Here is a 70,540-nt window from a genome sequence, read left to right as displayed (position 1 = left end):
CTATTTGTCCTCATTCTCTGTGAATGTGGGCCAATGGGGGGTAAAGTACACACTGGGTCTCAGCACATCCAGGCTGCAAAAGGAATATTGAGCTAATATTCGAGGAAGCACTCGACTCGTATTCATTTATTTTTCCATACCCAGTTTTGCCAGGGTCACGGGAGGTGTAGGGGGGACTGCAGCCTATTGTAGAACAAACTGGATGAAATTCAGGGGAAAAAAAACACCCTGACAAATCGTTAATTTATCAGTAAGACAAACACATCTACATACACTAATAAGGCAACAAGGACTCTTGCTGGGAGAACTGATCTTATGGGCTCAAATTAGGGTCAAAAGGAAAATAACCTGTCTAATAAATCTGCATGACAAATTTCGTTTTGTACATGTCTAGAAAAGATTTATATTTGGTTGGACATAAAAATTATCCACAGATTTCAATTTTTTGAATTGTACAAAACAAAAATCTGGGGAAAAGGTTGAACTGGTATCGGATCAGTACTCGGTATCAGCAGATATCCAGAGTTGATGCTTCAGAATCAGTATTTGGAAAGAAAAATTCTATTTAGTGCACCCTTATTTTGCATAGTCCAATTAATTTTTTTTATTTCATCCTGCATGTCAGAGCACAGGGGAAGTCATGGGTGACAAAGCTCCTCAATGAACCCCCCAATTTAAATGGGTGCGATGGTACAATCCTGATGTCACCCTTCTATGGGGATAAACCAAGCGAGACTTAAGACCCCCAAAACGGAGAAGCTCATCCACGTGAAGGAAACAAAACATGCACACATGCGTACAGGTACACACACAAACACACACACACACACACACACACAAGCCTCAGGTTATTTCACCCCGGGTATCAATTTGCAAATTCAAAGGCTGATTCCTGTTCTATTTTCCAAAGGAGAAGGAGCAAAAGAAGAATAAGAAAGAGGGGGAGGGAGAGAGATGATGACTCTCATGAGCAGATATATTTTGGGAGCCAGTATTGAGGCTGCCGGGAGCTATCTTTAAGCGGCCTACTTCTCCTCACTGGCTGGTGGATGCTGGGGTAGAGAGAAGGGGTTTATGAAGGCAAACACATGCACACACACACACATACACAGGTCCCACTGAAAATTGCTGTATGTATACAGTGCACTCAACACACAAATGAAGCCACAGACAGAAGTCACAGCAAAGCACAATCATACAGACAAGTAGGTAAATTCTTATACAGCAGATTGTGTGTGTGTGTGTGTGTGTGTGTGTGTGTGTTTGTGCGCCAAGACAGACGCAAGATGCTGCTTCTTTAACAGTGACTGTGCTCTTTGTGTCTACAGCCTTGTTGTCATTGTCTGCAGAGAAAACACTGCCCCCAAGTGGAAACACACACGATCACATACACACAGAGTGGCTTGTCCTATGGTATACTGTGTGCGAGTGCGTGAATGTTTGTGTGTATTTAGAGCAGTCAGTGTACAGATTGATTGACATACTGATAGCTTCAGGTCTGCCTTTGGGCAGCTAATTGTCTCTGCTGCAGACTTCTATATGGAGCATACCAGCCTATAGGGACTACAATTCAAACTGCATGACATAGCCTGTGGATACTGGATGTAAATCAGCGCATGTGCACACACATGCACAAGCGCACACATGCACGCGAACACACACACACACACACACACACACAGGAAGCACAAATAAGAGTCATGGGGGTTATGTTGCAAAGGTGCAGTAAGGCACATTTCCTGCTCTTAAAAATGCAAAGACGATAGAATTTAAATGTAAGCATAAACGTTTATATAAATATCCAATGATTTAAACATGAACTGGTATGAGTCATTTCTATTTTTGGTTTTAGCTGAAAATGTTTTTTCATCCACTTAAATCTTAAATAGTGATGTTGCCAGTGTTACAGTTTTTGCACAGACATTTATAATGATTAATATTATCACACTAGTCTACTCGAGCTTTAACATGATTGGCTGTTGATCTAATGATGTTACTGTGGGCATCCATGTTGTTTCCTAAATGATTATGTGCAAGCATGTTTTTCAGAACTTGGATGTTCCCACTCAGAGGTTTTTGAGTTTACATCGTCTCGAACGCAGCATAATTATTTTGAACGACAGTCTTTAGCAGAGATATTGGTGTTTGTTTAAATTTGAGGCACTTTTTTTATTATTACGTGCCAGTCATATCAGAGCATTTATAAAAATTAGTCTTAATTACTACTTGGATACTGTCATGAATGCTATTTTTAAGTCTGAAACTGATAACTATGGTAACTCGATATGATGCGGCATTAGTATTTCGCTACTAAGTTGCATTATGGGAAATGCAGGAGATGCCAAGATTTTTGGAGCTTATGGAACAAAAGTCAGGATATGTCAACCTCTGCTGCTTTGATCATTCTTTTTTTTTTTTTTTTTTTTTTTTTTTTTTTTTTTATCTGTCCCCTCAGGACCACTGTACGTTTTAAATGGCTCTCAAACCAGTTTTACACATTAAAGTCAGTTTAATATTAGGGAGTACTACTCAGCCTGTTTTCACCTCTATCCCCTCTCAATGAGTGCAATATTAAATCACTGGAGTTCAGACAGCTCATTCTTTGGTGATAGTACAGACCTGTTTTTGTAAACTATCATTTTTAGGTCATCTGATTTTGTGCAAAAGTTATAAGCTAGCAGGGGAAGGAAAATTGGCTTCAACAGCTAACCTGACACAAAACTTAACACTGTAACATTCATCCAGAGCCTATAGGCCTGATTCACAGGTAGACTTGTTTTATCAGAAAAAGCACAAGTGGAACTAATAATAGTAATGATTGCTCTTTTCTAATTGACTTTATTTAGTCAAGTACTCTGATTGATGACAAGATCTCTATGTCAAGAGAAATGTGGAAACATTCATAGTCAAAAACACAAACACAACTGGCATACAAGAACAATACATCTAAAGCCAGACAACCAACCAACAGGTGACAAACAGACTTAATAAAAACAATAACATGAATCACAGAAGACATAAAATAATAAAGCTTTAAAATCTCTGGTGAGAATGACAGAATTTAGCTACAGGGCTGTTTGCAGTTCTTCTATTTAAAAAAGGTATAAAAACCTGTTTGGTATGTATATATGAGTTATTGTATAATAAAATGGCTCTAAAAACCCACTGTACACTGCTGTGCACCAAATAGCAGACACACACAGTGAGAGACTAGCTGGTGAACATACTGGAGTAGCTAAAGAGCCAGATATTTCCCTTAGGAGTAGGTAGAGACCCAAAACGGTGCTAAAAGAGAATGAATAGTGGTCTTAGAATAAGCAGGGTCCCAGAAACACAAACAAAAGGAATGTACCGTAACTGCTACATGTGTAAATGAGCAACTGTTTGCTAAAACATTGGCCATCATAAAATGTGATGACATGCGAATGTTGTGTCGGTTTTTGAAGGTTAAAGTAGTTACTGGATCGTGTACTTGTTCTATTTAAGTGTCCTAGTAAGCCATGACAGTGACCTAGCCTGCACACTATCAGTGTTCTGGAACTGGCTCACTTAAATGCAATGCTGCGATTAATAATGTTATTAATTACACCTGTGCTTTTCATGCTGTGACATGTCAAACTGCCTGCTGTTTCCAAACATCTGGACAAATCATGGCCTTTTGCTTTGAACTATAGTCTCTTCCTGAGAAATGGCATAACCCCTCCTCCCACTCCCCCACACACACACGCACACACACACACACACACACACACACCGCATAGTTACTGGTCAGTGTTGAGTGCTTGTAATTCATCCAGACATACACAGGTAAGCACCTTGCACTCTCTCTGCCTCATTACCCTGGGGAACGCACTCTACAGCAATACGTTTGAATGTGTGCACTTTGCTAGCTAAAGCAAGAGTGTACTGCTGTGGTGTATGTGCAGTAAGTGGGTGAGCTGAGAGGGAAGGGAAGGTATATACACTGTTTACTCCCCCAAAAAACAGTGAGATTATGAGTAAAAGCTCCGCCTGGTTCTCTGCGAGCTAAGTGGTGGGTATTTAATTGATGAAGGAGTGACCTCTGCTCTCTCTCTTCCTGCACTCTGACCTCATGCGAGGCAGCTGCTGACATGTTTAAATGAAAATGGACTTTGTCGCATATGGGGTTGGGTATCACTTAACACCAAACTCACCCACAAAATGGCCGACTTCATGTTTTTTTACGCCCTTTCACCTCACTAATAGAGGACAGGGCAGGTCCAGTAACAACACTTAACTGAGATGAAGGTGTTGGTGTGATCAATACACTGCATATGTACTGGTTTTAAAAGGAATTTAAAGGAATGGGTGCCATTTTACACTATTTTTTGAAAACACCGTTATTCTTGAGAATTGAGTGATAATTAAAAAGCGGATATTTGTCTGTACTTTGACCGACTCACATAAAACAGCAAGCCTTGTGTTCATCTTGGAAAGAACAAAGAATCTTAAGACTATTGGTTTCAATAGGTAAACATAATGTCAGAGCTAAAGTATTCAGTCATTTCCAGCATGACAAAAAAAAAACAGGAGGTGGGAGAGCAGCACCTACAAAGAAACCTTTCACCAACTAAGACCAACAATCCTTTCACAAACCTTGCACAGGAATACCCTCTATTGGGCAGAATGAGAATTACACTCATGAGACTAAAACCTGCACACAATGCAGTCTTCAGTTGATACAAAGCATTCATAATGAGATACAGGGCACAGGGGAGAAGTAAACAGCAACACTTTAGGAGGCCCAACAAGCATAAACAGAAAAATAACAAGGTGTTTTTTTCCGACTGTCATAAATCATGGGGGGCAGAGAAAATAGTCTTGGCCGCAAGCAGAGAGGCGTACAACAATGAGCGTCCTGTGTTTCCAGCTACAGAGTACGGTGATAACAGCCCTGCAGCACGGAGGAGAGAGGAGGCAGGCCTGTGGTCACCAGCAAGCATTATGTCAACACAATGAATGTGATAATTCTCTTTGCAGGACTCCCGCTGTAATGTGACTGAAATACACTGGGACTGGTGGTTAAATGTCTCAACAGGACTAAATGTGAGAGTACAGCCTTCAAGTTCAAGCTAAATGGGGCTAAACAAGAGTCACACCAAAAAGGCAGCCAAGAGACAAATGCAGACTGGAAAAATACGCCTCACATTTGGAAAAACATGCTAAGGAACTCCAGTGCAGCATTAAACAAGACTATGAAAATAAAACACAAGTTGTAATAAACCAGAATTATTCCTCAGTCTAATTATTCTTAGACTGAATGACTTTAATTTAACAGTAGAGCTGTGTTCCTGTTGTCAGCCAAGTTCCACTGCCAACCTAGAAGCTCAAAAACTGGTGTTGAAGACTAAGAGGCTAAAGGCCATACACAACAGAGCATTCAGTGAAATACTAACATCAGCACTGCCAACATGCACACAATGATAATGCTAACATGCTGATGTTAAGCAGGTAGCTTAATTGAGCAAATGACAAGTAGCAGGTACAATGTTTACAATGTTCTCCATCTTAGTTTAGCATGTTAGCATGCTAACATTTGCTAATTTGCACCAAACACAAATTACAGCTAAGGCTGATGGGAATGGACAAATTGAAGTATTTAAGTGATGATTATTGTGCTGGATGAAGAGTTAAGGGATGACCAAAGTTATAATAAATCATCCTGAGGGGGAAAGAATGCGTGCACCAAATATTATGGCAATCCATCCAATAGTTGACATTTAAGTGGTGGATATTTAACTTCAGTTCAAGGCTAAAAATCAAGAAGTATATTGAATTAAAGAGAATTGATATTAACTGTACTCTACTGATTTGAGCTGAACTGAAAAGACTCCTAACGTGCAGGCTTCTATAATTAACATCATGAGAGCACTAATGCAGGGAATACATTACATTTTTTATTGTAAATATTGAATGTAACAATGAATACAGTAGAGCAGTAGGCTACAATGTGTAAAACTATTAGGCTACATATTTTTGTTTTGACATTTAGCCAGAATAACAGCCACACACAGAACAGGCCACTTAAGTTGCAACCACAGGAATATATTTCATTTTATTCACAAAATACATAATTGAAAGTGAAAATTGGGGATTTTATCATAACAGAAACTTTGCATATATTGTTTGGTTTATTTGACACAATACTACAAGTATCTAAGTATAAAATGCAGATGCTTTTGGATCTAACAAGATTTTTCAGCCAGGTTTTTGTTAGGGAGCTAAATGACAACACCAGACTGCTCAGTGTGGCCAATTACTCAATGTTTACAATGGCAAAGGCAGCCATGATAGAAAGAAGCTGATGCTAGGACTGTGAAGGACACACACACATACACACACACGCACACACACAGACACTCTCTCCAGAGATCTGGGTTAGTGTGCTGCAGTGATACTGAGACAAATAAATACCCTGTGGCTAGATTGCAAACATGAGGAGCAGTGATTACGGCCGACACAAGCAATTCAATACCATAGAAATGAGTATTGATTCTGCCCTGTTGTAGCTGCAGCTGCATTCATCATATTATCTGTTATTATTGGTGAGTAAAGGGAAATGTTTGAATGTATTACACTCTGATCCACGACATCAGACGTCATGAGCAGCATCTTGGCATCTCATCATCGTAGGCTTTCCACAGTTTCTTTTAACTGAGACTGTATCTACATTTTCCATGGGACTTTGGGTCTGTGTTTAACTTTTCCTATTTTTAAAAGGGGGCAATTACTTTAAATCAATGCTGGTAATTCATTTTGTGCAAAAGCTATTAACCGAGCAGTAAGAAGCCATGAAGGAGCTGGATTGGCCATTAAGTGATCTGCAGCATCACGCTTTCTAGAGGTGCACAGAGCGTAACCAGAGAGTGACAACACAGACAAGAATATGCAAAAACTGATGAGAGAGAGTGTGTAATTTCCCATTCTCAAATTTTTGTCCCCATCACTTGTACAGAATGAGTTTGATTGAGTCACTAAAATATAAAAAGAACTTGAGTCGCCTTCAGTTATAACTACAGCAGTATGCTAGCAGCAGCAAGTGATTTAGTGACCACTCCTGCCCTAAGGTTCAACTCTCAGGCTCTCAGGCAGGTAATGTGAGAAACAGATTTGCAGACAATAAGTCAATAATATCTAAAAGATTATACGCTGCCTAAGCCATAGAGGGTGCTGCAACATCAACAACTATGTTAGAATCATCCACAATTAGAAGTCTCTTGTAAATGGGGCTGTAGAGTGTAACAGCAGGTATGCTGGCTTTGAATTTTAATAAAACTGCATAATAATTTTAGGAGGAGACACACCAAAAAGTACTTCATGCTTAAGGAAAGAGGAAATAAAGCTCTTAGCAGCAGCTAAGTTTGTGTCCTCTCTGTACCAGTGTCAGAAATTAAAATGAGGTGTTGTACTGTCTGCTTATTTGTCTCGCGCCTCAGTTAAAAACAAACATACTGTACTTGAGACTTTACATTGAGAAGTGACACTTATGCTTATTTTTCAAGAATAAAAGGTTTAAAATCCAGCCAGATTTAAAAGCAGAGAAAGAGTGTAATTAAAAAATATTTTTGAAGGTTGAAAATGCAGAAATAATTTAGAAACTTGACAGAACATCCACCAGAAATGCATCTTCATGAGAGCAATTCCTCCTTCCTGATTGGCCAGAAGGTGGCAGTGGAGGTTATTGTGCTTACTGTGCAGGGTTCAGCCTCCCCAACTGTGATAAGCTCCTGTCCTCACAGAATTACATGCCCTATTAATGTCTTCCCTTCCTCCTCCCATAATGACCCACTGGCCTGCAACTGCAGAACTCAACCACAATCCAGAAGCATTGCATGGGAGGAACAAATCCTTGTTCCTTGTCCCTTGCTGAACAAATCCTATTTGGACCACACACCCTCTCAACATGGGAATCCCTCCTTTTAATTCACTCTTGCTCCGTCTCCTCTTTCAGTCTGATTGACTCGGTAGATTTGCTCGGATCTTGTGCTTTCCTGGCTGACGTTCTAGGAAAGCAAGAGGAAATCTTTAACAAGCTCAAACTCCCCCCGGTTATCTAGTTTTTAAAATGGAGCAAAATCCAGTGGAAAAATCTACCCAGTTAACCCCCGAAACAAGCCACTAGACAAGTAGATTTAAGGAGCAATTCATATAACGACAACGGATTATAGTACCGGAAGGCTTGGTGAGAGGAGTCCAACAGTCAGAGCTAAAAAGTAACAACCACTCAGTTTTACCCATACTAAGTCCAGAGGCAACCTGGTGCCTCACAAAACCATCACACCTACCTAACCATTGAAAAGGTGAGTTTAAATTGGGAACTTCTTCTCAGGAACTCCTACTTCAACACCTACTGGAGTGGCCTTCCTCTACTCTGTATTCAATTAGCCAGTCTGCCAGCAATAATACTGGCACTGTGGCCACCAGGGAGAGTATCATTTCCACTCAGACACCACAGAGGAAGCAGCTAATATCATATTACAATTCACTATATTATAATAAATGATCTGTGAGGGGCATAGCCAATCTCTCAGTATGAGACAGTATGAGTCTATGTCCATAAATCTCACTTCTCTTCCTACTTGGGATTATGATAAGATTGTAGGATACACACAAAAAAGTCTTAGACATAAATTTGGATTTCTCATTAATTGCAATACATGTGTACAGACATTTTTCAGTATTTTTTTTCCAAAATTTTGCCTGTTTGGACAGATTGAAAAATGTCTTTCTTTTTTCTGATTAAAACTGCAATAATCAATATTTTTATATTCACAATGGATCAGATGGTTATGTATAAAGTGCTGACTGAAGTGAAGAACCCACAGAGATTTATCACCCAACTCTGCAGTTCCCCTCACCTCTACCATCGTGTTTGCATTGACGCTGCCGCTTCAGTATCTTATGATTGTCATGAATTCGCAATTATACAACTTTGCAGAGTGCTTTCAATTTGAACCGAAAGGATTCAGGAAGTGGAGACATGTCCTTGCATCCACGCACAGACCCAAGCTGGTGGGATGTGGTCTATGCGCCTGACGAGAGAGAGAGAGAGAGAGGAGAAATAAGAGAAAAAGACAGAGAGGACCAACAAGAGAAAGCAGAGCTCTAAACTGCAAGTGTTTCACTCACAGTTGTGACTAAAAATAGATGTGTGCAAACTGTAAAAAGTAATACAAAATTCAACCCAAGCAGCCTCTGAGGTTGATAAAACAACAACAATGATGATGACGCAGCCATTGCACTGAACCAATGTTGTCTGCTGGAAAAAAGTCAGCGCAGTCCTACAGTGGACCACTGGCGGAGCTGAAAGCAGACCAGACGACTTGCCTACAAAAGCAGTATCCTAAGCCAATGAAAATTAGCATGTGACAGTGAAATATTCATTGGGTGCAGCGGTGACTGACTGAGTTCAGACATTGGGGTTGGAAAGATACATAGGTTTACTAAGCTCTGTCACTAATAATCATTAGCAAAGCAGTGTAGAAAACATAAAGGTCCTATCCTAGAGGAAACACTGTCTACGGAGTGTTTTATCTTCTTTTAGCTAACTGTTTTGGTTTTACAGCCCACAACGTTTCTGTTCTGGCTCAATGCTCTTGCCACTTCAGCCCCATTTCCAGCAGCAGTTTTCAGTAAACATTTCTGATAAACCCACTGTACGCTACCTACCCAGCACCCAAACTTAGAGACAAACTTAGTGACTGGCTGGTGAACATAGTGGAGCATTTAGCAACTAAAGAACCAGATACTTCCCTCAGGAGTTGGTGGAGACCAAATACAGACCTAAAATAGAGTGAACATTACACTTACAATCATCAAGTAGCCAAAAAGACCATTCAAAAATTAATACTAATGTTGTTCTATTGGGTGTCTAATCAACTGCTTGCTAACACATTAGCCATGTCAAGATAAGTATACGGCAATTTTGTGCTTGTGTTTGTGCTTTGTGTTCCAAAGTGGCTAAAAAATATTATAGGTTTAAAGAATTGAACACATACTGTATGTTAAATTGATGCCAAAATAGAAGCAATCAATACTGGGTTTTGAACTGTTTTTGAAATGTGCAGTTTTTGACATGGGCTTGATGGGTAGCAGGTAATTAACTGGCACTGTAAAATCCAACACTGCAGGCCGACTTGAAATTAGCATCACCTCACAATCCTGCCATGACAGACAGTGGGTGTGGATGGGTCCTCCTGACAATGAATTAAAAAAACACAACCATGACTCTTCCTGTGGTCCCTGCCCTGTGCAGAGCTCCTCAAAAGGAAACTGCATAAATTGTTGTCATTCAGGTCTGACTTGTAATGATGTGACTCAAACACTGGATAAATAACTAACACAAACCAACACAGAGCTGTGGCAGTCTGCATGGGTCATATTTTTACATAAATGAGCATGTTGCTCTCCACTCTGATTCCACATTCAGCTGCTCGCCATCCAGCGACCTATGCGCTTTCCCCCTTGTGTCCAACACAGCAGTTTTTGCAAACCCTCATTTCCTGCTTTCAGCTGCCCTGTGGCATCCTCTAATTCCCTCTCTCCACTTTCCTTACTCACTCTCTCCATCCCCAGCTTTCCTGTTGCTATTGGTTGGCCAGACACATGCTCACACACATGCAAACTCCTTTTCACCCTCTCAGTCCTCCTTCCTCCCTCCTAGTCTCTCTTTATCTTGTGCTCTACCTCTCTAGCTTCCAGCATGCCTCTCACTGTTTCTATCTTCCCCTTTTCATCTCCCACTCTCTCCCTCTCTCTCTACATGCAGCTCACATGCTCGGCGCTCAGCGCCCACCATCAGCTCCATCCAGCCAGGCTGCAGTACCGATGAAGGAAGCGATACTGGCTGAGCTGAACAAATCTGCTTGCCAAAGATCAACTCTCTGAGGACATCTGGCCAACTCAAGACACAAGGCCATTGGTGTTCATCCACAGATAATTACACTTGTGTGTTCCCCTGGGAATCAATTCAATTTATTAGCAGGAGAGCCAATGGACCATTTACTTACCACTTCCTAATCAGTAAAGCTTCATTTATCACAACAAGTTGATCTTGTACATAACCTAAAAGAGCACTCACTATGAAATACATAAGTATACATAAACCAAACCCAACGTCTTAAAGTAATAGTTTGCTGCTCTTGCTGAGATTTAGATCAGAAGATCAGTACCACTCTCATGTCTGTATATTAAATATGAAGCTGGATATAACAGCAGGTTAGCTTAGCTTAGTATAAAGAGTAGAAAACTAACAATATGTGGTTTCCAGGGTGCTTTTGTGCCATTGGTGAGCCACATAGGTGCTGGTGGATTCTGTTACCTTTGCACCACTAGCATTAGGCTGGTGGTTTCCTCTTGTTTCCAGTCGTATTAATGGACAGACATGAGAGTGGTGTCACTCTTCTCATCTAAATCTTGATCTAATATCTCACATACTACCCATATGTGTTCTATATTGTAAACTAAACTTAAATAACAGTATTCAGCGAACTAAATTTGTGATAGATGGCTGAAAAACCTATTCAAGAAATATGGAGAATCTATGAACAAACACGAGAGACCAAGATAGAGTCTGTATTATAATGTTATTTTGTATATATTGCTATATATGCTGACAAACCAAAATATCATGTATTATATACCTGTTTTAGTTTTATAAATTCATAGAAGCATAAAGTCAACAAACTATTTCAGTCTTGACAAACATCAGCTTCAGCTTTGCTGCCTGCTACCAGTGAATAAACCCTGTCTCGACTCTGCACAGCACTGCGGCTGGCTGCCTGCTCTCATCTTCAGTCAAAGACTACATGGTGGGCAAAACCCCTACTGAAAATCAATGCAGTTTACAGTGCAATGTGTGGGAACATTAGTCAGGTTAGAGTCAGCTCATTTCATGCAGAAGGGTCTCTACTGCTACGACGGGTTCTGCAAGCTGACAGATATATACCCTGAGAATATATATTAGCATTTAAACTCACTAGTGCTCTGTCTGGAGAAGTTATGACTAATGAATGCTATTATACTGGTGCCGCTTTATATCCCTGTCAAACTCACAACCCAAGCATGTTTTGGTATGCTGATCCAGAGCCATTTAATCAAGGAGGTAATTCACACCAAAGTCTCAGACTCTGAGATTTGTAAGGACCTGTCATCTTATAATAGGAAATGCAGACACATTTACGATCTGTATTCCACGAGGCCGAACAAACATTTGATCTTTAACCGAGGCTTATGCCAGGTCAAAGGTTAATGAGAGGGCTGCTCTCCGTATTAGCCTCCTTCAATCATATGTACCATTAGCTGCCATCTTAAAAGGCCTAGTATAGAAAAGGTTATTCCTTTGGAGTAATAGGTGCCAACTCTGCCCTGCCATTGTTGTGTCTGTAATCATGGTGACTAGGACTTGCTCTTTTGCCCCGTTGTTATTGCTAGTGGTCTACTGGAGTCATACAGCCAGTGTTTCTATGGCAACGTGCACAACAAAGGCCATGATGGTCCATTTATTTTAGGTGACAGCCCAAACTCAATAAAGGGGGAGATGATAAAGTGAGAGAAATGAATGTGGAGGTGTAAAAGCCATGGTCCATTACTAAACGAATCCTGTCAGAGAAAAACAGTACTATTATTGTGTGTGGCTCATGTAACAACTTGCAAAGCGCTCATGTTTTTGTTGCTGTTAGTTAAACAATTCCTAGTAAAGAGGACGAAGTACACGAATAACAGGATATAGTTTGTTTAACATGAAGTTAAGATGACTGTTAATCATCATTTGACTGCTTTTTGCTTCTGACCTTATAAAGTCCTTTGAGACAAATTTGTAGTAGCTTAATTGATAATGAAGATAAGCGCAAGTTTCAGCCCTATAAGAAAGTATGTAGCCACAAGCAATGCGGCAGGATTGGGGACCTTAATTAGAAAATGCTAAATCTATATTATTATTTCCCCAACTTGTTGCACCTTGCATAAGACCACAGATGGGTTGGTTCTTTTCTTTTGGCCTCGGGTTGGGACCATGTAAGTAAAAACTTTACTAAAGAGTCAATACCAGTAATCTTTGAACATCTAAACTCCAGTCTACTATCTCTCTTCCCACACACACAGACTGAGAAGCAACAGCCACATCAGCAAGACAGACTGCAAGAACAACAAATCTGTTGATCTGAAATAGGTGATAATATCAGGTTACTATGTGCAGGCGAAAATCTAAACATCAAAGCACAACAAAAGCAAAAGTTGGATGATGAAGACAGATGGCATAAGCAAGTGAACTCGGTGTGAACCTTCTTTTGGGCCACAACCAAGTTCAAAGCATCTCCTACTATTCCACCTACAGACCTCCACCTACAGACCATACCTGCAGACACACAAAGACTAACATGTTATTTTAGTAGATACATCCAATAAATAATACCAAAGCACAACAGCACTTTACAAATCACAAGTAGTGTCTTTGAATTTTGCTGTCATTGCCCCAGCCTGGTACATGGTGTGTGATCAGCACATTGAACAGAGGTGATAAAAGCTGGAGAAAGACTTTAAAGAGCAGAGTTGTAGCTGCAAGGCCAATAGATTGGTGTCTTTGCTTATAAATGTGCTCTGCTCAGCAGTTCATGCAGCTGTACTCAAACATGTGACTCATCCACTGCTTGTGCTGATCATCTAAAAAGGTCAAGACAACACTGAACATATGGTCCCTCACAAACGATGCCGTTCGCCTCTGGGTGAATCAGCAATAAACATGTCACATTGTTTTTGAATCTGTGAAAAGTGAAATTGAAAAAAATCCTGAAACACAGTGTTGAGATGCAACACACCTCCTGTCAGTATCTGATCAATAGTGTCGGAGACACTGTGTGTGACAAATAAAAGACGACTGATCTATTGTTTCCCAATAGATAATAATGAGATTCAGTAAATAAACAACTGTCAATGTGCCATCACTTGAGTCAATCTACAAATACACTGTGTACATTGCCTTATATAATCATAACTGTGTGGTCTTTTGTTGAATTTACATGAACCCAGCATGTTTCATTCAGCTGGGTTCATGTTTCATCAACAGCATGTTTTTTCCATGTTTTATAAAATCCACAACAATTCAGGTAATAACCTGATTCAGGTTCATATTATTACATGTCAATTTTGTATTGACTATTACCATTCAAATTGTTGTCAAGATATTACACTCAAAACCAAAAATGTCAACCTGTTGGTAGCGCTACAGGAAAAGCTAGAGTATCATAAAGGGCATAGCATTCATCCTCTAGGTGCCATGAATGACGGAACAAAATTTCATTGCAAACCATTCAGTAGTTTTTGAGATCTTACGGTCTGGACAGACTAACGGACTCTGCCAACTGCAGAGCCACAGCACCAGCAAGCATGACTGCCCAAACAATGAAAAGACCAACAGGAACTCAAACCTCAAACCTGATCAACAGGAAATCAAAGCATATAAATAATTGCTTTGCCATGCCAAGACTAGGTGTAAACCTCATATATGGCTGGACAATATATGGGTGGTGCCCCCAACAGGAAACAACAACTACCTCATTGCTAGCAAGCTAGTTGTTTGTAGCGTTTTGTTTAAGAGGAATTACATACACCGAGCAAGAGAGCTACAGAGATAAAGAGGCCATCAGTAACTGCTAATCTAAATAAACTAGCAGATCTGAATAGTGTGTTAACAGAAATGCCAGCACTGAAATGCTAGAAGAGTTTTAATTTGAAACGGGTACAGGAAATGTTGAATTTGTATTAATGCATAATGCAGTAACTTTAAAAGGTCAAATGGGAGTGGAACAAAATGATGCATCATACTAAAACACTGTTATGATCAATTATACATATAAAACAGAGGAATTAGAAATAAGGACCTGCCTCTAATAAAGACCTGTTACCTTCTGCAGTTGAGGTAAATAAAGGCCCTGGTCACAAAACTGTGGATTTGCTAATGACGTAATAGAAAGCGTTCCTGCCAAATTATTTTTGACAGAGCAACGGCAAATGGGAAGTCCAACACTTGGCTGGCCGACCAATGGTGTAACTTGATCACTCAACTCTATCACTCACCCAGTCAGTCAGTCAGTGACAGATGTTCACGGCTGTAGCGTTGGCCCGTGGCCAGTCCAGCCAACAATAACTGATCTCTGGAAAGTGCAGAGCACAAACATCTCATGTATCTTTAGATAATTAATGCTGTTAAAAACTATGCATTGCAGTTAAAATGCCCAACACACCCTTGGTACACCCCTAACAGATTTTTTCACATTCTTGGCCCATTAAGTCTCTTTTTAGGGTTGTTTTGGTGTGTAAAAACAGTTTTGGTGCATCTATCCTGGTGACCAAGCAATTTAAGGGGCTGACCATGACTTGCAAAGTCTCCTTTGTAGCATGTCACCCCCCCATCTCTCTCTCTCTGTCTCTCTCCCTCTCTCTCATAATTTCCTGTCATATCTCTACTAAAAAATCTCTATTATAAAGATACATACAACTATGTATTTTGTTGCACCTGTTAGGGCACGACAACGTACCTTTTCCAATCTTATTAGCACAGACCACACATAAGCCTGGTATGTGATGCTGGTATAAGGACAACTGACCTTCATCCATATGCAAACATCATATCACACACAGTCCCTAGTAAAGTCCTCATCAAGGCACCTTGATCTGTTCCTCTAAGCTCTACTTAAATCTCTCCTACCCCTGTGTTTGATAGCGTGTGTGTTTGTCTGCCAGACTGAGTGAGGTCAGGTCAGATGTCATACAGTCAGGCATGAGATATAATAGACACATCTTAAAGCTGGGAATTTTTTTATCTATGTGCATTCATGTGTTTGTTTGTCTGAATGAATGAGCTCAAACATGGGAAGTTGTATCAGCTCAAATCAGAAGACATCAAAGTCAAATGACGAAGCATTGACTGTAGGCTACCTGAGCTGAGTCTAAACACCATTATTCACCTCAGCACATAGTGACGTGTGTTTGTTGTGGTTTCTGAACACAAAGCCTGTGTCAGCTGTGTGAGCCCCCTTCAATCTGGATCAAAGCAGATCACAACCCTTAAGAATGAACTTTCTCTTTGTAAGAGAGGTCAACTGTCAGAGAGGGAGAGATGGTTTCACTCAAGTCCAAAATTTTATGATCAGATTTATCATTTAGCATAGGCCTTAAAAGAAGCATCATTTGGGCTAAAATTATCTTAGCTGTTTTGACTGGCATGGGTTACACTAAAGACTGAATGGTAGAAATTCTTCTTTGATCCTTCTCTGATGATGCCCCGTGTTAATCACTGTTGAGGAAAAATTACAGTATCTATATGCACTGCAATTTAAATTCTGTCCATCTGGAAATACAAATCAAATACTGATTTTTTTGGAACACACATTGCTTGAGAGTATGAGCCTATGTTGATTTATTGTCGATTTGAAACAATTAGTTGATTAATTGATAAGTAAATCAACAAAAAAACGTTAAATAATATCATATCAATCATTTAAATCACTGACAAAGCAAAACCACCAACATTTCATGGTTCCAGTGTCTAAAATATGAGAATGTTACTTGTCTTACAAGAGAGTAAATTGAGTAATTTTGGGGGATTTTTGATTGCTGGGCTCCAACTAAGGATGATTTTCATTATTGATTAATCTGCCTATTTTTGTATTATTAATTGCTTAATTGATTAGCACCAAAATATTGTGAAAAAATATTCCACACAAATGGGCAGGGCCAGAGGTGCATCTGCAAATGTCTTGTTTTGTCTAACACAAGATTTACTATGATATATGATGTAGAAAACAGGAAATCCTTTCATTTAATAAGATGAAATCACAAGATTTGCTTGAAAATTGACTGATGATTCATTTATTATCAAAATGGTTCCATTTTATTCAAGCTCTTTAAATCAGCAGATTAATCAATAATGAAAATACATTTTAGTTTCAGACCTTCTTCATTGCAAATATCATCAAGAATGGTCTTGAATAAAGACTTATTTTGTCAGATTTACTCATTTCCTCTGCCTGCCTAATCCCTCTCTGGGTTAAGCCCTGCTGTATATATCCCAGCATACACTGGGACACTAGGCAGAAGGCAAGACCACATCCACAACAGGACACCAATCTCAGGACTCCCAAAGGAATCATTTTTTTACTTTGAAGACAGCTGCTCCAGGAAAATAAATCCCGAAATAGGCTAGGTGAACAATACAGCAGGTGCAATGAATCTACCACTGATATAATGTTTTCATGTTTTAAGACCGAATATGGGAATAACTGAATTTATGAATGGGCACTTTTTTTTTACAAACATCTCTTTCCTGTATTTTAGTCATTTTTTTTTCTTCAGGCCAATTTGATTTGCGCAGGTGTTTGGGAATTCCAGCACATTCCAGGATCCGGCAATAAGCAGCCCCCTGGGGTGGTCGCACCGTTGGTATCACCTAATTGATGCCTTCTTCGGCTGCCGGTGACGTCGCTCCAATAGCATCATGCCATGAAGTAAGCCCCCACTCTCTCCACTCCAATTCGCATGCACTTTACAGAGCCACTGCGCTGCTCACACGCCAGCCCGCTGCAACCACTCACGCCTGGGATATCACGCTGAAATACCCGTGCATCGTCCCTGCAAGACCGCCTAACAAAACCAGAGGCACACACATACACACACCAGGAAACAATGCTCTGACAGATTCAAGAAAAGTTACATAATCAAACACCGTGTGAGAGATTCCCAAATAGGTGATAAATGTAGAGGTTTTTTTTTTTTACTCCCTATCAGTCTGGCACAGCCATCACTACTGCAAAGGGGCCAAGGAAATGAGCTGTCACATCTATCAAAGCTCCCTCTGCAACCCCCGGTGCAAAAATCAATCAAGAGGTCATCAGCACTGGAGAGACAAAATAACGTAAAAAGCTAAAGAACTGTGGATGCAAATATTGCTGGGAGTCAAGTCTGGACCTGTGAGGACCTCAGCGTCCAGATACCCAGTCTGAGACCTTCAACGTAAATGGCAACTTCCCACGCCACTCAGTAGCCAGTCTGTGGGATGAAAATACACGCCTATTGCCATATGTGCGCACAGTCTACACCGCCGACGCACCGGTAGCAGCGCCGGCGTCACACGGAGAAGGACCCGCTGTCAACAAACCAAACCCCGGCAAACAAACACTTCACGTTCACTCTCACTACGTCGTGCAGTCCCCAACCGCCGCCGCCCCGCTTACCTCCGATGGTGACCCGTTTTGTCTTTCTTCCCCTTCGGCCTCCTCTTTCTGGCCTGAATGGCCATCACTGCCGGGGTGAGGGTGCGTTTATCCACGGGCATGACCGACGTCCGAGTACGGGGAAGGGTGTAGGAGGGACGGGGAGAGAGAACAAACACACATCATCAGGCTCTAAATCTGGCTGGCAAGGGTCATTTAGCGTCGTGTAGCGAGTCCTAGTAGGCTTTCTACTGGCGTAACTTCCGCCACCTTTCATGTTTAAAACAACCAGAAGTGGGGTAGCAACGCCGAGTTAAAGGCTGAGGGATACGCACCTTTCCTGGAGCTCATGTTTCCTCCTCTTCCCCTCAGCAGGAGCAGGCAGAGCGGCGGCAGCAGCCGGAATCTCTCTCTCTCTCTCTCGCTCTCTCTCTCTCTCTCTCTCTCTCGCTGTCTCTCTCTCTCTCTCACACACACACACACACACGCACACACCTCTCTACCTTTGGATGACACGCGCTCCCTCTGTCGTTTGCAGCTGGAGTCGCGTGCAGTCCTGCGTGGACCTGCGCCACAACAACACAATATATTTGATAGGTAGAGTTTTTTTTCTGAGTCTGGTTATCGCTCATGAAATAGTAGAAAATATAATGTAACAACAAAAATTTACAAAATTCATTATTCAAAAAAAGAAAAAGAAAATCTAAAAACCTGAGATTAAACCAAAATGAGTATTCGTCTGAGAGAATCCTATAGGTTAGGCTATTTGTAACTACAGTACATTTTCCTGAAGAACTGTAGCCGCATTCGGTAGCCTACAGTTTTTAGGTATTTTCTTCTTCACTTAGTATTTCCAGTTTGTGCTGCTTTGCTCTCCACACTTTACATTCAAAACATGAGCAGCTGTCAAGCAGTTATGAAGTGTGACGCACTGCTGTAGATTAAACTAGCCTACAATTATAAAGTGGTTAAAACTGACCATTGAACAAATAATGAAATGCTGACTTTTACCTTTGTTAAATATTGCAAAAACGTCTGTACTTCACTGCAATTGAATTTTGCACGTAATATAACATTGTAAAAAAATACTTGTGATATTTAACTTTTTTTTTTCTTCAGTAGATAATATTTCTTTACATGGATAGCATTTGGTTGCCCTGGAGCCTGGGGGTACAACATGCTGATCATGAACTGTAACGTTGCTGGTTTTATGTTGCATGTCATTCCCCATCTTTCTGTGTTTCCTGTCATTTTGCTGCTGACTCTCTAATAAAAATATAAAATACCCCCCAAAAATTGTTAAAAATAATAAGCTAAGACCTCACTATAGACATTTTGTCTCAAAGAAACACAACCTACTTTACTGCATTATGTTTAAACCAACACAGGGAGCCAAAAAGAAACAAAACTGAGGTGCAGCAGTTTAGCAGTGAACCTAATCTTGTTCTCCTCAGCTGCGTTACACTTTTACAAAGCACCTATGTACTGTATCACTACAAAAGCTTGGTAGCAAGCCCGGGGTGCTGCTTCTATATTATTTATAGCGAGTTGTGTGTTTTTTGTATTGCTGTCTACAGCCTACTCTGCTTTGTGCTATTTCAACAAGGTTCGTTGGACATTGACTTAGATTTTGATGTTTTATCGGGTCTCATCTTCAATCTTTCATGATGCTCAACAGATCTGTTACTCGAGGTTATTATGAGAAACAGCAGGGTCATTAATAATGTGAAATTTTTAGTTTCCCTACAGACAAGTGAGAATTGGACTTGTGTTTATGGATAACAATATCTGTTAAGACCACATAAAGCTCCTTTGCTAAGTCTGAGATCACAAAAGATTTCATTACCAGAGTGCCAAGGTCCACATTTGTGACTAGAGGTGCAATAGTTATAATCTCAAGCCCCTTACATGTTTACAAAAGAGTTCAAATATCAAGTAAAAGACTGTGTAAGCAGTAACAAGGCTTTGTTCCCCCTAACTGTATTTGCAAATCCATATCACCATTACCAGAAAATATGATTTGACACCCTGTAACTCCATCCTGGATTCTGTCATTGTAAACCACCCATTTTTCTCTCATTTCATTCACTTAGCAGCAGTAACTGAAAGAGGATATCGTACAGGTTTTTGCTCAGGGACATTTCATATCTAGATATGGAAGATATTCGGCTTTAGTGAGTCTATGCAGAGAATCATAAGCAGGGACATTTTACTGCTGAACTTACCACTACTCCCATTTTAATTTAGAAGTCATGAGATGGAAAAGTGACAGCAAAGGGTTTCAAGTAGCCTACCAAAATATTTGAATTTCCGCACCTTCACAAGGGAGGTGGTCGGCTATTTAATCACTGCAGCTCACCATTCAGTTAAATTATACTTTCACTCATGTAAAATGTAATTGGCAATACTAATGATGGTCGAATGGGATATTAGCAAAATGGAGGATTATCAGTCAGTATTGTCCTTACCTGTCAAGGTAAGTACTTTAACCCTCACGACTAATTAGCCGTATTTGTCTGCTACAAAAGTGTAGCCATGATTGCAGCACTTAGATATAACTGTTTTGAAAGCAGATGTGTGCTCATGTGCTCAAAGAGAGAAAAAAAACAGTATATTTTAAGAGAACTGTAATTCACCATGCCAAACAGACAAACTGACTTATTTGCTAGTTTATTAATTATACTGCCATCTAGCACCACAGTAATACATCCTATCTTTATATATTATTAGAACTGAGGTACTGATTCAACTTTATTGTCATTTTGGAGGTGATCTATCATCTGTCCTCAGCAGAAAGGATGGTCAAAAATATGAATGCCTCTCAGCATAAGGCAATACATTGCATCAGCACTAAAAACTACAGCCTGCTAATAAAGTTCTTTATTGGGGAGTACAGGTTTAACAGGCATATTTAAGAGCCAATCACATTCCCCTGTTCCATTGAATTACAAACTATTACAGATTTTTAAAAAATATTACAGTCTAAAAGTAAAATCATAATACTCCTACTCTTTTAATTATTTTTCAGTATCCTCACATTCCCCTACCTTTCACTCTGATAAGAACTGAAACATTGTCATACCCCTTACATAGCATCAATCTCTCCATGTCAATGTTCAAACAAGAAAACAAAATAAATAAGAAAGTAAATAAAAAGTAAAATAAATGGTTGATATTTCCCAAATAATTTGTCAGAGCTGCCTATCATGTCACACATGATCTTTCCTGTTTCAGAATAAAAGACATTCTTAAGCCACTGAGAGGTGATCTGGCTTTCTACCGAAGTCACCAATTATTGCAATAAAGGGACAGTTCTTAATTCATGTCTTAAATATTATGGACATAAAATTGTCTTACCATGGCATCTAGCTAGCTGTACCTAATAAGCTGACACCTGAGCGTATCTTGCACAACAAGATCTGTGATCTGTGGTGGGAGGGTTTTGGCTCATTTCACTGAGTTAATGTTATCGCTGCTTGATTTATTGTGTATTTTATCACCACAGATTACTTCACGTTCACCTGACCTGCAAGACCTAGTGTCAGTGAGTAATCCATGTGGTTAAACCGAGGGCATTCAACACCTCTATGGTTAAAAGGCACCGCTGGGATTCGAACCCAGGATCTCCTGTTTACTAGACAGGCGCTTTAACCAACTAAGCCACGGCGCCGTTGTCATTTCCTCCGCGTGTCAACCTTCAGCCACGAAATAGAGCTGTGCCCCTCGCTATAGGGCAGTGAGGGTCAAATGTGCCACATTCTCAAAGCGCCTCACGAAAATACAATTGAAAAATAAATTCAAAGCCTATGTTCGTCTCAGGGGAAAATCAAAATAAAATTGTGAAAAATGCTCATCATTTTGTTTTCAGAAAAGCTGTCTTTAGTAGCCTATCATAGAAAACTGGGAAACTAGAAACTAGCAAGATACAGTGACGTGGAAAAAACTATGTCACTGTAACTTGGTTTTGTCCATATCCATAAAACTGTCATTTTTTCATCTTACTAGTTGTAATCTCTAAAGTCTAACAACTTCCACAGCACTTTCTCCTCTTATCCTGCTGATATTAGGCTACATGTCTGAGCTAATCATGACCACTGGACTGGTCATGGACTCCTCTCTTCTCTGGAGCCCTGATGGTTAGCTCATTAAAGGCCATAATAAGTTTATTTATACAGCACTTATCAAAATCAGAAATTACAAAGTGCTTTTCAAGGCAGGCATAAAAGGGAAAAAAGAAACTACAAGTTGGGTGACAGTTTTTGCTTTTGAGTTGTTCATCTTTTCCAAAATAGACAATCTTTGAGTAAAGCTAACTCGAGGATTGACTGGTCTCTAACCACACATATGCAGTGGGCGGGCTTTAGGGTAGGATCTGTATCCGGCACGCACACATATACACACATACACACACGTGTGAGAAAAGCTGTCGTTGAATCCTGCTCCGGTATCTTGTAAACCTCACCAGACACAGGTACGTTAAAGCAGCTTTCTGGGAAGAAACAACAACGCGTTTCATGTTGTTTACACCGAGGTTTGCGCTTAGCTTTGCTGCTAGCTATGTTAACCTCAACCATTGGTGTTAGCCAGCTAATCGATGGCCATGCCGATGCGCTAGCAGCTCTGCTAACTTTTTGAGTGCTCAGCAGTATCTCCATTATGTCTCTTAGTGGCTGCGTCAAGCTCGGGTCCGTGAAGAAGTCTCTGCAGGTGTTCATCAGCTCAGAGACGAGACGTGTTTCCCTGAGTCACAGTTGTCTGTTGCTGCCTCATCCTCACAAACGGTAAGTAAGTGGCATCATTGTCTAGGCCATTAACGTCAGTGTTGTTGTCTTTACTCGTGTTAACACCGCAGCGCAATGTTAACAGCTGTTTTTTGAGCTGATTTCAGTGACATCCCCACACCTCCACGGAGTTTAGAAACATGTGAATAGTCAAAAAATGATGTAGCATAGGCCAAGTTTTCCTGATATTAAGAGGAAGAGGACTTTAGCTTACACACAGCTACAAACATGTCAAGTGTGATGATTTACATTGTGATTTAATGTAAAGCAAGGATGCAAGAGTCCTGCTGACTAGGCAGCATCATATTACTAACAAACCTAACATAATAGATATGTGTTGATATTATCAGATTAGACTCGGTCAGCGGGCTATCTTCTTGATCGTTGTCTAGCTCTTTCTCAAAAAATGTGATTTGGTAGGCACCTATATATTACTTCATGCACCCGCAAGCCCCATATGGCCTTGTGTCACATTTTTTTTTTTTTAATTGAAGATTCCTCCTTGATCTAATGTGGCTTTGATTTGTCACTTTGGACAAAAGAATCTGCCAGATGAATACATTCTTATGGCTATTTTTCCCCACTGTCATGTTAGCTCTGAAACATCACAAATGGACCTATGTGTTGTCTATTCACTGGCAGTTCTTTCTGTGGGAAAAAAAAACTCAGATCTACTTTAAAGTAAAAAGTTACTCTGGACCGGATATAAATTACAGGAGGGCCAGCAAGCTCATAGAAAGACAGTAGGTAATTGCAACAGTAATCATCAATGAGGTGGGAGAGAAAAGTCACCCACATACAGAGTTGAGCATGTTAAATCCCACCTCACTTAGAGAAAGAAATCTAGTCCAATTGGGACTTTATGGCGTCTTGGTGGCTGAGGGGTTTAATCTGCTGGCCATGTGATCTAAACATCCCGATCCCTGGTTCAAGTGCAGTAAGGGTCCTTTGCAGCATGTCAACAAAGATCCCCTCTGCACTCTCTCCTTGTTTTCTTTCAGCTCTGTACTGTCCCCCCACCTAATAAAGGCAGAAATCACATCACCAGTGTATTTTCCTTCCAGAGCCACGGAAGACATTATACAAATATTTTTCCCAATAGGAGTACTACCCATGATAAGTAAACCTAAATTTCAAATGCAAAATTGGTAGGGTATCCCCTTAACTGTCCTCTGTTTATATTTTTGAATTAAAACATGTTTTTTGTGTCCTCTCCCTTCCCAGTTTGGCTCTGATGGCTGAGTCAGAGCCTGTGCCTGTCCAGGTTGGAGAGAAGAGAGGCTGTCCAGAGAACAAAGGCAAAGACACACCGTCAAAGAAACCCAGAGTAGAGAGTGATCACGAAAATGGAGGCCCTCCCCACCAAGACGAGGAGGAGGAGCTCGAGGGCGAAGCGGGCGATGGAGAGGAGGATGGGGAGACCTTTGCCAATATGATGAAGCATGGTCTCACTGAGTTGGATGTGGGCATCCTGAAATACGTCAGTGACCATGAAGGCTTCTCAGGAATCCTGAAGGAAAGGTTCGTCCTCAAGAGTCAGCAAATATTTTGCATAAGTTTCCTCAGTTTGTTTAACAGATGATTTCTTGTGGTTTGTCCTCAGATACTCTGATTTCGTGGTGCATGAAATCAACAAACAAGGAAAGACAGTGCATTTAGATGACCTCTCCATCCCTGCTGTGGCCGAGGTAAGATACCGGATTAAATTTCAATCACAAGTTGTCTCATTAATCTTTTACTAACATGCATAGTTGTTAAAGTTGACCGGGAGGTAATAGGTGAGTATTTAAAATGTGATGTTATTTCCTGTCGAACCTAGTCAGAGATTAAACTTGTTGTAAACTTGTTGCCATGTCTCAAATTCTTCACACGTCTAGACTTGAGGACATGGTGATAAAAATCGTTGTAAATGATATTTACAATGTTAGCAAAACTGATATTTAAAGGAAACATTTAACCTGTTTTCTTCAGTCCTGGATCAGGTCAGATGATGCTTCTCTGTGTTGTTTCTTCTATGTCAGGAAGTCCCAGAGGCTGAACAGCAGCCAAACGAATCTGATGTGCTGACTGAAGAGCAGAAGAAGCAGCTCGGAGAGCTGCAGCTCTTCAAGAATAAAGAGGGCAATGTCTCCATTGAAGTAAGTTTATACTTACTGGATCCCTTTATGACATCAATTAACACTCATGTAATGCCCTTACCCGTTTCCTTAACTTCTGTAGGTGATAGATGATACAAAAGAGAAGAGGACACTGGTTCACAAAGCCATCAAGACCCAGTTTCCTGGTCTGGAGACTAAGACAGAAGAAAAGGAAGGGCGCAAGTTCATAGTGGCGTATCACGCTGCTGGGAAGAAAGCTCTAGCAGGTATGTAGAGAGGCGACAGAACAGCGAGCGAGTCTTAGCCCGTCTGTAACCAGTCAATTAATTTAAAGATCAGAGAGAGGATTTATTGCATGTTGTTTTTTGTCTGCTGCAATGCATGTGGTCACAGCTGAAATCCAGAGCAGTAAAATACAATGCATGCTCTTGTGCGCATGAGCATGATCCACACACCTGCATGATTCTGCCCAGATCTTTACTCATAGTGGTTTTTTTAACCAGCAGCTTTTGGTTATGGACTGACCTTGTTTTTCAGTGGAATGCTCTGATTGAGATTATGACTTGGTTTGGTCAGACCAAACGCTATAAACAAAAATAAGGAAAGCAGAGACACAATATCATGGTGCATTGGGGAAAAAAAAAAAAACCTGCACCTTTGTTGCATAAACCATTTAAATCCCACGCTCCGCTCTCAGGCCCGTGCATGAGACCTCACCTCTGACAACTCGCCCCACAGTCCATAAGAATCTCTTTCTTAGTAACATTATTCTATCCTCCTTTTGCTCTTCTCTGGTGGATAGAGGTCAAAACAACTGCAGGTAAGAACCTATTCTCCACACAGCACAGAGGAAGTGGTTAAAACCCGCATTGAGTTGTGTGTTGGTAACTAGTTGTGCTTAAAATACTCTTTTAATTTCCATCTCGTCTTGCAATATAGTGATTGAAAATGATCTTGATTAAAAGCTGAGGTTTTTGGCACAAAGATGGTTTTGATTGTGGTAACCATGCTCAGAATTGTATGGAAGTATAAAATGTTTAAGAGTATAGCAGGAATATTGGGAAATGATTAAAAAAAAAAAAAAAAAAAGTTTTTGTATTCTTGCGCTGTATTTCAGTCCAACTTTTTTTTTTCTGTGTCCATAAAAGCACCAAGGAAACACTTCTGGCCCAAAAACCGTGGCAGTTTTTGCCACTTTGTCCTGTACAAGGAGAATAAAGACACCATGGACGCCATCAATGTGCTTTCAAAGTTCCTCAGGTGTGATTGCAGCACTTTTCATTTGCTTTGTAACAAAGTGATCATTTAGCAATCGGAGATAGACCAATAGTCTATTTGCCCAATGAAATGTTTGTAGTAGAGAACCATTATATGTATGACGATGCATTTCTTTCTAGGCTCAGACCCAACATGTTTTCCTACATGGGAACCAAGGACAAGAGAGCCATCACTGTGCAGGAGATTGCTGTGCTCAAGTGAGTTTGTGTGATACTGAAGGGAAATCACTACACTTTAGTGCTGTTTTTTTTTTTTTTTCAAATTTTCTGAGGATGATTGTGAATGGCTGATACTGAATATGTTTCATCCTGCCGGTGCAGGAGGTGTCTCTGCTGTTATCAGGCAGATGATCTGTGGATGAGCTCGTTGCTCTGGAGCAGTAATTAAAGAAATCTTTCCTCTGTGTCCCAACAGGATCACAGCAGAGAGGTTGGCTCACCTCAACAAGTGCCTCATGAACCTCAAGCTGGGAAACTTTAGCTACAAAAACCATCCTCTAAAGCTTGGGGAGCTGCAGGGAAACCACTTCACTGTGGTCATCAGGTCAGACCGGAGTTTTGTTAACCTCATTCCTGTGATTTGCTGTGGATGCTGAGTAGCTGTAAACTGGAGGACACATCCAGACAGTTGAAATCTTAATGAAAATTAGTAGTAGTAGTAGTTGGGTAGTTTGCTAACAAAAAGAGGGGAACATACTACACAATAGAAACGAGTCTTACCTCAAATTTGGGCTACCTAACTACGTTGCAGGACCACGTTTAAATTTGTTCATATTCTAGTTCTCTGATGTAATCGTTATGGTCAAAGTGCACTCGCTAACAAACACTGCGTCTACGAGACTATGACTGACGGATAAGTAATAAACTGGTACCTCAGTGTGAGTCTTGTAGCATTCTCCTGGGGTTAAATTAATTCACTTTCACCGCCATGTCGGTGAACTCTCAGATCTGTGGGCGAAGTCCCCCCGGATTTTTATTTAAATTTGGAAATCCCTTTTATGTAGTGTTTCTTTTAGTTTTGCTTCTTGCCTCCATTTTGTAAAAAAGATACAGTATTCTCTCTGAACATACTGTGTCTAGTGTGTGTTAACACTGTATAACATGTTGATGTCCTTGTGTATCAGGAACATCTCAGGAACAGATGAGCAGGTCCATCAGGCCCTGACATCCCTCAAGCAGACAGGTTTCATCAACTATTATGGCATGCAGCGCTTCGGCACCACAGCTGTGCCTACGCAGCACGTCGGCAGGTAAGGTCGTGACATAGAAACACTGGCATGAATTATGACAGGATGGTTTATTCAAGTGTTGTTTTCTCCTTTTGTTACGGACAGAGCCATCTTGAGAAATGACTGGAACGAGGTGGTGGATTTGATTCTGAAGCCTCGTCCTGGAGGTAACAAACTTTGATTTATTTTTTATTTTTTACTCTATTTTATTCCCTCTGTAAAGTATTTAAAATTTCCCTCCATCTTTATTGCTCTCTTCAGCAGAGAAAGAGTTCCTGGTCCGCTGCAGGGAGGAGTGGGCGAAGACTCAGGACCCGGAGGCAGCCCTGAAAAAGCTGCCCAACAAGCGCTGTGTGGAGGGGCAGCTGCTGCGAGGCCTGTCTATGTACGGCAAGAAGAACATCGTCACCGCCTTTGGACTGGTTGGTTTTATGCTAATAATGGTACAACATGAAAAAGAGTCCAAAGTAGGGGTGTCGAGTAGCTCAGTTGGTTGAGCATCCGCCCCATATGCAGAGGCTAAGGTCCTCGCTGCAGTTGACCCCGATTCGAGTCCCGCATTGGACGGCCCTTTGCTGCATGTCATTCCCCCTCTCTCTGCCTCCCCATTTCCTGTCTCTCTACTGTACTGTCAATAAAGGCATAAAAGGCCCAAAAAAAAAAAAAATAGTTACCAAAAATACCAGTTACATTGGGCAGATGCCATATAACCGGATGAATGAGATAAAGCAGGATGCTACTAGAGCTCTCAATACATTTACACATTAACCAACGTTTTATTTACATCCAGCAAGAAAGGTTTCTACTCTCTCTGATGACTGCTGTTTTCTTTCTCCCCCACAGATCCCCCGTAACAACCGTCTGATGTACATCCACAGTTACCAGAGTGTGGTGTGGAACACGATGGTGAGCCGGAGGATCGAAGCCTTCGGCCTGAAGGCGGTTGAGGGGGACCTGGTGCTCAGAGGAAGTTAGTGGTTCATCTTTTCTTTCAGCTCACTAATGTTGATTTTGACATTTTGGGAAATAGGCCTTTTTTCTTTCTTATCTGAAAATCCCAATTTTCTAGTGTTTGATTGGATTAAACAAAAAAGAAATGACATTTTAACAGGTCTGGTAGGCAGATTTAGTTCCTCTGACCGAGCCAGGCTAGCCATGTCCATCTGTTTTCAGTCTTTATGCAACACTAAGCTAACATCATATTTTACATACAGTCAGAGCATATTATTGATGCTCATTTAATTTTCAGCTAGACAGCAAATATGCATTTCTCACAATGCTTTTCACTGTAGCTTCTTTAAAGAATCTTATCCAAAGAATCTTAAATATATTAAACATTTTAACTAATAAACTGTAAGTGTTTTCCAAAATGTTATTATTATTATTATTATTATTTTGTAGGTCCTCCAAAATCATCCAAAACAAAGCATTTCCAATTTGTCAACCTGCTATTATCCGAATTAGGTTTATAGGAGATATAATATTGCAGATTTCCAACCAATAATCAGTGTCGTTTGACCGACTGTGGCAAATATCAAATCATGTAAAATGTGTGTAATAATCATGGGATTATTGACTATTGACGTTGTCTGTGATCTGTTCATGAAGCCACAGCACATGTGCTGTCTGCAGAGGAGGCTGAGAGTCACACCATCCACGACATTGTGATGCCACTCCCTGGGTTTGACGTCATCTACCCCACTCACCACGGTAAGAAGCGGCTCTGTGTGATTTTGATAGCTGTAAAATTAACATTGGGTGGTTTTAACACCAATAATTACACGAATATGGTCACACATGGTTCCTCTATCTTACACACCCAGACACTCACCCGAGGGGCTTTTAAACTCTTTTAATCTTAAATGGGTAAAAATGTTAACAAGAAAACTGCTGATAAAAAGCATGAAAGAAATGTACAACAAAATAAACATATCAGAACTGACTACAAGAAGAAACAGGATTAAAGGAACGTATTAAGTGAATCTACAGCAGAAACATAAATGAAAGGAAAATATTAAATATTTGAATTAGTTGTGTTGCATCATCAATAATTGTTATGTGTTTCTGTCAGTGGGTAAAGGTTACAGGGAGCTGCTCTCTGCAGACAAGCTGGACATCGACAACATGAGGCACAAAGTGAAGGACTACTCTCTGGCTGGAGCCTACAGACGCATCATCATCAGACCCAGCGATGTCAGCTGGTTAGCAGACTTCTCTAGTGTCTTATCTTTAAATGCACCAACACTTAAAGTAATGCAGCTGTTAATTGCGTACTGCAGTTATTTCAGTGCTGTAATTGTGCATAGTGGTCTATATAAACCGGTGTGTTGTGGTGTTTCTGTCTGTTGTGTGCAGGGAGGTGATTCAGTATGACGACCCCAGGATCTCCCTGGTGCACAGTGATTTTGAGAAACTGGAGAACAAACCTGCCCCAGTCTTCAACAAAGGTAAGTTCATGTTTGCCTGTTTGTCTTTAAACTGCTTCTGGGTAGATCTGTGGACTACCATCAAATGTTTTTTCCCAATGTGATTCAGTTAAAAGCCTTTTCTGGGAATTTATTACGGATAGTAGAGAGGAAATGAGGGAGAGTCAACAAAGATTTCCGGCAAGACTCAGAAATGTAGCTGTTCATGGTCGTGAATCAGTTTATGCAGCTAGTTGGACACTTATAAATAAATGTATTATTATTGTTATTACACGTGTAAAACTGTAGGAGATCAGTTTAAACAGATTTTGTCCAGATTTTATTTCTTGCTCCAAAGAAAACAGTTTTCTTGTAACAGCAGGTTACAGTAAATAAGGTCCACTGAAGGGCAGCTCAAAATACGCTTCTACTTCAAAGAAGATGGGGGGAAAAATGGTGACACAATGCAAATTAGTTGCTGAGCATGCAGCAGAGGTCTTCAAAGTTATTGAAAAATAAAAACAATAAATGGTCAAACTGAAGCATGTTGATGCTGTTTTCACCCACAAAAATCCTCAAAATCTTCACTGGTAAGATTTCACATTTTCTGTTGTTTTTTAAAGAAAAACCAGATCTATTAAGACAAGGACACGCAATAGCTGGGCTGTACCATGTCCATCAGTTTTCTAGAGCAGAAATAATAAATTTTTCAAGCAGTAATGCCAAATAGTTGATGTCCCAGCATGAGAAATTGCTGCTTGTTCTTGTTTTGCATCATGGTAAACTGGATATCTTTGGATTGTAGACTGTTGGTCGCACTAAACAATATGTTTCTAACGCCACCTCAGGCTCTGAGAAATTTCCTTTTTCACTGTTTTCTGACATTTAATTGATTATTGGAGAAAATAATTAGCAGATTAACCCATAATGGAAATAACTGTTGGTTGCAGCCCTGTGGTTTTTCCTTTTTCAACTTCGATGATGGTGGCATACGCTTAAAAAGCCAATAATATGTAAATATTATAAGGTGTAAAGATGCATGAATGAGGAGCCTCATGTCTTGACTCCATAAAATAGATATCAAGAGGACAAGGTTGTTTGTAGGGCAGTAACTAACGATTATTTTTATTATTACCTGTTGATTATTTTGTCAGATTAATGTCAGAAGATTGAAAAATGTCCATCACAGGTTCTCATAGTCCAGTGAGACAAAATATCTTGTTTTTGTCCCAAAACCCAAAGATATTAATTTAACTAATTGTTACATTTTGAAAAAAAAAAAAGAACTGATTATCTAAATAGTTTCAGATTAATGTTGCATACATACAATACAGTGTTTCTTTCCATTATCCAACAGAGGGGAAGTACCGGGCTCTGCGGATGGAGTTTTCTCTGCCTCCTTCAACGTATGCTACTATGGCAATCCGAGAGGTCCTCAAGTTGGACACCAGCATCAAAAAACAGACGCAGCTCAACACCACCTGGTTCAACTGAGACTAAAACACACTCCGGCATTGACCAGACTGCTGCTGCAGGCTGCAAAACACCCGACTACTGTGGCTACTAACTGTTGTGAGTGTTTTAAGTGTATTGTGTGTGAGAGAGTTAGTGAGTGAGTGATTGGGTTCTATATGAACCCAAAGTACAAAGAGCAACAGATACCATTATTCAACTGCTTCTTTTTTTTAAATAATGTTTTTACTTGTTCTAAAAGGTTTCATTGCTGCAACGATTCAGCATCTTTTGACAGCGACTTAAGTCAGCCCTGTGCTTTCAGGGTGCTCTCACATACAGTAATCCCTGCTGCACAGGCTGAGCAGCATGCCTGGTTTGTACAGAAATGGGTTTTTGCTTTTTTTTTTGCTTTTTTTTTTTTTTTTTAATTGAATGAAAAGAGAAATAAAAACATTATTTAAAGGTTGAGTTTACCATGTGCAGTCTGTCTTTGATTGTTATTGTTAATGTGATGCTGTGTCTTAACTTGGTTTCTTTCGATCATGAGGGTTTTAGAAATAGTTCTATGTAGTAATAATCTTTTTATACAGAAAGACAAGGGTGTGTCTCCCCCACAGAAAGCCTTTTAGCCACTAATGTGACCTACACTGTCTCCCTCTACTGGCCGTCAGAGCTAAGTGTCTCTCCATTGAAGGATCTGAAATGTATTTTGGGCTCTTTATCAGTCTGCTGCTGGTCAAAACAGACACTGTGGAGCTGACCATCTGGCACTGTGGCATATGCCAGCTGGCAGGACCCAGCTGCCTCCTCAAACCAAATGCGATTACTAATCATATCACTCACCCTGGGGCCATGTCTGCCCTCCTAGTTTTGGATCATTTCTTTATTTTTATGTTTTGATGGTAATGTTTGTAGCATCTATGACCTGCTGTACCAAAGCACAACTAAAGAGGTCTGACTAGATCCCGAGGAATCACATGACCAGAGTCACCAAAAGAGGTAATGGGAGAAACATTATTATTCATTTTTACATCTCACTTTATTTAAACTCAATTTTTATCATGGTGTTGTTCATGATCCAAATGTAAACAAAAGGGTTTCCCCACCACAAACACAGAACCCACTTCATTACTGCTTTTTATTCTGATCAAGAAACACATTATCACATCTAGAAGTAAAATAAATAAGTAAAATATGCATTATGTTAATATCCTTGTAATTTATAGGGAAAAAACTCCAAAGTGAAATGGGGATATTGTCTCGGTTTTTGCTGAATTTGTCTTGAGTCTCACAAAGAGGAGCAGAGTAATGCTGCAGCTTAAGAGGCTGGATGTGAAAATGTAAAACTCTTGGTCTAATCTGTCTGTGCTGAACAAAAGGCTTACACAGGCAGGTGTAGTTCCCAGTCATGAAGAGGATAAGATAAAGTGAATGAAGAGTACAACCCCGTATGCTGTGGGTTTATCATAGTGAGCGTATGCACAACAAAAGCTTGTTAAGCTTCTCCCATCTAATACAACACAATTGAAATTATAACCAAGGAAAATATATGGAGAACTAGTAAAGTTTCAAATATTACTTGAGATTTTTATTTCATATGCCAACATTGGGGACCGTACATTTTGTATGTCACAAAACCTAAGCTCAAAGCTCCACTTAGTAGCTTTTCAGAGCTTTCAGCCACATCATCTTCAGGTCTTCTTCAGTAGAAATGCATCTCTGAAAAGCCAGTAAGTGAGATTATCCTGTTCTACTGCGTATTTTTCTTTTTCAACAAAATCTACAGAGTAAGTAATGGGTAATATAAATAAAGATTAGTGTAGTTATTAAGCAAATCAGGGTGCTAGTGGTGAGAAGAACATGTCAGGCCCAAGCAAAATCAAATTATTTCTTAAATGTGAAACCCACAGAGCAATTACCTGCAAAACTTAATTGTATAATGGAAATCAAAGCTATGTGCGCCACTCGTTTTATTTAATAGATCAATTTAAATGAATATTATTAATATTATTATATGATATTATGAAATGATTAATTCTTAATCAGCTGCTAAATGTTGCATCCTACTGACAGTGATGTAAATATGAAGCTATACTAAATCTGATGGACCATCCTCATGTTTTCAAGGCAGGTGCAGGGCACTGTTGGCACTATTAGGAGGCACACAGTTGTCATAGAAGATCTGGAAAGAGCTTTCAACATAAGTGACCTTCTTCAGGAAGTCCTCCAGCTGCTGCACCGTCATCTCCTGAACCCTATTATTCTCGCTGTCGTTGAGCCCGTAAGCTGCAAACGTTGGCAACTTGGAGCGCTCAGAGTACGGTGCATTGTGGTCAAAATCAATACAACAGTAGGCCGACCAGAGGTAGGTGGGGATGCCCAGGCGGTTGATGTTATGGCGGCGGATTGTGTGACCCGAGGTGGTGATCCCGGTGACCACATAGGCGCTGCCTCGGCAGTAGTTGTTGAGCCGCCTGCGGATGGTGTGCTCGTGCATTTTCCAGGGACCAATGTTGAACTCTCGCACCTGAGGGACCACATTTGTCAGAGTGTAGGTGGCTGCCTTGTCGTCGGGATGGGCCTGGTGCTCGTCTGGATTCAGCTGTCCACGCTCGAAGATGACAGTGTTAGAGTAGTCGTCGAGGACGGCCTGTGCATCTTCAAAACTCTTATGAATGTTTTCAGAAGGGAACTGCTGCATGTCTCTGGGGCCGGACACTGTGGACAGCTGCCAGGATGAACAATGTCATTATTAAAAAGCAAAAAAATCTGTTTACAATACAGTAAATAGATTACAATAAATAGATGACCAAATATGACTAATTCCTGAAGGGTTGCTCCAAAATCTCTTCCCATACACACCTGAAATTTTTCCTATTTAAAGTCCTAAGCTGCATAAACAGCAAATACAAAAACCACCCCTACCTGTGGCTCATACATCCAAGGCACATCTACCTTCTTGGAGCCGTCTGAGCGCTTGAAAATGTACGCAGAATAAACAGGGATGTGGTTGAAGGTGTCATACAGAGTCACAAATCGAGGTTTTCCCTCATAGAACTGGCAGATCTTCTTGAACGGCTGCTCCTCGAGCCCTCGAGGCAGTGTGCCCATGTACAGGAACTGTTTACACTCAGGAGAGAAGCTTTCCTGCACCTCAGCTCCTGCCATCACAACGATAACCAGGCAGATCAGGCCTCGATATGTTATGTGGGCAATCATGACGAAAAGAGTGCAGTATGTCCCCGCGGTGCATTTAATCCCTCTGAAAAGCTGTCCTGCTTTGTGGAGTCAGCCTCATACCATCTCAGGCATATTATGCAAATTCTTATCTTTCTCCCTGTACAAGTGTTCAAACCATTACCATGTTTGAAAAGCCAGTAACCAGCAGCAGTAGCCTTCACCGGCACAGCCAACTCTTTTCAGGGTTGTAGTTCGGCTGGGAATTATGTGAGGCTGCCAAAAGCCATGAAGTAGTCCCACTGTAGTAGCTGTAAAAAAAACAAAAAAAAACAGAACAGGAATGTGACAGTGTCAGTGAAGAAAAGTGCACAGGCACGAAAAATAGCATTAATGATGATTCTCTTCCATTAAAGTATTCCTGTAAGCCCTTTTAACTAATAACACCTGTGATTTACCTGCAATGACAAGTCAGAATGTCTGCTGAGTGTCTGCACCGTCCTGAGAGGTGATGTAATGAACCAAAAGAAGTGAGAACACTTGTGTTCTAGGGGCTTTAACAACATCTCAACTGTGATTAAAGCCAAATTTTAAGGACAATGCAGTCATTTAATATGTTTAATGTTTCAGATCTTGAATTCAAGCCTATTGCTAATTTTGGATGAACAGAGGTTACAGCTGACCGCACTAACTCCATCTGTGCCAAAAGCCTTTTATAGGCATATTATGACATCTTTTATGAAGCTGGCTTAGAGAATGGTTGATCAAGCACACCCAGCATAGAAAAACTTCCTGGTGGCTCCGTCCACTGTAACTGTCAAAACAAAAAAATTAACACTCTCTGCATCGTGCTAAGTATAGAAACAATATTTTTTACAATCTTGAAATGTTCCATAATAACATTTTGAGTAATTACCGTGAAACATTTTTTAAACTTATATATAAGTGCTGTCTTACAGCACAATGTGCATCTCTATTGGTCCAACCCTGTTGTTTCCCACTGTGACGCTCAGCCACTGTTTCCTCCTCAATGAATGTTATATTTACTCTTTCTTTCTTTCCCTCTCAGTAAGTACAGTTGTGTGTGTGTGTGTGTGTGTGTGTGTGTGTGTGTGTGTGTGTGTGTGTGTGTGTGTGTGTGTGTGTGTGTGTGTGTGTGTGTGTGTGTGTATACACACTGGCATGTCTCAGTGAGAGAAAAGACCAATGTTTTTTAGAAACATCTGTTTCCATAACAACAGGTTGATGGCAGCGTGACCTCTGCCCCTATAGAAACAAACACTTCCTGTTTACATGTTGGATCATCTTCAGTGTTTACACAGTAACCCCATGCTGACCTAGTATCTGTCCATCCATCCATCTTAGATGTAACGGTAACTGTGGTTGAGAAACAGCATTTAAAATCGCCATTATTTTAAAGCAGACCTACATCTCTTGTATGAAAAGAGCTCTATAAATAAAGTGCATTATTTTTCATTATTATTAGAATCTCCCAGGAACAAAAAGAAAAAAAAGAAAAGTCTCTAATGTCCCATGAAAACTATGTTTTATTATCATCTTCTAGGTTGAAGTTACGATGATGTCGACATCTTCTTTGAGAGACTTGTCACAGTGGAGACAAGTGAGGAGCTGCTGAGTACAAGATATGAGGACTCTTTATTTACTACCTGGAAACCTTGGATTCTGTTGACCTTTACTTTTAATAAATGCCTGTTAACCTGAATAAAACTGAATGATGAGTACACTGCTTTCAAAACTGGTGGGCTGGAAAAAGCCTGAAACAGCATTTAACCTATGCGACATATAAAACTGTCATTGAACAGATTTGTTTTGTGCTGTGAAGTGGCAGCCTCCTTATGGCGAGAGACAACACAGCTGTGAGTGAGCATCTACTTTCATCTGAAAACCTTTCTTTTTGTTACACCGGGTGTATACAGATCATGGTGTGAAGGCCTTTTTTTCTTTACATGTATTCATGAAGGCTGCCTCACACACACGTCCACTCCTCTACTCTGACATTGTGGTCTGACGATGCGTGTGAGGGCTGTTAGCTGTTGTTTGTCCTCAGTGTGAGTTGTTACATTTGACCTCCGTGTGTTTGAACGTGTGAGAATCCGGGAACAAAGAGTGTGTGTGTGTGTGTGTGTGTGTCTCGCTTGTGTACTGTCATGTGCGTTTGGATGTGTTTGTGTCTGTGCACAGAGAATATGAGCAGCACAGAGAATCGGGGTGGGATCTGTTTGTGTGTCTCGAGTTTGTGTGTGTTCACAGAGGGGGGGGGTTATTGTGTCTCTCGGGAGGGGAGTGTGTTTGTGTTGAGCGGGGGGTGTTTGCAGGTCTCGTAACTCTCTGCAGGGGTGGTCTGGGTTTAAGAACAAGAGAAAGGAGGGCCCTGTGTGTGTGTGTGTGTGTGTGTGTGTGTATGTGTGTGCGCTCCTATGTATATATATTCAGACTTAAGAAGAAGACACACCTTCCTCAGCTGACACAGTATAGATGCAGAGATTGAGAGACAGTGAAATGAGAGGAGACGGGATGAGAGGGCAGAGGCTGACTCTTGCTCCTCAATGATCATCACACAGTTATAAGAATTTCCGAGAGGATTTCATCAAAGCTGCAGCCTGAGGTAAGTGTCTGTAGAGAGCCTCATCGTGAGTCCTCACAGGACTTGGCCCTTATTTAGGATAACTTTAGTGTTTCCATTTCATCTGACTTTATATGTCTACTCAGATCCCTTTTTTTTTGTTACTGCCTTGGTGTCTGATGTGATGCAGCGCCTTTAAAGGTTTTCTTGAATTTGTGCCCTCTCCAGTGTGCAGTAAGAATAAAAAGCTGTGAGCTTAAAGGTGGCAGCAAAGTCACAGAAGGTGTTAAAATTGTTTTTTTGAAAAAGGAGTAGGATGAGCATCAGAGGAGCTAAAATTACATGCGGTAACATTTTGGGGGTTGTTTGCAGGACAGATTCATCTTAGACTAAACTCCCTGACTAATCTGTGTGAAGCTAAACTTTGACTTGTTGTTATAAGCTATGCATGTAGAGTATTTACAGTGTTTGCTTCTGTGGGAAAGGTGTATGAATCTCACCACATGTCACTTTATTTTCAGAACATCTGAGACGAGGTGAAGAAGGAGATGTGAAAGTGAAAAAGGGGACCACCAATTCACAACTGGAACCAGGACCCAAAACCTCATATCTAAAACAGTTGTACCAGTGCAGGAGTTTTGACCTTTCGCTTCTAATCGACTTCCTAATAACTTCCATCTCACCAGGAAAGCACTGCAGCCTGCTGTGATTTTAATGGAAACTCATTTTATGTAAAAACACAGGAGATGGACAGACAGATGTCAGATGCTGACCTCATCATCTCCCCCTCTCCCTCTCCCCCTCCCCTCTTCCACTGCGACTACACCGACTGGTCTCCCTCCTTCTCCATCATCCCATCTGTCTACCTGCTGGCTTTCCTGGTTGGTTGCCTCGGCAACACCCTGGTGCTCTGGGTCTACCTGGACCGAGCTGAGGGGAGGAGAACAAGGACCAGAGAGAAAAAACAAACTGGAGTTGGAAGGCTTTGTTGCGCCCACATTTTCAGAAGCAGTCAGCAGAACATTGACGGACCTGGTAGAGTTCAGCATGAGAAAGAAAACTGTGGATTTTCCTCGGGACAAAACTACAGACCCTCTTCTCACTCCTCCTCCTCCACCTCCTCCTCCAATCCTCCCTCCATGCCTCGCCCCTCTCGCTCACTGACAGACTCTCTGATAGCCAGCCTGGCGTTGGCTGACCTCTGCTTCCTTGTGACCCTCCCTCTGTGGGCCGTCTACACGGCCATGGGTTACCACTGGCCCTTTGGGCAACCCCTCTGCCAAATCAGCAGCTTCCTCACTGCTCTCAACATGTATGCCAGCGTGTTCAGCCTGAGCATGCTCAGTGTGGAGCGGTACTGGGTTCTGACCGGACGCCGCCACTCCGGCCACCATGCCCCGCAGAGCTGCCCCAGCAGGGCTTTGTGGATACTCGGGGGAGTGTGGGCGCTGGCGGGGGTGTTGGCGCTTCCTGGTTTGCTGCTGCGCTCCGTTCAGGAGGTGGAGCTAGACTCTGAATCTGAGGATGATTGGCAGCTAGAGCCTGCTGACTCTGGATCAGTCTTCCTGTCCTGCCAGATGGATTACTCCATGCTGATGGGAGCAGAGCTGGAGGAGGCAGAAAAAGAGAGGGCAGAGATGTGGTGGACGGCCGCCCTGAGTCTTAAATCAACTCTAATTGGCTTCCTGCTCCCTCTTGTCATCTTGCTGGTCTGCTACTGCTCACTGGCCCAGCTCCTCAGCAGGCATTTTGGACAGGGCCCTCGCCCTGACCGCAGACGTCAGCGCAGACTCCTCAGGGTCATTGTCACTTTAGTGATGGCCTTCTTTCTGTGCTGGCTGCCCCTGCATGTTAATAAGACTGTGTCCATGCTGCTGGAGTTTGGTTTTGTCCCATACTCCTGTTCTTTAGATCAGATTTTACTGGCTGCTCAGCCCTACGTCACCTGTTTAGCTTACCTCAACTCCTGCCTTAACCCTCTCCTCTACGCTGCCTGTGATCCCTCTTTCAGGAAGAGATGCAGAGGAGCTCTCCTCATACTGTGTAGAACAAGTAGAAGAGGAGCAGAGGGAGCGAGGGAGGGAAAGAAGGATGAAGGAGAGGAAGAGAAAGAAGAGAGGAGCTCAGCTTTTCCCACAAGAACACAGGAGGAAACAGCAGACAGGACAGTGGAGGAGATGGTGGGGGAGGTGGGTGGCATGGTGGCTGAAGGGTGAGAGGCCACAGGAACGATGGCTCAACTTCTAAGAATATAACTGTCTACAAATGAAAAGGTTAACCTTAAATCTAATTTTACCTTGAAATGTGAAGACATCAAGTTATACTGTTGCTTAAGAACAGTAGCACTATGTGACAGTCATTTTTGAACTTGTGTTGTTGTTGAAGGCAATTGACGCCTACAACAGACTCAGACTCTGGAAGACATGGTGTCAAATGTCAATATTTTCAAAATAAACATCTTCCATCATATGTACATTTATAATTATAATTCACTGTCTCCAGTCCGAACATTTCCCACGGGAAAGATGCCACCACTTCCCCAGAGATGGTCCTTGGCTAAAGAAAATATTCTGGTCATATGATCTGTTTCTATATTTTAGCTATACCCTGAATTGTTTATTGATTTTTGTTGCACTGTTTTTATTGTAGTTTCCCCATTAAAAATGCATCCTGTAAACTCACATTTTTCTTTTTTTTGATTGACGTTTTTGACTTTTCTTCATTACATGAAAAGGAGGTATATAGACATAGTAACACATGTAAAAAGAAACAAAAAAAATCCTGGCTAAAGGTTCCTAGGTTGATATGAGTGTAGAGTATGTTTAGATTACACTGAGGTGTAAAGTGAGTGGAGGCAAACTCTGATGAAGAAACCAGTTCGTAGAGAAATGAAAGAGGAAGCAAAAATATCAGCTAAATAGCAGCACCATGGATGTATTTCTCCTTTTTATTTCAAAGAATACTGTTACTAACAGTCTGCACGGAACCTGCAACCTCAAGGTCCCCCGCACCCCGCCCACAGGGTGGCGCTGATGATCCATTGAACTGTTAGACAACCGCCATGAAACTAGTTTGACTTGAGGACTTGACTCATGTCCACATACTGCCTACCACACTGTTTAAATTGTGTTATGCAGAATATAAGGGAGCTACTTACGCTGAAAGTCGGGAAGTCTGGATAAAGCTGCTTACTAATCGATTCACTTTGAAATTTGTTCGTGCACAGTTTATATTAGAAACAGTCTGCCACAGGAAGACACTGCTGCACTGCAGAAACGCTGGTGCATGTGTTGCAGTCCCGCTGCTGGACTGGTTTGAGAAGTAATGAAGATGGGAACAGCGTTAATCTATGATGAGGAGATGACCAATTACAAACTGCTCTGGGTTGAGTAAGTATACACACAGTTTGGTGCATACTGCAGAGCTAGCTGTTAGCTTGCTAATCAAATGAACTTGGATGAATGTAACCTGAGCTTTCCAGTGTTTATCCACTGGTTAACTGTCGCTACACTTAACATATTTTCATCCCTCTGTGCTCAGAGACTTTTAACTGTTCGTGCAGGTAACGTTACTTAACTACTGTAACGTCAGGTAAGATAACTGCTACGAGCTATAATCTTAGGGAAACCAAAGTGTAATGGGTTAAATATTTGATCATTTTATTGCACGAATTACTAAGTAATTGATTTAATAATTAGTGTCCTCTAATTATTTAACGCATTCTCTATTGCGTTAAATTACTCTGATGGTAGGAACTGAAGTTGCAGATTGTTGTTGCTAGTCCAGTCGCTTAGTGAAGAGCACCAACTTCCGTTAGCTCCCTAAGCTAACAGCTATATCAATGTGCCCTCAATTTACTAAGTTGAACTTCAGTCCTCATTTTCTCGTCATTGTTTTTTTTCATATGGTTTTATTGTTGCTCTGCACTTTGTTTTAGCACTTTTATTTTACTTCTTGCTGTGTCTGTTACACTTACAGCTGTATTCATTCAGTTCAAAATAAACAAAACTGCAAATCCAAATGTTCGATTTTGGGTATACATCGGTATTTTGGCAGTCAAACACAACGTTAGCGTAACTTTGACATAATTTCACACATTTTAAGTGAGGTTCTTGTGTTTGGGTTGGTGCCATATGTTTTGTGTGCACATTAAACACACAGTTACAGTTATAGTTGATGGTTGATGATTTGCATTGAAAGTTAACTGTGAAACTGCTTTTTAACTGAAATAAAAATACATAAAAACATTGTCAGTACATATTCTTCATTATGTCTTATTAACACTGAAGACTTGACTTCTTCCGTCACATTTCATTTGTTAAATGGTTTTTAAACTGTTTGTGCAAAGAACTGGCAAAGATTGCAAAAAAAAATTTGAAACTACTAATTTAGTAAATTTTGTAAAACCTTAATTTCACATGCTCAAAAACAAAACCAGTTGTCCCTAGTTAGCATTCACTACTTCACATACACATCTAGAACACAAGTCAACACAGAATTCAAACCCCTGTGTCTGAAATGTTTCTCTTTCTCCAGTCCAGCATGTAAGATCGAAGTACCTGAGCGTCTGACAGTGAGTCATGAAGCTTTGGTCAAGAGCAGTCTGGCTGATCGCTGTGTGTCCGTACCGGTACGTGAGGCGACAGATGCAGACATTCTGCTGGTTCACAGGTCAGTCCTGATCTTGACAAAGATCTCCCACCTGGTTCAGTTTGTTCTACTAATTCTGGTCATGCAGCTGAGATAAAATACTTATAATCACTCTGTTACGTGCACTTTTTCTGGTACCGACAGTGAGGAATATCTGGAGGCAGTGAAGAAGACCCCTTACATGACTCTGGAGGACCTGAAGGAGTTCACCCTCCAATACGGCGACGTCTACTTCCACCCAGTTAGTCCAAAACTCAAAGATACTCATTTGTATCTCATTTTTGTTCATTAATTAATTGTAATTCAGTGGTAAAGTAATTGATTCTCATTAACTCTCTTAGAACATCTATCACTGTGCCAAGCTGGCTGCAGGAGCCGCTCTGCAACTGGTGGACAGTGTTATGACGGGGAAGGTGAGGAATGGCATGGCTCTGGTCAGGTGAGGCTGTTTAAGCAGTGAGACACAGCAGTCCTGATATGTACTCTGATGCTGCATTGAGTGTTTGACTGAAAGGATTAGGTACTGTTAACAGAGGTGAAATGGATGCGATGGTAGAAGTCAACAGAGATATTTTATTCAGGATAGAATTGGCTTGTGGTCAAAAGACGTGTGCACATTGTTCCACAACTGCAACATTTGTCTTTCGAGAGAATCTGTGTTTGCTCAGAGTAAAGAGCAGTGATGAGATATGGACTGAACCAAAACATTGAGGATTATAAAATATAAACTGGTACTGAGAATCATGTTGTATTTAATTTATCTAAAAAGTGAAGATCTTTATGGTTCCAGTTGAAATGTGTCATTTAACTTCTCTGTCACAGACCACCAGGACACCACAGTATGCGCAGTGCTGCCAATGGTTTCTGCGTGTTCAACAATGTGGCCATAGCAGCTCGATATGCAAAGCAAAAATATGGAGTAAAAAGGTGACGTGACTTATTTTGTTTGTTAATTCTGGAAGAACGTACTGTATTGATTCTGTCTCCATATATTTATTTACGTCTTTGTGTTTTTTCAGGGTGTTGATAGTTGACTGGGATATACATCATGGTCAAGGGGTCCAGTACTGTTTTGAGGATGATCCAAGGTGAGCCTCTGAAGGATCCTGAATTGTTCATGTGGATGTTGTCTTGTCTTCTGCCATAATAAATTCTGCATGCTACATTTTGCCCCAGCGTGCTCTACTTCTCATGGCACCGCTATGAGCATCAGAAATTCTGGCCTCAACTTAGAGAGTCAGACTTTGACAATGTCGGCAAAGAGAGAGGGGCTGGATTCAATATAAATGTGCCATGGAACAAGGTGAGTAACCACTGAAATTATTATTGTTATGTACTTGTTAATTGGTTAGGCCGCCTTTATACAAATGTTTCTTGCTTCATCTTGGACTCTATTTTTTTATGTTGACAAAATAAGAAAGCAAAAAACAAAATAATGGAAAGAGAGTAAATGTGCTGATGTGTAGTAAAATTAATAGCATTTTTCTAGAAATGTTACAAAAAATTAAATGAAAAAACAGCACAAAGATAATTTTTAACATGTTACGCTTAAGGCTGCAACTTATATTGATTATTAGTATCCTTTATTGATTAATTAATGCGTTACTATTAAATGTCAAAAGCCTAAAGTGGTGTTTTGATGTTCTGACCACCAGGTAACACAGGTTCACACAGGTTCACACTGGCTCACAAAGGAGCAAACAAGCACCTTTAACCAGTTTTGAGACTGAAAACAAAGAATGTTTTGCGTTCATCATGTAAAACACATCGTCAGTCAACAAACTAACTGTCCTTGTTGTGCGCATAAGATTGCTCGTACCAGTGTTTTTATTTAAGAGGTCATGTTATGATATTTTCAGGTGGGAATGCAGAACAGAGACTATCTGTCAGTCTTCTGTCATCTCCTTCTGCCGGTGGCGTACGAGGTGAGACAGGGAAATTCACACTTTGCTGACAGACGGTCTGATGTGTTGGACATGATTCATCTGAGCTTGTGGTTCTTTGTCACAGTTTTGCCCAGACTTGGTGTTGGTGTGTGCGGGCTTTGACTCAGCCATCGGTGACCCAGAGGTACTGAAAATAAATTACTATAATCAAACTTAAAATGCAGTTGGAATATTTCTGCGGATCCTTTCTTGTGCATGTTGAATTTACGTAGTATCATATGCATGATCAACCTTTGCACTGTAAAACTGTCCAGTGTTTTCCGTCATTGGAACATGACGTGCTGAGCTAACCTTCGCGATGGTCTGTGATTTCAGGGGGAAATGTGCGCCACTCCAGACATATTTGCCCACCTCACTCACCTTCTGATGAACCTTGCGGGAGGCAAATTGTGTGCTGTGCTGGAGGTCAGTCTGTCGTTGTCATGCAACACAAAAAACACTCTTACTAACATGAACACAAATGCAACAAATATTTTCTTTAAATATATGTTTATCTCTTTTAACACCTCCCCTCCTGGATACATGATCATTTCAGTTTGTTTTCCACTGTATCCATTGGATTATTTTCAAGACAGTGTGTTCTTTTTAAAAATGAAGTCTAATCTATTGAGACATACAGTATTATACAGTCATTTTTTGCACTGTGCCCACAGTCTTGGAGAGTTTAACATAGTTCTAGCGACCTGTGTGCGTAACAGAAAGTTGTAAAAGGTTTTACTGTGTTTTCCAGGGAGGCTACAACTTGACTTCCCTCGCCCAGTCTGTGTGTCAGACAGTTCAAACGTTGCTTGGAGATCCTGCACCTCGACCTGCAAACCTCTATGGTCCCTGTACAAGGTCTTTCTCTCAATCAGTTTAGGCGTCAAACCTTGTCCTGTATGTGTGTGTGTTTTACAACTGCAGTGAATTTATTTTTCTCTTTTCAGTGCACTTGAGTCCCTTCACTGTGCTCGATCAGCTCATAGACAGTACTGGTCCTGCCTCAAACATGCAGGTATAACATCTACATAAATTATGTTTTGAGCTTTTCCTTAATAAAAAAAGTTGAAAGTTCACGTTGCACATCTATAATGTCAGAGTAAAAACAAAAGGATCAAAATCGATGCAACAGAACCAGAGTTGTTGTCTTTTTTTTTTTAGTCCATATGTTCTTCTTCTTATCAATCCTGGTGCCTACATTGCAATTCTAACTACTGAGGGTTTGGTTGGAGATTCAGGTGTGTTACGCTAATGTAGCAGCTAATGTAGCCTCAAGCCGTTAGCTTCAAGCAGAGGTGAGGAACAGCTATGGAGGCCTGGTAAACTCATTTCTTTCTAACTCCACACCTCCACATTTTTTTTCATGTAGTCTTGAACCTCAGAAGGCGCTGACTCAGACTTAGTGTATTTTATACAGCAGTTTTACATCTGCAGTAGTACTTTCCAACTCCTGTAAACAGACTTTGATGTGTAATATTGGTGGAATTCTCCTTTAATTAGCCAATGTCCCAACCAGAGAGTTGACCTGGAGTACTTCATGATTACCTCATGTCACTTTTATATTTTACATTCACTGCTTGATATTGACATTTTTATCCCTCTTTCCTCCAGCTGATCTACCCTCCTCTGATATCAGCACCAAGCGCATTAAACTGGCAGAAGAAGAAGAAGAAAACACAGTGGATAAAGGAGAAGAAAAGAAAAGCGCAGAGGAAAAGGTGTGGCCAGAGCCTCCGAGACGAGTCACTCCTGCTGTTCGTGCTGCTGTGGTGCTCCCTGATGGTGTCGCCTGCCCTGACGGATGTAAACACTTTGTTTCATCAGAGGATATCCCCCTGCTCATGGTCGACAACCTCAAGTATGGAGCTGTGGTTGGTCACCGTCCACTGAAGTTTAACGTTATTCATAGTGCTCAAATTTATTTCTTATTATTGACACAGGGAGAGTTGGTGCTTGTATTCAAAATGAAAAATTCTAATCATTATAATCATTTTTTTTCCTACATTATTCAAAAATGTGTTGTTTTTTTTTTTTGCCTCATTCAGAGAGAATTTCCTTGAAGATGTAGAGGACAGTGATGCTTCCTCCACCCTCTCCAGTCTTATTGCCCTTGTAGAGAAAATGATAAAGAATGAGGTAAAGTCAGGATATTTATTTGTGTCTCATCTTGCTGTGATCCGGCCTGCTTGTAAATACACTGCTTCCTTCACTGACCTGCGTGCACGAGGCTCCAGGCTTCTATAATTATATTTAATTACTGCCTCGCAGATCTGCAGCGGCTTGGCGCTGGTCCATGACGTCTCCATGGTGATGAAGTCTGTTGTCCAGTATGCTGTATCTGCACTCAGGAACCGGTATAACAGTGTCGATCTAAACTGTACATACCCTGACTGTATGTTTTTAATATAGACTGTCTTGCTGGAAACGCCCTGCTCTTAAAGGACTGGTTCAACATTTTAAGAAATATGCTTATGCTGAGAGTTAGATGAGAAGATTGATACCACTCTCATGTTTGAAGCATTAACAATAAAAGCTCCCTTGAACTCAAAGCACAATATCTAATCATAATAATATCTATGAGTATAACAGTATCTAAGGGCGTAAATTTCCTTGAAAGAACCAGTTGACTTTATTAGATATGAGTCAACCAGCAGAGGACATACCAGTGATGTTTACATGTTGAAGGATATTTTATTGTCTGGTTTGATGCGGCTTCCTCTTATTGCAGGGTTTTGGTTGTGTGTGTCGGAGACGGGAAAGTCCCGAGTCACATCACTGAAGACGGGTGATTATCATTTGTGATTAAAGACTTGTTCCCCTTTTAGCAAATGAAACAAAGCTAATAATCTGCAAAAGCACAAACAACATGGCAACGAAAATGTTTCTGTCTTTAGGGAAACAGTTGTGGTGCAGTTCAGCGACAAGGAGTCAGACGAAAAGATGTGCAAATATTACATTCCCGTGTGTCTGAAGAAGGTACTGTGTGTGTTTGATACTTGATATTCTCTCTCTGTGTATGTGTAGTTCTGTACTGGATGCTAATTCAGTAGTACTGTTTTCTTTCTATATGATCATATTATGACAAAGTTTTTCCTCCAAGATATTGTGGCTATAAAATTGTATCTTAATAAGTGCAATCTATATATTTATTGAATTGTCACAGCATGAGATCTGAAATACTTAATAAATATTAAATGTTTTTGGCCAATACAACACAACCCGACCATTGCCCCATGACCAGTTTGATGCAATGTGATCAACACACGCTTGAATTTTTACAATGTAGTTTTAGAATATTGCAGTAAATGTTGTACGTTACAAAGACATTTATCTAGTCCATATTGTCCATGACTGTGTGTGTCACATTAGATTTATGTGTTTTCGAAATTTCCAATGGAAACACATCCCACATGTGTTTGTTGTCCTCCTGCAGGGCCTCAGTGACGTGTCCGGGTTCATACAGGCCGTGTTGGGCCTCCTCCTGCCTCTGGGATACGAGTACAACCCCAGTCTGGTTCTGTTGGTTCGGATGTCAGATAATGGACTGTCTGAGAGTGTGTGGCTACAGCTAACAGGTCTGCTGCAGGGCCTCGCACAAGGACACATGCTGGTACTCATGCAGGTAAGAAGGTTGGGGCCAATTTTATAACAGTACAGTGAATGCCATTTTATTCTTTGTTTGTGCAGAAGGACAAGTTTTGAGTTTCTTTCAGGAAGGTGAGGAGGCATGTGTCGGGCCTACAGCTTCCTCCCTCCTCGGGGACCCTGCCCCTTCTTTAGGACAGCTTTCAGCCCCTCCACCGGAGGATGTGGAGTCTGTGGAGAGCCTGAGACACAGGCTGAAGGCTGACTGGAAACTACTACAGACCACAGGTGAACAGCAGCATCACGTATAAACATGACACATAAGCTGACATCCTTGGAGTTTAGAAACTGATATGCACTATAATAACTTGAGTTTCTGTCTCCTGAAAACAGCACAAGATACTTGAAGAGGTGCAGAGCACTGAAGCTGATCCTGCTTATTTTTGTAAAAAAAAAAAAAAAAATCTGATGAAGCATTTCAAAAGTCTTGATACAATTTTGTATTTTTTCTAAGTTTTATTGTTTGAAATTGAAATGATTGAAATTCATGAAAATATTGTAAATGCCATGGTTGATTAATCTGCATTGACAGGGTTTTGATACGTAGATTAACACACGGCAACAGCTCTGCTGTAATGCTGTAAACCTTTGTTTACATCAACAATGTTTGGGACATTCGCAGTTTAATGAATTCTGATGAGGTGAAAAACACATGGTATTTTCTTCCATCTGTAAATCAAACACTAATGTTTTTATGAATAGACCGAATCGACCTTTAAATAATGAAAAGATGATAGTAATTGAAATAATGTAGACCCTTAAAAATGAGAGAGCACTAGCTAACAGCTGACAATAATTTGTCATTACTTTAATATAAACCCAGTTCTAGTCTCGTTACTTAAAGCCTTTAATATTATTGTTTTTATAATTTGTTTCTACATTTTTATAAATGATACCAAATTACTAAATAAAATCCTAAAAAGTAAATTTGAAATAACTTTTATATTGACCTCATGACAACCAACTGACGTTCATGTGTGGTTTGTAAATTGGTGATGTGATGTTTGTCTCAATAGAGTGTCTGAACTTCAGCCTTCTTCTCTGTTGATTTGATGCAATGACAGAAATAAAAGCCCAGTTTTGAGAGGAGGTGACAGAAACACCAAAACATTATTCTATTTGCCAAACAGCAAATGTGGTCGCCAAAGGGTCGCCCGAACACTTCAGGCAACCTTTACACTGAAAGATAAATGATGAAGATGTAAGAAGAACCAGAAATCAGTAAGTGAATGCATCTGAAGCTCTGATCACTACATCACTGCATTTACAGCCTCAGAGAGCACTGTTGGCAGATGTGCATCAAATCAATGGAGAAAAACTGCAGCAGTTGCAGCTCAGCCACATTTCACAGTCTTCATTTCTTCACCAAAAGTTAAAAGGTGGACTATTGAGATTAAATTCTTTCCACCAAATAATTCTGTACTTTAATATTTCATCACATAATGTAGAGGTTTGCACATTGAGAGACTGTATTTAATGGCTATTCTGTGGAAAATCTTCATTGTTTAACAATATATAAATATAACACTCAGCATTTGGATCTTTTACTTGGCTAGAAAAGTCAAAATCACATGACAAACAATCAAGAATACTCAACTACAAGTGAAAGTATTGCATTCGAAATCTTACTTATGCGAAAATACAAATACTATGAGCACCATGTATTGAAAGTATCAAAAGTAATGCATAATTAATGCCCCCTTTCAGAGTGTTATTTATCATAAATATGCAATTGTTAATATTACTGACCTATTGATATGTTAGTGGCATTTTAATGTTCTCAAGGCATGGCTAATTTTAACAATTTTATAAACTGTTGGGTAATTTAATCAGTAACAATGCATATTTTCCTATTCAGGATTCAGCACGTCAAATTTAAAGCTTTTGAAGATGTTTTTAATTCCACTTGTTTAAACCTGTTTTCACTGACATTTGGACCAAAATATGAAAGCGTTCAACAAAGGACAAGAAGGCCTGGGATTATTTATCAAGTGTAAATTTACAGACATTTGTATCACATTTTTGTCAGTACTTCCCCTCAGTGAATAAATAATTCCTGATATTATCATTACACAATCAAAGAAACTAGATCGGTGAATAAATAATAATAATAAGTAATGGTCAAAGTCTGGAACAACAGCACTGGGAATTTTCCATTTCTGTAATATTTAAGTAGTCTAATGATACAACACACAGAATGGGCCAAAAAATATTTCTGAAATTTAAGACTTTTTGTTTTTTGAGAAAACTGAAATTTGTGCTTTTTAAGACTTTTCAACACCTGTAAACTGATAATACGTTTCATATATAAAATCTCCATCTGAAAACTAACTAATACCTTTAACTGAAAGAAATGTGTTGGAGTAAAAACTACAATATATATTTAGCGACTTTCCACTAGTCGGTTTAAGTCAAAATATAAGTGTAGGTTTTTTTTGGTCTGGAAATGGAAAACCTTGTAAATCCTGTTCCGCTTCCTGTCGCTGGGGGGCGCTGTGGTGCGCACCGTCGGTAAACAGTAAGAGCAGATGAAGCTCGGACTCACATGTGAATCGTTCTCCTGTGTTGATGCCGGGACCAGCGCTTCTCCCGTCAGCCTCCTGTCCGTGTCTTCTGTGGCTTTTCGCCGTGATTGGCTCGCACACCGGCGCCTGAATGCATCACAGGGACGAGTGACATTATTAACAGTACACACTCAAACACACACACACGGCCACCCTGAAAGATGTCTGGGACAGCGACCACATCTGCGACCGCGCAGTCCGCCAAAATGAAAAAGGACGAATCTTTCCTGGGGAAATTAGGAGGTACCCTGGTGCGGAAGAAGAAGTCTAAAGAAGGTGAGCCATGTCAAAGATGCTTTTTTATTTCTCTTGATACTGTAACATTTGAAAGGCCTGTTGTGTTTCTGTCCATGGTGCTGCAATCACATGATGCGCTATTAAAGTATTCTCCTCTGGGACATCACAGGCAGCTGAACCAGTGACTCAACACATGATTATCAACATGTATACACAGATTCTCAGCGTTTAAATTGACTTAAGGGCTTCATCTTTATTCTAATCTGGTTTAATGTTAGTAAATCCTGATGTACAATAGGCAATTTGTTGTGTTGTAGTGTAGTTTTGATATTGTTAAGGGTCAGATCACAGCAGCTCCACAGGCCTTTTACATGAGGTAGTGAACATAAATAGATGACACAGCCAGTGACTGGTCACGGGAATGCAAGGTTATGAAGATAAAGGCGTTGGAGGATTACAATGCTGCTGTGTGACTGTGGACACCAAAACACACACACACACACACACACACACACACACACCAACTTATTTCTCCAGTTTTCCCACTTGTTGACCAAACTATTTTCTGCCCTTCCCACATGCCAGTCACTGGACAGCTGCAAGGTTTAACGCCTCTGTGTGTGTTATACTGTGTGTGTGTTTTGTGTGTGTGCTGTCTGCCATGTGTTTGTAATCTCCATTAAAGGAGGGCCGCCAGCAAGAAGACAGACATGCTTTAATTGTTAAGGAGCATCATTAAATTCCTCACTTTACCTCAAAAAGTCAGGGGTTTTCAAACATTTTAAATGACATTTTAACCTTAAATCTTTTAGTCAAACTGTAAAACAAACAAAAAAAGAAAAATAATCTTGGATGGATGGTGAGAGGATCTCACTGTGCAGCAAAACACAGAAGTCTGTTTTGAACTGGAGACCTAAAGTTTCCCAAGCATACCAAATATGTATGACATTTTGGGTAATGTGTAAAATAATGCACAAAACATATGATGTACTGTATATAAAGAAAATTATCTGTTGGACTGGCACAGTTTTACACAGTTTATTTTAGAGGAGCGTAGTGGAGAATCTCGCAATGATACTCTCAGTGTCGGGCTGAATTTTAAGAAAATTTAAGTAAAATGATGCATAAGACATGATCACAAGAGCTGCAACAAGATTATACATCAGAGATGAAACAATTTGGATGATTTATAAATCAGTAGAGTCCATTTATTGAGAAAAAATATCATAAACTCTGGTTCCAGCTTCTCAAATGTAGATTTAGTAATTCTTCATGTTTCATAATAAAATATATTTGCCTTTTATACTGTCCTATATAAGGTGATTTTTTTCCAATGTTAAAGACACTTAATATTGAGCAGAACCCCACAGACAACAGCCCAGGCAATGAGTTAATTAGATGATAACCGAGAGGTGGAGTTCTGGCACAAGGAGGGAATTAGAATGATTGTCTTCCTAATCTACTCGAGTGCTTTTAGTCAGTCGACAAAAAGTGTATTGTTTCACTCATGTTAAGCTAAAATGTGAACACTTTTTTGGATTGAGGATTTGCTGCTTTTCTCTGCTGTATGAGAGTTATTAAATATCTTTACAAGCTATTTGAAGATGTTTCCAACTGATGGATAAGCTGTATTTTCTTTTTCTTTTCTTAGGTAAATCTTAGTTAGTTAGTTAGTTAGTTAAAATAAACATTAGTTGAAGATATAAATTCAAAATTGATATGTCAATCTTGGTAATCTCACATGACCCCATGAAGGGGCCACACATGGGGTCCTTACTGCTAAGACTAAAAAACTTTGACTTAGACTTTAGTGTGGGTATTAAAGAGGTGTGGAAACCTTTAATGAACGATACCAACACAAAAAAATTATTTGTTCCTCTATTTGTCAACCCCCAACTTACAAACAAAGACCCCCTGTGGTCTCCCACGCCTTAATGATGCCAACATATGGCTGGAAGTCAGTGCTGTGGGTAATGAATTCTGCAGCGTGGACAGATGGGACTCCACCGTGCCAGTGTGGGTGCAGCTTGTGAGAGTGCAGTGCCCCTGTGTGGTCAAAGTGGATTAAAGCTCAGAGGAAACATAGGTCAGTTTAAAGGGAGACAACATTTTAAGATGTCAGAATTGGAAAACAGTATAACAGAAGAAAGATGAGTGAAGTCAGTGCTGCAGATGGAGCACAGCTTGCTGTCTCACACGCTGCTGCTGCTGCTGCTGCTGCTGCTGTTGTGGTTTCTGTTACTTTTGGGTGTGGTGCTTTATATCCTTTAAGGGGAACACCCAACAGAGACGAGTTGCCACTGGAAAAGTTGCTTCACTTTTGCTGAATAATCATTAAGAGAAAGGGACTTATGGTTTACTAAATTGTGTTGACAGTCCTTAGCAACCACACATACACATTTTACTACAGTATTAAGCACTGAAACCCTCCTCTTCCTCCTGTAGTTTCAGCAATGGGATGGAAAATGTTGTTTAAGGATATTCAAAAAGAGATAAAAGAAGATTCCTGTAGTTGCAGACCTCGTTTTTACAGATACTGTTATGTGCCTGGCTCTGTACATCCTGATTAACTGAAAGGAAGTATGCATTTCTCTGACAAGGCACGAGTCCCTTTGTCAGCGACAGGCAGTGAAGTAATAATAACAGTTTAGTGGGGGGCAAAAAAAAAAAAGTTTTTGCTTTGTAAGGACTGAGAAGATGAGTGTCAGGTCACATCCTCATTATATTAGCTTAGTGTGAAGACTGTCCGTGCTCTGAAAATACAGAATATAACTATAACACAAGTTCTAGGATGGAAGCTGATCATAGTAAGTCATCTATTATTCTATACCAGGTTTATTCTTTTATATTTTCACTCACTTCTTTAGTTGTTGCTAGTTTCACCTTGCTATCAAAAAGAGACGGAGTTCAACTGAGGAAATTATGCATTGGTTAATGTATTATGCATACATTAAAGTACAACTTAGACCAACATTGCAAGAGTACAATGTATAATTCTGTGCTGCTGCTTTGCTTCTTTTGCTCTTTATTCTGCAGTACTGATGATTTAAGAATTGAGCTGTGAACCTTCATGCAAATACACATAGTAACAATGTGTCTGTATTGCAGGTAAATTATATTAACTTGACAGTTATGCTGTTATTAGCAGTCATCAACACTGATATTTAGAAGGTATGAATGTAGACTTACTCAAAAAAAGCACATAATAGACGGTTATCATCATCAATCAGTCATGTCAATTTTACTTTTATTAGAGCCTCACCAATTAACTGGCCTGGCTGATAAGTGACTGATATTCACTTATTAATATATATGAGTTTTGGCATCATGTTGAGCGTCATTGTAACAAGAAATTGCAGCACAGAATTGCCATAGACATGTTTGACTTACTATAATTTTGTTACACAGTTTCTTCTGAAAAGTTAATTTTTCAACTGTAAAATGTCAGACTCTGTGCTGCATATCTTGGTCACAGTTCCTAAAAGCAAAATTTAGAAAAATTTAAAATAGCCTTATCAAACATGTTTGAGCATGTTATGTGTTTACGTAAAAAGATATATTTACATACTGTATATCTTTTTTTCTTCTAAACACATATGGTCAAGGCATTACACAGAGGCCAAACGACGCCCGACATCCAAGTCTCATCACAGTCTGGTCATTTCAAAACATGTTTCTCAAAGAGAGATGTTTTGGATCGATAGGCCCGACACTGTGATCCTCACAAGCCTCAAGGATAGTTTTGCTTTTAAATCTTTCTGGTAATGTTGGTACGGCAGTTGTGCTCTACAGACATTCTTTGCTTTGATGATGTGCCACCTTTTTTTTACTATTTAAGGGAAGGGCTCAGGATGAGCAACAGAGGATGGATCCCTCTGTGTGTGCAGAGCAGACAGAGGGAGCAGAAGTAGAATCACAGTATGGAGAATTACAACAGAATTGCAGCATTAAGTAAATGTAATAGTAGATAAATATTAGGTGTAATAGATTAAATAGTTTCAACTGTAATGGCTCATATCTGTTGAAGGCCCCCTGTGGAACATACTCATTGACACTGTTGTCTCCTGGCTGCTGTTACTCACTGGTGCCTGTGTTGGTGTAAATAACCAGAGCTATATTTAAGGTCCAGTCTGTCTTCTCCATACTGCCGCATTATTTATATCCCCCTCCCTGGCCCCCCCCTGTGCCCCCCCTCCTCCCTCGGGAGCTGTGGAACCAAACGAGTCGAGGTCGATGGCGGTCCATTCCACGTTGTTATTTATGACACTGCCTGACTTCTGACTTTTTTTCTGACATTTTCCCTCTGAAGCAAAAGAAATCTGACCATATGATGTTGTTACTTCTGTCTCGACTAATCACTGTGTCCTTTTGTATAATGGTTTATAACATCACAGAGGAGCTTTTTGCATGAAGTTGTGCAATGAGGCTGGTGTAAGATAAATGTTCCTGACTGCAGGCTTTGGTTTGTATTGAATTAGTGTAATTCTGTTAAGAGGAATACATCCACTGGATGATTGATTGTCCACTGCAGCAAAACATGTTAAAAGGCTCCATTCACATGCCCATTGAAGAGAGTTACTCGCTGAAACAAGTTTATTCTCTCATATTGCTGTGAAATTGCTGGATTGCTGTTGATCTGAACAGTCAGTTTTGATGGTTAAGACAACAAAACCATACAACAGGGAATTATTTGTGTGAGAAAATACTCTTCTGAGGATTGAAACACCATCCTGCGTTCATAATACACATTATACAGTAAATTAGTGGATATGCAGTCAACACTGTACCTGTCATAGGTCACTGAAGTCTGTCCTGTGTCCGCAACCCAGAGGTTACTAGTGGGTTACAGTAGGGTTGCTTTGGTGCCTTATGTCCAGTGTCTCCTTCCTGTCACACACACACACACACACACACACACACACACACACACACAACTCAAACCTCTCAGCGTCTCCGGTAACTGGACCGCAGAGGTGGGGTGGAGGGTTGTGACAGAAATAAACACGTGATGACGCCCCTGCCACTGTTCGGCCCCACCGACTGCCATTCACACACACACACATACACACACACACATACACATAAACACACACTGGACGGAGCGTGCACCTCATTTTCTACCTTCACTCGCTGCCATCGGGGGGGAATCCGCAGGTTTATATCAGAGATATGGCGGGGCTGCTGTGTGGGACCAAGAGAAAGAAACAAGGTAATTTGGTTTTAACGTTTGGCTTTGAGGAACTTGGACGTGGAAATGAGGAACCAGAACCTGTTACCTTAGTGAACTGTGGGATATGATATGTTTGCTTGTTGTGAGAGGTCAACACGATGGAAGTATTAAGCCACCTTAAGATTTGTACTTAACATTATAGGATTTACTTTGGTTGTTTTATGTTTTATTACATTTTTGGACTGATGAGTCAAAGTATTTTTATTCCCATATCATTCTGTATAAATCTGCAGTAGTAAATGAATTATTATTGTATAATTTTACCATTTTAACACAGATTTTACTCGACTGTGTGAAGTGCCAAACCTCTGTCCAGCCCAGTACAAAGCAGCAGTAATGCAGTGTGATGGTCACAGAGGGAGGAAGCGGAACAATTATGATGAAATGCAGAAAGCCCGATCTGTAATTACAAAGCAAACTGCTGATCTGCTGTGAGATCCAGGGCTGGAGCCGGCTCTCAGCTCTTGAATCAGATAGTGAATCTGTGGGGACCCCTCCTCCAGGGGTTATTCTGTATATCCTCTCCGTGGAAATGCTTTGAAGTAGTGATTTTGGTCTGACTGTACCATAAACACACTGTTCTAGACTCTTTTTCATTATATTCTCAATTAAAAATGATTTTACATGCTTTTAATTTGAAAAAAAGAGCTCAATTGCATTCTCAGCTTGGTTCTCCTTGCAGGCTTTATAAATAACAGGGTCAATGAAATGACAGATTGCGGTCCAGCCTGTTGCAGGTCTTACAAATTGAAACAGAGGATGATAAAAGGAATGTGGCCATTAGGGGAAGAAAGGTTTTAAATCCCTGGAGAATCTCTCCAATCAGAAGTGAAAGCCTCTCAGCAGAAATTGACTTAGTTTGAAGCTAGTGTCAAAGTGTGTGTTTGTTACTTATCGTGTGTCTTTATGTCTCTATTGAGTACATTGTATCTTTACACCAAGAGACATGCTTAAATTACTTAATTATTTTTTTTAAAGATGTGAGGAGACTGCTGTTCCCATGACGCAATCTGTAGTGGGAAGGAAAGTGAGGAAGTGACAGATGTGTGGGAGCAGCTCAGAATCAACACAGTTTGATAAGCGTGTTCACCAGAGCAGATAGTTTCCTATTAGTTGGTGAAGAGCAAGTAGATGGAATACACTTTATAATATGGAATTAAATTATCTGACCTGGGTCAGTTAATAGTTGCCAATAATTCATAACTCATACTCTTAGGAAAAACATATTAGAAAGGAAAGTTGGAAAGCAAAATTTTAACAAGTGACATTTTTCCGTCCATTAATAATTGAAATGCACTATATTGTCTTTTGATTGAATACAAAAGAATAAGATAAATTCCAATTGGAGAAAAACTGAGATAAAGATATTTGATAAGTAGAGGTGGAAGAAGTATTGGAAAATGATCCTTTAGTTAAGTAAGTGTAGCAATACATCAACTATGAACACAATGCACCTTGATATAAAATGCAAAAATACTAATTTTGTAGAATGAATCGGTGATAAGCTATACTTTTATATTCTATTTTATCCACAATCCTTTCCTGGGAATCACACTATCTCAAAGAGTATAGATAAAACTCATCATTTCATATGATCTTTTCAATTACGTATGAGCAGGATTTGCTGTTGATTTGTTTTTATGGAACCTGTTGTACCTTGAACCTGTTTCTTAAAAGTTGTATGACTTTTATGTGGGTTGTTTTTGTCTGTGTAGTGAGTGATCTCCATGAAGAGGGGAAGAAGGCAATCAATGCTCCCATGCTCCCCACCGGGACAGACATCCATCCCGAGGACACACTGCTGGGTATATATACACATAAAAAAAAAAAAACGCACATGTAAAGAAAATTTTATTTAAAGTTGTAACCGCATCTATTATCCTGAAACACTATTATATCCTGTGTGTAACATGTTTGTCTCCATTCATGATTGGACGGTCACAGTATTATTGAGAAGGCACTTTGCGATATTTTGACTGTCAGAGGTTTCTGAGGTCACACAGGGGCATATGAATGTAACACATGTTGACTAATGGAGACTGTGACAGTGGAGGAGCAGGAAACGAAAGTGGGTGGGGTGTCTTCAGTCACCATGTGAATCGCTGTTGACATGTCATCTGTAGATTTGTATGTATGAGAGATGATGAGATAATGTAGCTATGTCCAGATATGGATATAAATGTGAAGGAAATTAAACAGGAAGTCACAATAAACCTCTGACCACATGTCTACTGAGTGTCTTCATTTTCTCTCACATTATCTCCACCAGAGGAAAACGCTGAGAGGATCATGTTGGACCCAACATCGCGGGAGAATCTTAAATTTAAAGATCTGCTGAAGGTAGTGTGGGATTACATTTTTGAGCACAAACATCAGAGCAGTAAAAAATATGAAGTAACAAGGTCTCACTGTATTTTGACGTGTGTCCAGGTCCTGATCGACTGGATCAACAGTGAGTTGGAAGAAGAGAGGATCATAGTCAAAGACCTGGAGGAGGACTGTTACGATGGACAAGTGCTCCAGAAGTTATTCGGTGAGAAACTGGTTTCTTTTGGCTTCTCGGCTCTCACAACATCTTTATCCATATGGCCTCTGTTGGCCTTCAACTTGCCATGTGCAAAGTGTGTTTCAGTCGGGCATCAAACACATGAGAGTAAATCTGAGACGATTACACCATCAATAATTGATTGCGCAATCGATCGGTTGGTGCAGCCTGTGACTCTGGTACAAAGAAGTTGTTGTTTCATACTGTGAATCTGATGCATGACAAAGGTCCATGACAGAATCGTACATTTTCGCTAAACTTAGTGCCGACAGTGATTCATTGTTTTCTCTGGAGAGACTTCATTTTCCTACTCGCCTGTTTACCAGCTGTGCCTTTCATACAACTTGATTTGGTCTGTTCGCTGTAGTACCTTGCCTAAAATGACCTAAGTATGCAGTATTGTCTTGAAGTAGAATTAAAACATACTTTGATAATAGTCAGAAGAAATATTAAGCAAATGAAAACCGGGAACGTACTGTGATATTAATCACACTTACCTTCCTGAACATATGGAGTAGAGGAGGATGGAAAGTGTCACCTGTTCTGATCTGGATGAGGTTGAGAATTAAATTTTATTAAAATTTTTTCTGTCCTTTTTATCATGATCTTCAGTTCAAGCTTTTCCTGAAAGTGTTTTGTCTGTTTGATGTGACAGATGAATGTATTTTACAGCACGTTTCCATATATGTATGTAGACGTAGCTCAGGTTTTGTTAAATGCTTAACATCAACATATGGAAACATCAAGTTTATATCTGATACAATGGGTTTTCAAGCATGTATACAGTATTTGAATATGCATTCAAATACACAAGAGTGTATATTTAAACATACATTCAGATGTACAACCAAGTAGACAATAAAATGACAAATTATACCCTCTTAAGTACATTCTGTAGTAGTAGTTAAAAAGAGATTATGTAAAACAGTTACACCCCAGATCAGTAAGACTTCTAACCAAATGCTTTAATTGGCCTATCGGTAGCAGCGTGTCAAGTTTCAGTCTGCTCAGTAAATTATTCCAGACAAATAGAGCGTGATATCTGAAGGCCATCTTACCAAATATCCATCCTTTCATTCTTTCATTCATTCATTCAGTAATAACTACTGGCAAACGTAATCAACTCAAAACATTTCTTTTATTCTGAAACATTTTAGTGAAAAAAAATAAATGAAATGTTCAACTCATTAAGTAACATGTAAAAAAAAAAAGCCAATATTAGCAGCATTATTCTTCCAGTCCAGTGTCCACTGTGATTCATGTGTGTTCACCGCTGTGCTGCTGTGTCTAGTAAAGCTTCATAGTCTTTGGGTTGTTAGGGGCTTCCCCCTTGTGTCTGTTATTTGTCACAGCAGCCTGAAAACTTCCAGCTCAACACCACATGCTAACAGCTACGAACAGAAACCCTCTTAGTGTTTTTTGACGACACCTCTCTTGTTTCGTAGATGAGACAAAAGCATCTACAGCTTCTGCCAAATGAATATGAAGTAATGTCACTGCAACAGTAACAGCAGGAAAAAACTGAATTGATATTATCACAGTTGCAATTATTGATTGGATTTGCATTGAAATGGTTGTACAGTATGTCACGCGTGCGTCTGTAGCAGAACTCTGCGAACTCTCTTCCTTGTGCTCCGTACCGTATCGCATTTCTCAAATGTTTTTCTTGTGTGTAGATTCTTTTCTTTCTCCGTCATGACTGATGATTTCCGTGTCTTTTTTGGTCAATCAAAGGGAACATTTCTTGTGCTCAAACTCCCTCTTCAGCTCCTCTCATTTTTTATCTCCACACTCCAGCTGGTTTCTTCTTCTTCTTTGCTCCCACATATTTCCCCTGTGCGTACACCAGCTAATTTTTCCAGCCCGATTAAAAAGTCTCATTATCTGTCAAACACGTAGAAGGATAAAAAAAAAAGAAAAGAAATGCACATTAATTTACAAAAGCCAGCTGACACGAAATAAGACCGACTTTTCATATGTTTCAGAAGTGTCAAGAACAACAATTAAAACGCACAGCAGGAAACATTTTATAAAGGGATGTGTGATTTCTTGCTCTGTGTTAAAGCCCTTTTTTAGTTTTCACACTCCTTTATCATTTTTGCACCTTATGTAATCTCAGTCTTTTATTGCATCAGTGGCTCATTCTGGATTTCTTTTTTTATCAGTGCTGCTGGTTCCTTTTTTTTTTTTAAATATTATCTGAACCCACGCGCTTGAGATAAGACTCCGAAATCATTTTCCTTACTTCTCCTCGGAGCAGAGAAGTCTTCTTATACAAGTCATCTTTGTTGTTTGCAGCCAAAACATTTAGGCATTTTCATGATAATCATGTCCTTGTTTTCCAAAGGACACAACCCACAGTGAAACAGGCAGGCAAGAAACATGTTGTTGTAGACTTTTTTGGTTTGAAGCACTTTTGTAAGTTTGGTGTTTTATGTAAATGAAAGTTTTTTTGTCTAAGCCTTCACACGTGAAGCAAGCCTCCTATTCAGAGGAGTTCTCTTCAAAGCACAGACATGGCTCGCTTGTATTGTACAATACAGTACTGCTATAGTACGATACTGTCAGAAATGATTCATGATTGTGTGTGTTTGACCTGACATGACTGTATCTCCTCTCTCTCTCCTGTTGTTGACAGAGAAGTTGTCGGGCAGGAAGCTGAACGTGGCCGAGGTGACCCAGTCTGAGATCGGCCAGAAGCAAAAGCTTCAGACGGTTTTGGAGGCTGTTAACGAAATGCTGAGGCCTCACGGCTGGACTATCGAGTGGAGTGTAGACTGTGAGTTTTACATTGACTTCAGTGATTTTCCTGCTTTAAGGTGCACTCTAGGGATTTAAATACTGGATTCTATATTTCTCATATTTAATCTTTTTTCATGGGCTATATAGAGTTGCGAAGTAGTGAGGACAAGCTGGTTCCTGAGGTGGTTTTTCCCATATCAATTTTTTCTTTAAACCGTGTCCTTAATGTCAAAGAAAAACAGAAACACAGAAACACGAAACTCTCCCAAACAATGTAACAACCCTGTGGGTTTATGTTATGGCCACCAGGTTTAATTCCAGCTTTGTTTTTCTGAGAGGTCGTGTTTTATCCGTCATGTTTTCTTGGTGGACGAGTCTAAGTACCCATGAGCCTTGGGCGCGGTTGCTATGGAAAAGAAACCAGTCAGCGGTGTGAATCAGAACAGTCAGCATTTCAAATGGCTTTTGTTGTTAACAAAATATTGCGGTGTAGCTGCTGAATTTTGGCAAAAATGACACAGAATTTAAAAGCGAACTGATTTAACCTGCAGACTGTGTTTTCAGTTTTCTAACAGCATAATCTTTTGTGGCTCATTTGACAGAATTTTAAGCTCAGTGATTGGATGTTTCGTCATAATATAATGTGTAGCATGAAAATCTTTTGTACACAATCTAATACCCAGATATATTCTAACGTAGCTGTTAATCATTCGGACTGATGATTGAACTGGGAGAGTTTCATTCTGTTCCAGCTGCGAGTCACGTTAATGGTTTGTGCTGGAAAAATGAATGGAACTTTTATTTGCAGGAGCAGGAACTCCAGAAATAGCTCCTCCCATTGTGCAGCGCCACAGCGCTCTTCATGATGAGCATACTGAACTCATGTGTGAAATTGGTGGAATGACCCTTTAACACACATAATTGATTCTCTTAATTTGCATTACAAATTGATGATTATTTAAGCAGAGTTATGTGTAACTCTACAAACATAAGGGATTCCCACAGGAGCTAATGTCAGAGTTGCGTTGATTCATGCTTCATTAATTTCTCATTTGCAGCTTTGTCATTTTTTTGTTGTCTCTTAAAAAAAAAAAAAAAAAAAACATCTTTAGAAAGTTGCTTACATTATTATCACTATCAATAGCTCACATCTCATCATTACGCTAGCTTGCTTTGTGAAAGGACTGACAGTCGACTCTTGTGATTCACTGTTTCAGCGATCCATTCAAAGAACCTGGTGGCTATTGTCTATCTGCTGGTGGCTCTCGCTATGCACTTCCAGGCCCCCATCAGACTGCCTGAGCATGTCTCTGTACAGGTGGTGGTGGTCAAGGTAAAGCGTCCCATCAAACTCAAGCAGGGGTGTCATCCATCATCATTATGTGTAGCGATGAAATGAAAATAAATGATAATAAGTCCCATCATAGTGATCGATAGTATAGTGTCAGTTAATGGTTACATTTCTGTCATCTTTCAGTTTTTTGTCTTTGTCTTGTCTGTACATGAGATCATCAGAATGTGCATTAGCAGTTGTAGTTATTCTGTCAAGTCACGGATAAATGACTTCGATTTTTATTTGAGCAGAAACGAGAGGGCATCCTGCAGACTGCTCTAGTGACCAAAGAGCTGACGAGCACCACAGAGTAAGAGCTGATACAGTTTCCTTCATGTGTGCTCCTCTTCTCTGTTCAATGTTGTTATTATTAATATGTAAAGTCTTAATAATAGTTATTTTAGTATGTATTTTAGGAAGGTGGAGAATACTGCACACAGATTTGAAAACTAAAACTTTTTTTTCATATTCTGTTGTATCTTTTTGTTTTTCAGAATGATGATGGGAAGATTTGGTGAGTCCCAGCCACATACAGTATCTGTTTCATGTTACAGTATTGTAGAAATGTCCCTTTAGTTTCATTATTTCCTTGTCTATCTGCTTAAAGGAATGACTCAGCATTTAGTGGAAAAAACACTTATTTGCTTTCTCTTTGAGAGTGAGATCAATACCACTCTCACTAAATATGAAGCCAGCAGCCAGTTAGCTTAGCTTAGCACAAACACCAGAGACTTACTGAAACCATCGTTTTTATACCTTTTTATACGTTTTTGTACAAATTAAACAAAAAGGTTATAACATGTTAATAACTGAGCTGTATGAGGTGTTGGTGCACAGTTTTTTTTACCCCTGTACAGGGCCAGGCTAGCTGTTTCCCCTTGCTATCTCTCCACTAAGTTAACCGCCTGTTGGCTGTAGACTTATATTTATAGAAGGGATATGAGAGTGGTATCGATCTTCTTATCTTTTTGACACATTTGACGTCTCCAAAAATGTCAGACTATTCCTTTAAGCATTCATAACCTTTGAATTATTGCTTCTATGCAACAGAGAGGGACGCATTTGACACTTTGATGGATCATGCACCTGATAAGCTCAACGTGGTAAAAACGGTAAAAAAAAAAAAAAAAAAAAAGACCCTTTCTGTGCAAAGTAATGACTCACTTGAAAATTTGCATTTTTGTCATTACACTTAACATAGCATGGATTTAATAATATTATTTTTGTCCTGTTGCCAGTCGCTCATCACCTTTGTGAACAAACACCTGAACAAGCTGAACCTGGAAGTTACTGAGCTGGAATCTCAGGTACGTGATTTAATGGTTGATCTAAAGACCCGTATTGTCACTGTTATAACTTTGTGATCCAGTGAAATATTAAAATTATCATTAGTGGTACACATGTCATGTAACAGCTTTTAAATCCTCTCATCTTCCCTTTATTTGCATGGCCGACATCTGAGATTTTAATTTTCAGATACGTATACTCCAATCGGATCTTCAGTCTTTTCATCGAATGCACTTTATCTATCTGCTATCTGTACATGTGTGCACAGTTTGCTGATGGAGTGTACCTGATATTGCTGATGGGGTTGCTGGAAGACTACTTTGTCCCTCTGTACAACTTCTTCCTCACCCCTGAGAGCTTTGAACAGAAGGTGATTTCACCCTCCAAAAGTGAAACAAATTGGATCTTTGTTGCCAATTTGCAGAATATAAAGTCTTAACTTTGTTTCCCCTCAGGTCCACAATGTGGCGTTTGCCTTTGAGTTGATGCAGGACGGAGGCCTGAAGAAACCCAAGGCCAGACCAGAAGGTATTTTATAGACAGAGACATATTAGGTTATTACAAGAAAAGATAAAAGACATAAAATGTAAGGAGGTTTTATGGAGGGTGACTGAGATTATGAGTCTCTTATACTGACAGGGTGCTGTAAAAGAAGGCATTGAATGGTTGATGTGCCACAGTAGCAGTCATGTTAAAGGTTGTCCAGTAGATGGAAACCTTGCTTCACCTTTAAACTCAAATACTGGATGGCTGGTGCTGAGGTCATTCAGCAAGCATTCGGCTCCTTTTTGTTTTTTAAGCTTTTTTTTTTTTTTTTTTTTTTTTTTTTAAGAGAGAATAGAAGAATCAAAGTACGACTTATATGATTTGATGTAAGGATGATTATTGGTTAAAATCATTTATCATTTTTAACAATTTAGTATTTTTCCTGTCTTTCACAGAGATTTGCAAGCAGATTTACAGAAAATTTGGAAATAGCTCTCAGTGTGATCTAATACAGTTGACAGATTACCTTCTTAAACTGTAATTAGTATCACTTCACTGAAGAACTCTTAATTAATTTGGCAGGCCACTTTAATCCACAAAATATCGTAGTGAAATTTCAGATTGGAAATTAGATTTTTTTTTTGTTGTGTAATTTAAACAGAAATGTTGCATTTCTGTTTAAATTACTGTACATCTAAGTTTAGAGTCTTAAATACCTGCTCAACCATCTCAGGGCACTACACTTAAGCATTTCCATTGAACTCTACAGTATATTGCACTCTTCTATACACTATATATTTGTATCTTGTATATATTATATAATCATCATAGCTACTTCATATTATATTTTATGCTTTACCTCTATATTTATTCTTTAAAACGTCCACATTTTGTACACATATACTCATATTGCTCCACATTTGATATCCCATGTTCTATATGAAATTTTTAAATACTTTTACTTTTCACTGAATTATGCATGACTAAATTTTCCAATTCTTAGAACATGTCTGTATATTTTTCTCAATTTCATTATACTTACTCTATATGCAATCCATTGTGATGGTAACCGAGAGGTTCACTGCACAGAGCACTGTCGAATACATCTTTAAATCTATAGAAATTTCTTTAAATTTATCTTGTTTGTTTGATCCGCACAAAAACAGTAAGTGGTTAGGGTTAGGGTTAGTGATGTGTAAAAACACCAACCCTAACCTTACATCTTAGATAGATAGATAATGCACACATTTTGCCTTTAGATAATTTTGTTTTATCTACCACTAAAACATGTTCTTTCAGCTTTTCTTGTTAATTTTAACTACTTTGTTTAGAAAATAAATTGTGTTTTTTATTATTTATATATATCTTATAGAAATTACATTTTAATACATTTAAATAAGCGACTGCCATCTCAGTTGGAAGCTGAGATGCTAGTTACTGCTCCTCTTGAACTAATATAAGCTACAGTAGATTTGCAGCATGTGTAAATATTGTCTTGCTCAGTGCTATGTTATTATTGAGATGCTTTTCCCCCTCCTTAAAACATCTGACTAAGCCAAAATGGAAACCGCTCACAATCCTACTCGCAAGCACTGCTCGCAATTACTGCTCGCAATTTTTGCAGTAATTGAAATCAAGCTATTATCTTCACAGCTGTATAGCTGTACTTTTACTACAGTATATATGTTGTGATTAGCATTGGATTCGTGCAAATATGCAGATTCATTATAAATGAAAGCAGAGATCCTAAAGCCGTTAATGACATCCATACTGTCACCCTAGCTAACAGGGAAATGCAGACGATAAGGAGCTTAAGGCATGCTAGTTTAGATGGTGATGCAATGATACTACTGTAACAAATGGTGTCTGGCTGGAATAACTTAAAATAGACCTAGCTGTGATGAGAAATTACAGTAAGCAAATAAGCACTTGTGTAGAACACCATGGCACTGAGAGAGAACAGAAAGTGTTTTTTGGGCCTTTGAATCGCTCCTGGTAAGAAGTAACACATCATATGATAATCATTAGCAAATTCTTGGGAGCTATTTGGAGCTCCATTTCATTTGAAATTACAAATCAAATTACACATAATATTTTGATGGAAAGAAGTCCAACAGCAATCATTGAAGAGGCTTCTTTGCTTTGTAAACATGATTTTGTGGTACCACAGACCAATTAATTTGTGCCTCAGTCTTCCAAGGATCAGTTTTTTGTACATGTCAAAGGTCTATTTCTACCTGAAGGTTTGGCAAGCTAATGACCTCTGTTTTGTCTCAATTTTGTTTTACAGATGTTGTCAACCTGAACCTCAAGTCCACCCTCAGAGTTCTCTACAACCTGTTCACCAACTACAAAAACACTGAGTGAACTTTTCCAGTTCACTCAGTGTTCACTCAGCTGATATTACTCTGAATTCTGTGCCTCTGCTGATATGCATTTCATTCTGGACACTGTAGGAGACCAACTGGGACTGAAAGTCATTATGCGGGACTTAAAAAGAACCAGGGGGAGTAGCCTGAAAAAGGCTCTGAATGTTAGTGTTTAATCTTCCCCAAATGTCAGTATATTTATTTATTATTTCCTCGAATGTTGCAACCCAGGAAACCCTTCAACCTTCATCCCTGCATTTGAATACACAGCTGTCACAGGAAAAATGTGGTGAATGGTAATACTGGAAAACATTAGTGTCAAACTCAGTCGCATATATTCCTCCAGATTATTTAAGAAAGTTGAAAATGCTGTTACATATTATTTAGTATCTAAAAGTGCTTTGTATAGGTATTAAAAGAATAGTTTGACATTTTGGGAAATATTCTTATTCGCTTTCTTGCCAAGAGTTTGATTGACACAGCCAGCAGTTGATTCGCTTATGGTCACATCTAACGTTACACAACTAACAAAATCTGCCTAACTTTATATCTAAAGCTCACTTAACACGTTGTATCTTATTTGTTTGATCCACACAAAAACCATACTATAAAAACATCAACTCCATATTTTGTGATAATGCACACATTTTTGCCTTAGGATAATTTTGCTTTATTTATCACTAAAACCTGTTCTTTCAGCTTGCTTGTTAATTTTAACCCCTTTTTTTTAGAAAATTAATTGTATGTATTATTATTTACATATATCTTACAGAAATGACATTTTACTACATTAAAAATAAGTGATTTTTAGGTATTTTAACCATACCAAATTCCACCAGAGTGAGAGGCTGAGATCGCAGTTACTGCTCCTCTGCTAAGCTAATTAGCATTAGCAGGAGTTTAGCTTAGTTATGCGGAATAGCAAACTGACTGACACCAAATATCTTCGTACTGCATTTCACTGCCGTATAGGGCATGCGGCAGTGCTAACCCTACCTACAGTCTCTTAAGCTAAACAGTAGCTTCATGTCTAAAGAAACAGTTCGACATTTTTGGAAATACACTTTGCATTCTTGCTAGGAGTTAAATGGGCCAGCATCACGTTAGCTTAGCACAAAGACTGAAAATGGGCAAACAGATAATGTAGCTCTGTTCAAAAGGTAACTAAATTCTCCTACAACCACATTTGAGCTAACTAACTACGGTATTATATCTTGTTTATTTAAACTGCGCAAAAGCACTGTAAAAACAATGCATAGTGTTGTTATGTTGGTTTATTCATGGGAAGCGTATTTCTTGAAATGTCTTAACTATTCCTTCAAGAAATTTGAACATGTTGTGTGTTATATATGACCTGTATGTCAAATTAGTGCCTGAAAATGTTTTGGATTTTCTTACTATATGGCTAGCTCTAGCTATATGCCATAATCACTTTTCTTAACAGCTGAAGGAACTGTGAACGGTTCTTGTTTACCCTGAACTATGCACACCATTTTTCAAGCCATATTTAAAAGCTGATGCTGTTGCCTCCTGCCTTAAGTGCAGTGTGTTCTTGCCATCCCAGGAAAGCAACAGCCAGACTATCTTCATACTGACTGGCCTTTCAGACAAGTCCCTGAGGGGGCCTGGACCCACGGAACCGCCTGGAGACCTGCTAAGATGTACAGTGCATGCGTTTTAGAGCCAGGCTGAATAATTGAGAGAGTGGATGAGTCAATCTAGACTGTGCTCGCACTGGATGGCTCACCTCTGTGCATTTTTTTTTTATCTTGCCTATCAAGAAATAAACGCCTGGAATCAAATAGAGAGTGAATTTCATTTTATCTCTTACTTGTGTGATAGGTTAGATTTGCTTTGGCTTTTGAGCGAGATTGGCTTTGGAACAGGCAATTCCTGCAATTTGGGTTTAGCTAAAGGAATTATGGGTTTATTTTAGGCCTTTATTTTCTTGTCTCATTCCTTTGTTGCCATGGTAACCTTCCTCATCCCCCAAATTTCCCCTTTATATGGCAGATGGGTGGTCCTTTTTCTTTTCTTCAACAAGGCCGGTGCACATACAGAGCTTGTTGTTTTGTTGTCTGTATCTCTTTCTCTCTTCCCGTCTTTTGTTGTTGGTGTTGGAGAATGGAGAGGGCTGGAGACCAGATGACAGCAAATTGATCTGGCTGGTCACAGATGGAGGCGTGTGAGTCGAGCCTGAGTGGTTCAGACCTCCGAGTGTCACGTTTCTCTCGGCTCTCCTAAGTGTGGTTTTCCAAACAATACATTTGTAACCAAGATTCCCCCTTGTTCTCTTGCCCTCGACACGTACTTATTATTAAGATCTGAAATACGGTGCGTGACACAAAACATAAACGCCCTCATCAGAAAAAGGCCCTGCTGCAAAGCCAGTATCAAAAAGAGGAAGTGCTACCTTCTTCTTTGCCACATCCTCTTATTTGTTATCTGTGCTTGTCTTCCCCTTCGACCCTGTGACGTGCTATTTTCTTTTAAAGCAATTGTTTGAAATTGAGTGCAGTCAGACCTTTTGTGCTGATAGAATTCACAAGAGCTTTCATTCAGATTGAGTGCTGCCCTCCACTTCTTATATCACCGTTCTGACAGTTTGTGGAGCTGACATCTGTTCAGGAACTCAGTGCAGCTGAAGTCACCCAATTCCGTCGAGTCGCTCAGAGTGGTGAAGGTAAGCTTGTTCAAAAAGACTTTTGTTTATGACCTTGTTTGAAAGTTACTGTCAACCTCAGGAAAAGGAAGCCACACACACATAAAACACACAGGGAAAGAAAAGTTGCTCATCGAGGCTTTTCTCTTTTCCAGATCCAGGAAACAACAGTTTGACACGCTCCAGGTCACGTCTTGTCAGAATGTGTTACTTTATGTGTTTGCTATAATTTGTCTAAGATCATGATTCAAAATGTTTCAGATGATTCAGAGGGAGAGGTGCAGCCCTGAAAATCTGTGGGGATCTACTGTACTGCACCTGATCTGTTAAGTGCTGAAGGTGCCACTGAAAAAAAGAGAAAAGGAAGTGAAGAAACTAAACCTCTTCCTTTTTCACTATTATAGGTTTTTCGCCAGATCCGGTGGCCTGTGTGCTTGCCTGTGTTTTTAGAAACTTCTAACACCCGCAGTCATAATAAAACCATTCTGAGAAGCAGAAATTTGGAGGTACAAGAATTTCTGTCAGTGCAATCAGTTCTTTTGCTGCTGGTCAGCAAGAAACTCCCTGCAGTAGTCAGAAGTTAAGCAACATGGTCAAGGACACTTACTAAGCCCCTGTTGAGACAGACTTTCTGCCAAACATGTTGATGGAAAAAGTGTTTCTTATTTCAGCTGTGGTTTATATTTAAGCACTTCCACTCAATGTGTTAAAGCACAATTGACTCATCTGCAGGTTTTGTTGACCTGTAGTGAATATCTCCTCTCGAGGAGGAACGATGGAGGCTGATATCTTTGAGTATCACAAAGAGGAGGACACTGTGAACGTTGAGTCTTTCCAGGGTATGTATGCATCTGGTAAGCTGATAAATATCCTGCTTTAGAGTGAGATTGACTAAATATTAGAAACACCTCTCAGTTTAATGCAATACAATTCAACAGTACTACAAACTGCAGCCCCCAAAATGTCCATGAAGTACATTACAGAACATTATAACCTTCATTAAGGTAGGATTTATTGTAGATCTGTTTTGTTAGACCCTAACCCTGGGTCATAATCCTCAGTGAGCTTGTCACTGTGAGCGACACTGTTCACGTTTCACTTTGGATCCGTAGTTAGTATAAAGATATTGATGAAAGTAGCTTTAAACTTCATTATCTTTCCACAATAATGTGAGTGTGACAGAAAACCTGTTGCAGATTTGATGTTTAGTGTAATGGATTGATGAAATCATGCAAGTTTCAGAGCTCTGCTATTTGGTTTTCATATTGTATAAAGGAAAGGAAACTAATGGCTGAGAGGAAAAATACATCCAAAATGCATGTAGGGCATCATGCAATGTAAATGTAAAGTACCTGTATTGTAATTAAGGAGCTACATCTTGCATTCACAACATTAATAAAATATAAATGGCCTTGTAAAATAGATAAGTAAAAGAATACTAACTGACCAGTGCAGGTTGTGTGTGTTCACACAGGAGAGAAGAGAAAGCTCATTCAGCCAACGTCTTTGAAAGACCCCAAACTTGAAAAGCTAAAGCAGGTAAGAGATGAATTCCTGATAGAGCTTTGTTTGAATCTCTGTTTTCCATTCAACATTTACTGTAACATCAAAGCCCATCCTTGACAACCACA

The 70,540-nt window shown here is 39.9% G+C and overlaps 6 protein-coding genes and 1 non-coding gene across 11 annotated transcripts in view; 5 read left to right on the top strand and 2 right to left on the bottom strand.

Annotated features, from left to right (window-relative positions):
- Positions 1–21,823: 21,823 nt before the first annotated feature.
- On the bottom strand, positions 21,824–21,897 carry trnat-agu. Its single transcript has one exon. It is a non-coding gene; the product is annotated as a tRNA-Thr (tRNA).
- Positions 21,898–22,604: 707 nt separating this feature from the next.
- On the top strand, positions 22,605–31,885 carry pus7 (pseudouridylate synthase 7 (putative)). Its single transcript, XM_022756081.1, has 17 exons — positions 22,605–22,698; positions 22,895–23,008; positions 24,233–24,529; positions 24,612–24,696; positions 25,030–25,146; positions 25,229–25,373; positions 26,256–26,367; positions 26,505–26,582; positions 26,800–26,928; positions 27,509–27,634; positions 27,719–27,780; positions 27,875–28,035; positions 28,457–28,583; positions 29,222–29,323; positions 29,685–29,814; positions 29,969–30,060; positions 31,376–31,885. The coding sequence occupies exons 3-17, from the start codon at positions 24,243–24,245 to the stop codon at positions 31,510–31,512; spliced, it is 1,890 nt and encodes a 629-aa protein (XP_022611802.1). The 5' UTR covers positions 22,605–22,698; positions 22,895–23,008; positions 24,233–24,242; the 3' UTR covers positions 31,513–31,885.
- Positions 31,886–32,581: 696 nt separating this feature from the next.
- On the bottom strand, positions 32,582–34,753 carry LOC111229824 (endonuclease domain-containing 1 protein-like). Its single transcript, XM_022756296.1, has 2 exons — positions 34,399–34,753; positions 32,582–34,201 (listed from the first exon to the last, which is right to left on the bottom strand). Exons 1-2 carry the CDS (start codon positions 34,690–34,692, stop codon positions 33,596–33,598), a joined length of 900 nt encoding a protein of 299 aa, XP_022612017.1. The 5' UTR covers positions 34,693–34,753; the 3' UTR covers positions 32,582–33,595.
- A 3,239-nt stretch (positions 34,754–37,992) lies between these two features.
- Positions 37,993–39,464, top strand: LOC111229879 (apelin receptor B-like). The gene has a single exon (XM_022756378.1). It carries the CDS (start codon positions 37,993–37,995, stop codon positions 39,448–39,450), a length of 1,458 nt encoding a protein of 485 aa, XP_022612099.1. The 3' UTR covers positions 39,451–39,464.
- Positions 39,465–40,324: 860 nt separating this feature from the next.
- On the top strand, positions 40,325–48,861 carry hdac10 (histone deacetylase 10). Its single transcript, XM_022756195.1, has 20 exons — positions 40,325–40,623; positions 41,771–41,905; positions 42,029–42,125; positions 42,226–42,323; positions 42,707–42,811; positions 42,904–42,972; positions 43,061–43,187; positions 43,744–43,809; positions 43,895–43,954; positions 44,146–44,235; positions 44,561–44,667; positions 44,757–44,824; positions 45,421–45,667; positions 45,855–45,945; positions 46,078–46,163; positions 46,538–46,594; positions 46,704–46,785; positions 47,243–47,431; positions 47,523–47,682; positions 47,788–48,861. The coding sequence occupies exons 1-20, from the start codon at positions 40,559–40,561 to the stop codon at positions 47,799–47,801; spliced, it is 2,013 nt and encodes a 670-aa protein (XP_022611916.1). The 5' UTR covers positions 40,325–40,558; the 3' UTR covers positions 47,802–48,861.
- Positions 48,862–49,983: 1,122 nt separating this feature from the next.
- On the top strand, positions 49,984–66,681 carry parvb (parvin beta). Of its 3 annotated transcripts, none has more exons than XM_022755976.1 (13): positions 49,984–50,294; positions 57,201–57,290; positions 57,755–57,825; positions 57,916–58,018; positions 60,669–60,809; positions 61,990–62,105; positions 62,357–62,415; positions 62,600–62,619; positions 63,156–63,217; positions 63,344–63,412; positions 63,661–63,762; positions 63,848–63,920; positions 66,169–66,681. In XM_022755976.1, the coding sequence occupies exons 1-13, from the start codon at positions 50,180–50,182 to the stop codon at positions 66,243–66,245; spliced, it is 1,098 nt and encodes a 365-aa protein (XP_022611697.1). In that variant the 5' UTR covers positions 49,984–50,179; the 3' UTR covers positions 66,246–66,681. The 3 variants fall into 3 exon arrangements, with proteins under 3 accessions (XP_022611697.1, XP_022611699.1, XP_022611698.1); XM_022755978.1 differs by lacking the exon at positions 49,984–50,294 and adding an exon at positions 52,954–53,062; XM_022755977.1 differs by lacking the exon at positions 49,984–50,294 and adding an exon at positions 55,334–55,464.
- A 2,022-nt stretch (positions 66,682–68,703) lies between these two features.
- Positions 68,704–70,540, top strand: part of parvg (parvin gamma) — an 11,986-nt gene continuing 10,149 nt past the window's right edge. For 2 of the 3 annotated variants that reach the window (XM_022755975.1, XM_022755973.1), the window contains exons 1-3: positions 68,704–68,930; positions 69,642–69,748; positions 70,384–70,448. In XM_022755975.1, coding sequence (XP_022611696.1) covers positions 69,685–69,748; positions 70,384–70,448 — 129 coding nt within the window. In that variant the 5' untranslated portion in view covers positions 68,704–68,930; positions 69,642–69,684. The remainder of the gene's footprint in view (positions 68,931–69,641; positions 69,749–70,383; positions 70,449–70,540) is intronic. The other variant, XM_022755974.1, reaches the window with a different exon arrangement.

Source organism: Seriola dumerili, unplaced genomic scaffold (assembly GCF_002260705.1).
Source record: "Seriola dumerili isolate Sdu_G_001 unplaced genomic scaffold, Sdu_1.0 BDQW01000242.1, whole genome shotgun sequence".
NCBI lineage: Eukaryota > Metazoa > Chordata > Actinopteri > Carangiformes > Carangidae > Seriola > Seriola dumerili.
Note: the sequence above shows the minus strand (reverse complement) of the source record. Positions and strands in the feature narration are given on the sequence as shown.

What these genes read in the sequence shown, in the direction of transcription:
- pus7 (XM_022756081.1), top strand. Translation starts at nt 24,243, where the DNA reads ATGGCTGAGTCAGAGCCTGTGCCTGTCCAGGTTGGAGAGAAGAGAGGC. An exon ending in GTGCTTTCAAAGTTCCTCAG is followed by an intron (nt 26,368 to 26,504) that starts GTGTGATTGCAG and finishes ATTTCTTTCTAG; the next exon opens with GCTCAGACCCAACATGTTTT. An exon ending in TCGTCACCGCCTTTGGACTG is followed by an intron (nt 28,036 to 28,456) that starts GTTGGTTTTATG and finishes TCTCCCCCACAG; the next exon opens with ATCCCCCGTAACAACCGTCT.
- LOC111229824 (XM_022756296.1), bottom strand. Translation starts at nt 34,692, where the DNA reads ATGATTGCCCACATAACATATCGAGGCCTGATCTGCCTGGTTATCGTT. An exon ending in CTTGGATGTATGAGCCACAG is followed by an intron (nt 34,202 to 34,398) that starts GTAGGGGTGGTT and finishes TCATCCTGGCAG; the next exon opens with CTGTCCACAGTGTCCGGCCC.
- LOC111229879 (XM_022756378.1), top strand. Translation starts at nt 37,993, where the DNA reads ATGTCAGATGCTGACCTCATCATCTCCCCCTCTCCCTCTCCCCCTCCC.
- hdac10 (XM_022756195.1), top strand. Translation starts at nt 40,559, where the DNA reads ATGAAGATGGGAACAGCGTTAATCTATGATGAGGAGATGACCAATTAC. An exon ending in AATGGCATGGCTCTGGTCAG is followed by an intron (nt 42,324 to 42,706) that starts GTGAGGCTGTTT and finishes TCTCTGTCACAG; the next exon opens with ACCACCAGGACACCACAGTA. An exon ending in TGTTTTGAGGATGATCCAAG is followed by an intron (nt 42,973 to 43,060) that starts GTGAGCCTCTGA and finishes ATTTTGCCCCAG; the next exon opens with CGTGCTCTACTTCTCATGGC.
- parvb (XM_022755976.1), top strand. Translation starts at nt 50,180, where the DNA reads ATGTCTGGGACAGCGACCACATCTGCGACCGCGCAGTCCGCCAAAATG. An exon ending in GAAGAAGAAGTCTAAAGAAG is followed by an intron (nt 50,295 to 57,200) that starts GTGAGCCATGTC and finishes TTGTCTGTGTAG; the next exon opens with TGAGTGATCTCCATGAAGAG. An exon ending in AGTGCTCCAGAAGTTATTCG is followed by an intron (nt 58,019 to 60,668) that starts GTGAGAAACTGG and finishes TGTTGTTGACAG; the next exon opens with AGAAGTTGTCGGGCAGGAAG.